We start from the raw sequence: 70,140 nt of genomic DNA, 5'->3' as shown, positions 1-70,140 counted from the left end.
CCTGAGGCTTTGCAGTGGTGATGCCGACAGAACGCTTCAAGACTGCAACTGGGAGAGCACTTGGGCTACATCCAGCAGAGGGGGTGGCCTTTTCATGCAAGAGTCTAGCATCAAGAGGAGTGGGTTGGAGAGATTCTGTCATGACTTCACAGGATGGAATGAACAGTCCCTTTTCCAGTGCCCCTCCTTCTTATAATAAGCACATTGATTGTGCCTCAATCCTATTGCTGCTTGTTGAGGTCTGGTCATCCCTTGTCTGGAGTGTTTCTGTTGCCTAGGGTCACCTTGAGGCAGACCTGTAATTATAGCAGCCAAAACTTTTGCCTTCTTTTTCATTCTCTCATCCTTTTTTTCCTTGTCTGCCTGGTCCTTACTGTTAAAAACCTTAAAGACCTCTGCTATCCATGTCACCTGAGGTGTCTTGGGGTAGGATTCCAGTTTCTGCTTTCTCCAAATGTCTGGTGCAGCTTGGGTTATGAAATGTATGGTAGTTGTGTATTCATTTTTATAAGAAACCTTCAAACTGTTTTCCACAGTGGCTGTACCATTTTAAATTTTCACCAGCTGTGTATGAGTGATCCAGTTACTCTGCATCCTTTTCAGGATTTGGTGTGGTCACTATTTATTATTCTAGCCATTCTCATAGGTATGTAGCAATATCTCATTGTGGCTTAAATTTGCATTTTATGAAGGACAAGGATGTTGAATTTTTTTTTTTTTTTTTTTTTTTTGAGGCGGAGTCTTGCTCTGTCGCCCAGGCTGGAGTGCAGTGGCGCGATCTCGGCTCACTGCAAGCTCCGCCTCCCGGATTTACGCCATTCTCCTGCCTCAGCCTCCTGAGTAGCTGGCACTACAGGCGCCCGCCACCTCTCCCGGCTAGTTTTTTGTATTTTTTAGTAGAGACGGGGTTTCACTGTGTTAGCCAGGATGGTCTCGATCTCCTGACCTCGTGATCCGCCCGTCTCAGCCTCCCAAAGTGCTGGGATTACAGGCTTGAGCCACCGCGCCCGGCCGGATGTTGAATATTTTTTAACGTGCTTATTTGCCACCGATATCTGCTTGCTGATGAAATGTCCATTTATATGGCTGGCCCATATTTTCATTGATTTTTTTTTTTTTTTTACTGTGGAGTTTTAAGAGTTCTTTATATGTTTTAGATAAACCTTCTTTGTCAGATTATGGCTTGTAAATATTTTCTTCTAGTCTGTAGCTGTTCTTTTCATCCTAATAACAGAGTCAATAGCGAAGTAAAACTTTTAACTTTGGTGAAGTCCAGTTTATCAATTGCTCTGTTTATGGATTTGGTTTTCAGTGTAACTTTAAGAACTTTTTTCCTAGCCTTAGATGTTATCTTTTTATGTTTTTAAATTTTGAGATGTCACCTTTTTAATTCCTGCTGTTGATAATTTGTGTCTTCTTAGTCATGATCAGTCTTTCTAGGGATTTATAATTTATAAGTTTTACTATCCATTTCACTGTACACTGTTGCTTTAGGAAACTTTCTTTCACTGTCAGCTCACTCTTGAATTCTTTCCTGGGTGAAGACAAGAACCCTTCCAAGCTAAGTCCCAATGTGGGGGTTCACTGGCATCGGTTGCCAACTATTTGGAGTGACCCTTCAGGATGACATGATGACTGCCTGTTGCATGGAGTGAAGGCAAGGGGCCCACTGGCTGGCCCTGCACCACACCCTGCTCACCACTGAATGGAACAGCCCCAGAATCACTGGTCATGCCCCAATTATGGGAATCCAAGGCCAGGTTTATGATGACCAAGTCAGGTCCATTGTTCCAGATGGTGGCAGATGTGCACGGCTGGAGGTTCCTGGTCATGGCAGCTCTTCAGGAGGCAGCCATCAGTCACCACTGGCAGTCAGCCAGCCAACAACTATGCACATGGACCAGACGGTGGGAGAAAGCTTCCCACCTCTAGATAAAGCTGAAGCTATGGGGGAAATAAGGAGGCAGGAGAGGACAACTCACCTAACTGGATGAGGATGTTGACACAGCTCCTGAAGAAGACAGAAGAGGGAGATGTGCCAGGGGCACCAAAGCTGCCACAGCACCCACCTCTGCAGGGTAGGGGGCCTCTATAGCCCCAACACAGGCCTCAAAGGGTCAGATCTTTACTATATGTGCCAGCCTGGAGGAACTAAACTGCAAGTATGGATCGTAATTTCAACTGGGGAATACTGGAAGTGGGCCAAGGGTGGGGTGGTGGATGAGTCTCTTGGTTAAAGGTATTGAATCTGAAGGAAATTTCTGGAGGACCAGTATCTTTTCCCTCACTCCTGGTGCAGGACTCTCAGGGCTTTTGCCATGATGTGGGTGAGTGACACAGGATGACAGTAGAATGCAGAACTTTTTAGGATTGCCAGGTATGGACATTCAGCATATAATGATCCTGCTGGCCAGGCCTGAGTGGATCTGAGAAGGGAGGGAGATCAATCCACAGAGTTAAAAGTCACATTTGAAAGGCCTTTGGACAGATATGAACTCGCCAAGGCCTGCATGAACCGAAATTCCGAAAAGGGCGAAAAGTGTGGCAGATCCCAGGAGACAAAGTGCCCCTAGAAGGAGCCTGCCGCAGTCACACCACTGGTCTCCATTTAAGCCAGTGGCCCGGGAGGAACAGGTGTGTGGGATGGGTTCAAGGGGAAAGTCAAAGCCTAGTATGGGAAAACCGTCTGAGCTGAGGATTCGGTGTGACCGGTGTGAGGGACCAAACATATTGGGTCACCCTTGTCACACCCAACTAAATTAGAGTGCCGGGTGGGGAGACCATTAAGTACTCAGGGTAGAAAACGCTGCTCCAAGAATGTACTTCTCTGAGGCCTGGCTACTGAGACCACCTGCTGCAACTCTGAGCCTCTGTTTACCCACTGCTGTCATTCACTCACTCATCAACCAGAGATTGCCAGCTCCCCAATCCTACTAGTGCCAATGAAACTCAGACAGCAATATGTACTGTTTCTCTTCTTCTTATAAAAAGGAGACATAGTTTCTCTCTCTCTCTCTCTTTTTTTTTTTTTTTTTTTGACGGAGTCCTGCTCTGTTGTGCAGGTTGGAGTGCAACGGCGTGATCTCTGCTCACTACAACCCCCACCTCCCGGGTTCAAGCAGTTCTCCTGCCTCAGCCTCCTGAGTAGCTGGGACACAGGCATGCACCACCACGCCCAGCTAATTTTTGTATTTTTAGTAGAGACGGGGTTTCACTATGTTGACCATTCTGGTCTTGAACGCCCGACCTCGAGTGATCTGCCCGCCTCAGCCTCACAAAGTGCTGAGATTACAGGCGTGAGCCACCGCGAATTTACAAAAGCCTTTTCTTTGTTCTTCGGACATACTGAAGGCCAGCCAGTCTGCCCCCATGCCCCTAATTGCAGTTATTTTCTCCCAAATAAAACATTTCAGTTTCAGAAATTCATCTATTTTGTGTGACTTCGACAAGAGACAAGTCACACCGTGCAGGAGATGCTCGGGTGAAGCCAGCGGTCACTGGCCACACACAGCTTGAAGGCAAAATGGCAGGAGCTCAAGCGACAGCCAGGCAGGTGCCCCCTTGAAACCTCTGGACAGGTGGGCGCTGGTGGGGCTGAAGGGCAAGGGCACCGCTCAGCTGGCCTAGGTCAGGGTTAGGGACAGGACCAGCTCCAGAGGCGACGGGGTCCCACCCTGAGCCCCCAGCGGAGGGGCTCCCGGGGTCCCCAGGGGTTATGGTGGTGGCAGGACCACCTAGAGGGAGGGTCCAGGAATGCGGTGGGTGGACTGGGACCTTGAGGGCAGCGTGGGCCTGGGTGGTGCCTACAGGCTGCCAAGGGTGGCTGCTGTCCCGCTTCTCCAGCAGCCAGGGGCGTGGGCTTCTAGAACATTCCCCGTGGCTTTCCTGAAGGGAGTGTGGCTGGAGCCCGGGCGTGCAGATTTCTGTGTGAAATGTTTTCACCGGAGCCCCCGGGGGACCCTGCCAGGCTTCGGACACGGGAGGATGGGCTGGAGGCCTGGAGCCTGGGGACGGGGCTTCGAGGGTCCGGCGGGAGGGCGGAGCTGTGCGGCCGGGGAGGGCCCGGAAAGTTCCAGAAAGGGGGTGGGGCGGCCGGCGGCGGAGGCGCGGCTGGCTGGAGGCGGCGGTCACGCACAGGGCAGGCCCCGAGGGACACAGGTCAGTTTCTGAGGCGGGTCCGGACCCAGTGAGACTGGAGTCTGCCCCGGGGCCCAGCGGAGGCAGCCCGGCCGGGAGCCTCCTCCGCAGCTGCTGGGGCCGCGCGGACGCCGCCTGGGGGTGCCCCGCGCTTCCTGGATGGGGCGCCCCACCCCCTCAGAGTCCCGGGGGACCCCAGAACCCAGCTTCTCTCAGGGGTACCGGGGGACCCCCAACTCCACTCCCTCAGAGTCCCGGGGAGACCCCCAAACCCAGCTACTCTCAGGGGTACCAGGGGGACTCCCTGCTCCACTCCTGTCACGTTCCCAGGGAGACCCCCCGAAATCAGCTACTCTCAGGGGTACCGGGGGACCCCCAACTCCACTCCCGTCAGGGTCCCAGGGGGATCTCCCAAACCCAGCTACTCTCAGGGGTACCGGGGGACCCCCAACTCCACTCCCGTCAGGGTCCCAGGGGGACCCCCCGAACCCAGCTACTCTCAGGGGTACCAGGGGGACTCCCTGCTCCACTCCTGTCACGTTCCCAGGGAGACCCCCCGAAATCAGCTACTCTCAGGGGTACCGGGGGACCCCCAACTCCACTCCCGTCAGGGTCCCAGGGGGACCCCCTGAACCCAGCTACTCTCAGGGGTACCAGGGGGACCCCCAACTCCACCCCCTCAGAGTCCCGGGGAGACCCCCAAACCCAGCTACTCTCAGGGGTACCGGGGGACCCCCAACTCCACTCCCGTCAGGGTCCCAGGGAGACCCCCAAACCCAGCTTCTCTCAGGGGTACCGGGGGACTCCCAACTCCACTCCCGTCAGGGTCCCAGGGGGACCCCCCGAACCCAGCTACTCTCAGGGGTACCGGGGGACCCCCAACTCCACTCCCTCAGAGTCCCAGGGAGACCCCCAAACCCAGCTTCTCTCAGGGGTACCGGGGGACTCCCAACTCCACTCCCGTCAGGGTCCCAGGGGGACCCCCCCGAACCCAGCTACTCTCAGGGGTACCGGGGGACCCCCAACTCCACCCCCTCAGAGTCCCGGGGAGACCCCCAAACCCAGCTACTCTCAGGGGTACCGGGGGACCCCCAACTCCACTCCCGTCAGGGTCCCGGGGGATCCCTCGAACTCCACTCCCATCAGGGTCCCAGGGAGGCCCCCCAACTATGCTCAAGGGTCCCAGGGAGATGCCAGCACCCCAACTCCACTTCCCTCGGGGTCCCCGGATCCCCCTCCCCTTGGAGCTCAGCTTCCCTCGAGAGTCTGGGGGTGGGGGCCCCATTCAGTTCGTGAGCCCTCTCCCTCGGAGTGTCCCGGGGGCCGCCCCACCCCCACACTGACTGTGATTCCCCAAGGCGGGGGTCACGGGACCGCAGCCCTTTCCACGTTCTGCTCCTCGTTCTTTTCTGGCTCCTTGCTTTCGAAGGAGAGAAGGAGGCCTTCGCTTCCAGTCTTTCTTCCTTTTCTGATGGAGCCCTGCTTTTCCTTCCGTGTCCCTTCGGGCTGCTTCTGCCAGGTTTCTATTTTTCATTCTTTATTATTACTTGGCCCAAAATATTCTTGACTTCTATTGAGAAGGATTTGGGGGTCCATTTCTTATTTGGAAGTGTGTTCTTAATTTCCAGACAGATGAGGATTTTCCAGTTAATCCTTCTAGGGGTGGTTTATTGCTTAATGCCACCATAGTCAGAAAATGGACTCTGAGTGTCCGAAACTGCATTCGGCTCTGAAGTATCGGTCCTTGTTACCTCTTGCAATGTTTTTTGCCTGGAAGCCTGCGCTCGCCAACGCTGACATAACTGTTTCTGCCTTTCAGTTCTACAGCCTCCTTTGCTTTGGGATATTGTCATATATTTTATTTCTATATATGTTATAAAGTCGATATTTCTTGTAGTGGGTGTGCTGGTAATAAAATATTCCAACTCTTTTTGTCTGAAGCCATCTTAAGCTTACCTTGTATTTGGCCCATGCATCTCTTTGATGGTTCCTGAGTTGTCACCTTTGTAATAAACTGGTAATAGTAAATAAACTGTTTTCTTCTGCTCTGTGAACAGTTCTAGCAAATTATCTAGGAGGAGGAGGTCTTGGAAACCCTTGATTTATAACTGAGCAGTCAGAAGTACAGGTGGCCCAGACTTGTGATTGGCATCTGAAGTGGGGGCAATAGGGTGGGACTGAGCCCTTCACCTGTGGGGTCTGCCCTACCCAAGGCAGTGTCAGAATTGAATTGAAATGTTGGACAGTCACTTAGTGTCCAGAGAGTTGGAGAACTGGTTTGTGTGTAAAAACTCACATATTTAGGGTCAGAAGTATGGTGGTATAGAAATAATTCACACTATAGTCCCTTATTTCTGCCTCTTACACATCCAGTTATTTTTAAATATTTTTCATCTTTAAAAAATCAGTTTAGTAATCAATTTTGTAATCTTTTTCTCTTTCATGCTCTCATTAGAATTTTTAAAGCACTTGTATGCTACTGTCAACATTTGAGTGAAGTGTGGGTTTATTTCTATTGTTGTTTTATTGATTAGCAATAATTTATTCCTGATTCGTAAATATCCTCTGATGTTTTTATTGAATGTCTTGCACTGTGTACAAAATAGCTGGAAAGATTGGAGATGGTTGCATGTTACTACTGGGGATGTGCACCCTCTCCTCTCTCCAGGAGCCTGTGGGAAGGCCCCGCCTACTGGCTTGCTCAAAGGTGGAGGCCAGTTGGGATCTTGCAGCTTCAACCTGACCCTGGCCACCTCTGGAGCCGGCCCTGTCTCTAACCCTAACTGAAGCCATCTTGAGCGGTGTCCTTCCCCTTCTCCCACAGAGTGTGGCAACCCGGGAGGTGGAGGTTGTAGTGAGCCAAGATCACGCCATTGCACTCCAACCTGCACGACAGAGCGAGACTCCAAAAAAAAAAAAAAAAAAAAAAAAGAGAGAGAGAGAGAGAAACTGTGCCTCTTTTTATAAAGAGAAATAGTACATATTGCTGTCTGCTGTCTGAATTTCATTGGCACTAGTAGGATTTTGGGGAGCTGGCAAGCTCTGGTTGATGAGTGAATGAATGACAGCAGTGGGTGAACCGAGGCTTAGAGTTGCAGCAGGTGGTCTCAGTAGCCATCAGATAAAACTGATTTCAGGTTACCGCAGGCAGTTTCAGCAGCCAGGCCTCAGAGAAGTACATTCTTGGAGCAATGTTTTCTACCTTGAGTGCTGAATGGCCTCCCCACCCGGCACTCTAATTTAGCTGGGTGTGACAAGGATGACCCAATTAGTATGGTCAGCTCAGACAAGTGTCAGCTCAGACAAGTGTCCCTTTCTAGGCTTTGACTTTCCCCTTGAACCCCATCCCACACACCTGTTCCTCCTGGCCCACTGGCTTATGATGGAGACCAGTGGTGTGACTGTGGCAGGCTCCTTCTAGGGGCACTTTGTCTCCTGGGATCTGCCACACTAGGGGGGATTCTACTTGGCCTTTTCTGACTCCCCAGGGTCCCTCCCACCATGGCACTTGGAGGCCCTTCCATGGGAAAACTGGCTTGATCTTTAGGGTACCTGGAGATTCTGGGCCACTTTGGTCCCCTGTAAGCCAAGACTGTGAGCCAAGCACTCTGGTTTGCATTCCCTACTGGAGTCCCTGCCTGTAGCCAGCCTGGCTTTCAGCTGGTGCCCAAACTGACAAATGTATCTGGAATGACAAAGGGTACCCTGGGAAGGGCTTGCCCTCTTTGGAATTTCGGTTTACGTTAGCCTTAGTGCTTCTATATCTGTCCAAGGGCCTTTCAAATGTGACTTTTAACTCTGTGGATTGATTTGCCCAGTTGTCACATTCTGAGTAGCCACAACCTACTGCATCCCATGTAGAAGTGGAAGTAACATGATTTTTTTCCTGACTTTTTAAGCATGTGTGTTTACATTGGCATCCAATCATTCCTATATGGGAATTCCTTGGGAGTCTAACTTGGGTTTTGTTTCTTCCGCTGTTGCTCCTGGGGGCTTAATCACTTCTGTGCCTCTGGTTGTCTGTGGCACATTTGTATTTGTCATTAGTCAACCGGAGGCTGGGGGTCTGAGTGGAGGGTATGTCCCCCTCCAGTGATGGTTTCTGTTGGCTTCCCAGGATGAGGATGACTCATGGCCACTTGCAAGTGGTTTTTCTGTCTGGGGTTTGCAATCACACAGTCATATATGTTCTAACTCCAGCCTGACTGTTGAGAAAGTCTCTGGGTAAGGAATTCCCAGGAAACACACTGTTTTCATGCATCCTCTGGAAGATGAGGCCCAAAGTTGCCAGGGTCTCTGTTTGCTGATGATGACGATCCACATTTTCTAGCCCACTCTGCTTCTCTGACACTTTTGGTCTTGAGGATCCATGCTCTGTGAAGTAATCCAAGCTCTCATTTCCCACTCACCTTGGTCCTGGCTTTGTCTCCAGAACCTGTTCAACTACAAAATCCTAAAGCTCTGGGCTCTGGGTGTCAACCTGTGCCCCAGGAAATCATACTGTTACTGTGGACTTTCCAGCTCGGTTTCTTCTAGTGTTCCATTGTAGCTCTTGGGTATTTTCCCATCTGCCCCAAGATCCAGCTGGAAATCAGTGAACACATCTAATGTGAGTTTTCCTGCATGTGCTCTGGGCATTGACAGTGGAAGGGTGTTCAGAATGTCTGCTGTGCCCTCATGGAGGAAGACAGCCTCAGTGTACATGCTCTGCGTCAGTAGGTGCCCTTGAGCCCAGCTTTGGGAGCAAGTGTTGAATGAGTAAAGGAGGCATCCAGGGAGAGCAGGCAGGACAGAGTAGAGACAGGGCTGCTGGGTCTCAGGGGAATGGGCATGGGGTGGGTGGGAGATCCACCTAGGGAGGCTGACTGGCCAGGCGAGTCAGGAGCCCCTTCCAAGGGTAGACACTGACAGGCCCTCAGTCTTGGTCTCCTGCATCCCAGAGGTACCAACCCATCTTTCTTCCCAAACTTGATGACCTAGGGCTAGGGGCATTTTGAATCTCAGCCTTCCCCACTGGAGCTGGACTTAGTACACAGGGTGGGGCAAAGTGGGTACTGGATCCTGATCATCCCTATCCCTGGGTGTGGCTTCTTGCTGCACAGTCAGCTTCTGGTTCTGTGGCCCCAGCTGCTCCTGCAGGGGGGAGCTACACATTAGGCTCTGACCCCCTCCAGTGGGGCCTCAGAATGAGGGGAGTCAGCAGCCGTCAGCAACTGTGCCCAGGGAGTTGCCCCACTGAGCACTGAGGACTGACCTGCTCCGAATCAGGGAGATGGAGCTTCCCCCTTGAGTCAGGCTGCTGAAGGCAGGTAGGGGATGGAGACAGTGCATTTGCAGGAATAAGGGTGCAGTTGTGTCCCTGCGAGAAAATGTCTCAGTTGTGGCAACTGATTGGTGACCTGGGGGATGTTTCTGAGCCCACAGTGCTGGCATCAGGACTCAGGTGTGAGGTGCCCCAGATCCTCCCCTTGCCAGTAATTAACTGATGGCTCGGTGATGCCCAGGGTGGAAGAAGACTAGATTTTGGGAGGGGAGTTCTCTCGTAATGCCACTGAGGATGCCTTCAAGTTGGGCTTCTGGCATGTTTTGTCCTCGCTCCCCACCTGTAGTCACCTCAGCTCTCATGTTGCTGAGTTGCATGTGAGAGCAGAAAGCACGTCAATGGGCAGTATTTGAGAACATTTCACAAGTTGCTTTTGAGGTTCAGAATCAACCAGTAGATACAGAGAAATATTTTGAAGCATGGGGACCCTTAGGTGAGCTGCCACATGAAGCAGCCCCAGGACCTCCCTGGCTCGAGGAGTGACGGCAAGTTTGTCTGAGGTGAGGGCACAGGCCTGGCAAAGACTTGTGTGTGGGTCAGACCTGCCCGACCCCAGTGCCTTACCCAAGGAGCTGCTGGCCCAGTGGGGGAGGCATTCAGGTGGGCAGAGTCAGGGAGACTCATGAGACCACTGACGCCAGGGACATAGAGCTGGCCAAGGAGCCATGGCTCACTAATGTGTTGTCTGGGTCTTCTTACCTTCAGGTCCAGGCTCCTGCATGAAGTGATGCTCCACTTTGCCTTACTCCTAGCCGTGGGGCTCCCACTGGTGGCAGCCAATGTTACCGTTGGTGCTCAGTGTAAGTATCATTCCCTCTCACTGTCCCGGAGAGGACGAGAATTCACCTGGGGCTGCTGGGGGTAACTGGAATGATTGGCTGCAACGTGGAGCATGTCTCAGCCAGCTGGGGCCTACGTTTGCTGTGTAATCAGGGCTGGGCACTAGGGCAGTCCAGGAGTAGTCATGAGCAAGGAGAGGGTTAGGATGGAAGAGCAGCTGACCGGGAACCAAAGGGGAACCTTGATGTGGCCCTTCCCCATCAGGGCCAGGCAGGAGGGGTTGTGTCCAGGGAAATCCAGGAGGAATCTGGACCCCTGTGAGTATCCAGTCTTCCTTGGTGAGGTGGGCCAGGTCTGCAGAGCATAGCAATCCTGTATGTGACCACCAGTGGCGCTTCCTGGAGCCTGTGTTGGAGAGCAGGGAAAGCTCTCCTTGTGCCTGGCCTGCCTTCCAGGAGCTAGCCTGGGCGACACTCAGACTGCATAGAGAGCTGAGCTGCGCAGGCTAGGAGAAGTCCTTGGAAGCAGAGGGGAAGGGCTGGCCATTGAGGGAGGGTAGAGTGAGCTGGTAATGGGTAGAAAAGTCGTGGTGGAGCAGAAGCCTGAAGCCTGCTCTCTCCCCTCTCAGGGACCTACAGTTTGAGATGCCATGACTGTGCGGTCATAAATGACTTCAACTGTCCCGAAATTAGAACATGTCCGTATCATGTTAGGCGCTGTATGACAATCTCCATCCGTAAGTACCTTTTTGTCATTCTGACACATTGTAGATTAGTCTCCTACCTGGATAGTCTCTGGGGCAGGGCCAGTCTGCTTTCTTCTCTGAACCCAGCTGTTTCCCCTTCCCTCATGTCTTCCCATCTTGAGTGCGTCTCCATAGGCCTTGGTCTCAGCCTCATGATAGGCCAGCATGCATCATCTTGTAGAGCCAGGTACTCTGCAAAGTGGTACAATCTGTCCACACATCTGCAGTGTCTCCAGAGGGTAAGAGCATTGCCGGACCTCAGAGCCTCTACTGTCTCTGGTTGTGTGTGTTGACACCCCATGCTGCCTGGGCGAGTCCTCACTGGCCTTTCAATTTCTGGTAGTCTAGAGAGTGCTTCCAGCTCGGCAGGTCAAAGCAGTGCATGGGCCATGGACTGCCCTCAGAGAAATGCCTACCACACACAGATGGGAAGGCCAAGCATGAGGTCAGGGCAGAGCCTTCACTTCCAGGATACTCTTGCTTCTTCCTCAGAGCCCTCTGGCGCTCTGAGGAAGGTGCCCCGTCTCCCCAGGGCGCTAACCTGCAGAAGATGAAGATGTATGGCCAGAGGCCCAGTGACCAATGGAGCAAGCAGGGAGGGTGCAGCCAGTGTACATCATGGTGTACAGGTGGAGGCCTTGCCTGGAGCCCTGCTCAGGGCCTTTCTTCTAGCCGTTTTGTCCCCAGTTTCTGTGGTTGTGCTTGCAACTTCACATGTCATTCTGTGTTCTAAGCTTTGCACAAAAACAATCCCCTGATTACCACCTCGATGTGATTTGGCTATGTTCCCACCCAGATCTCATCTTGAATTGTAACTCCCATAATCCCCACATGTCATGGGAAGGACCTAGTGGGAGGCAGTTGAATCATGCGAGTGGTTACCCTTATGCTGTTCTCATGATAGTAAGTGAGTTCTCACAAGATCTGATGGTTTTATAAAGGCCTTTTCCCCGGCACTTCTTCCTGCCATCATATGAAGGATGTGTTTGCTACCCCTTCTGCCATGATTGTAAGTTTCCTGAGGCCTCCCCAGCCATGCGGAACTGTGAGTCAATTAAACCTCTTTCCTTTATAAATCGCCCAGTCTCAGCCAGTTCTTTATAGCAGTGTGAGAAGAGATTCATGCACATCTCTTCTTCAGACCAACTGCTGATTTGGGACATGGGCAGGAGGCTGAGAATCTGGGCTTTGTCTCCAGAGTGGCCACTGCTGGGGACCTTGATGGCATGATTACTGCCTCTAAATGAGTCTGAAAACTGTCTTTCCCATGAATCCCTCATGGGGTAATAGTTGGCAAAAAGAGGAACTTGAGTGAGATTTGCAAGGTGTGGGTGAAGCAGAGATCACTCTTCTGGAAGGTCACGATGGTTTTGTGCGGTAATGGACACTGGCGGACTCCGATCTGTCCTCCTTCATGTCCACCCCATCTTCTCTACTTCTGAGCCTTTGACTGAAAGCAATTCCTAAGACGACAGCAGGCATTTGGCCACTGGCCTGCGTAGGTGATGGGTACTCCAATGGAGCAGTTTAAACATCTCTGCAAGAGCCTTACTTGAGAGGATAAAGGTACATGGCCTTTGATATTGCCATGCAAAGTTGGGCTGTTCCAGCCTGCCCCAGTGTAAGTGACCTAGCTCTGGACTGTTCCTCTGATCTTCAGCCTCACCTGACTGACTTCCTTTCTTGGCTTCCCCATGGTCATGGCAGCTGTAACACTTGTATTTAATAACTTAGACCTAGACTGTTTTAAGGGCTCCATTTTCCTGAATGAACCCTGATGGATATTAGGACAAAGAAATTGGGAATGCTGGAATGCTGGGACATTTTTCCTTCAGGAGATTTGCTGATTTCTGGGGCTGTGCAGGATGGTAAGCAAAAGACCTCTACGGAAAGAAACATAGGCAGTGTGCTGAGACAAGGGGCGTGGGTATGAGGCATATAGGAACTCTGCACTATCTCTGCAACTTTTCTGAAAACCTAGAACTATTTTTAAAATAAAAGGTTCATTTACACACACACATACACACACACACACACACATTCCATAACCCTACTACCTTGTGGATTCAATAACAGAATTGCAATGTGGTTTACAATTTGAAACCCATCAGTTTAATTCACCATATTAACAAAGAAAAAGGGCAGAGATTATTGTAGATGCTGAAATGCTTTGATAAAATCCAACACCCTTTCCAAACCTCTGAGGGAAATGTCTACCATCACCACTTCTATTCCCAATGGAACTGGAGTTCTTAGGTAGCTCAGTTAGCCAAGAGGAAGGATTAAGTCTCATGGAGAGCAGAAAGAAAGAATTTATACTGCTTACTATTCATCAGAGATAACAAACTTCAAATAACAAATACCTTTAGGAAAGATCCTGGATACAAGATAAGTATTCAAAAATCAGTTTACAAAATCACTTGTCTTTTTGTACATCAAGAAACAGATTGAAAATGAAATCCAAGGACTGCTGCTCTTTAAAGTATCACAAAATCAAGTACCACAAATCTAACTGGATTTGTGCAAGATTTCAACACTCAAACTGCAGAAACACCTATTGAAGACTTAAAACACCATTAAAGACTTAAACACATGGAATTGTACACTATACTTATGGACCATGAAACTCAACAGAGTAAGGATATCTTTTCTCCAGTTAACCTACAAATCCAAAAGAATTTCAGTCAGAGTCTCAGCAGGGGTGTGTGTGTGTTTTGACAAGTTGGTGCCTAATGCTTTTTGAAAATATGAAGGGCTAGGAAAGCCAAAGCAGCCTTGGGGAAAAAGAAAAAAGCTCGAGGACTTGTGCTTTGAACTATCAAGATTATTCATATAGTTTTCTTAATCAAAACAGTTAGGTGTTGGATCCTGTGGTCAGGATTGAAAAATACAACACTAGAAGAGAAATAATTCAGAAAAAGCCACATACATCTGGTTTCTCGATCTCTGACAAAGTTGACTGTACAGTGCAGTAGGTAAAGACACTTCTCTGCACTAAGTAGTGGTGGATATGTTAGATATTTGTACACAATATTTGCACCATACAAAAGAAGCAGTTTTAGGTGGTTTGTAGATCTCAGTGTAAATTTTAAACCAATAAAGTTTTTAGAGAAAAATGTAAAATGCTGTATTTGTGACTTTTAGGAATTAAGAATTTTAAAAATTGAGCAAAATAGTACTAGTCACATAAGAATGAAATTGACAGGTTGATTTACCTTTAACTTCAAAACTTCTGTTCCTAAGAAGATACCTGTGAAATAGTAAAACCGCGAGCCACAGATGAGGACAAAGCATTTCAAAACATGTATCTACTAAAATACTTGTATTCATAATATAATGAACTTCTTCCTATGAATTAATAAAAAGCTGATCATCCAGTGGAATTTTAAACAAAAGGCTTAAAGGGAATTTACCAGAAAATGGTGTCTGAATGTGTAACATATATAAGAAAAGTTGTTCAGTGTCATTCTTCTTGAAAGAAATGCAGCTTAAAACCACAACACGATAACACCACAGGAAATGACTCAGTATCCTAAAATGATCATACCAAGTGTTGTCAGGGTTCTGAAGTGTGCACAATCCCTCAGACTATAGATAAATTCAACCCAGTGTAGAAAACCCTTCGACGTTGTCTGCTAAAGCTGCATATCAAACACTGAGACTCAGTGCTTCTAAATAGGTACATAGCTAATTTAATAAAAGCTTATGCAGGCTCACCTCAAGGCAAATACAATATAACAGTATTCATTGCAGCATTGTTTGGAGTAAACAAAAACCAGAGACAACCTTAATGTCCATCAACAATAAATCGTGGTATGTTCATCAATGTAATGCTATACAATTATGAGAATGAACAATATACAACAGTGTGCAACAATAGGGATAAATTTCATAAACACAGAATAGAGCAAAAGAAGCCATCCACAAAATCAGACATAATGTATAATTTCCTTTCATAAAGTTCAAAACCAAACAGAACTAACCTATAGGTTTAGAAGTCCATACATTTCCTATCTTTGGCCTGGGCTGCTTACAGTAGTGTCTGTGTGGAAGAGCAGAGTGAAGAGTCATGGGGCTGTCGTGCAGCTCTGTGTCTGGTGCTACATGCTGAGTACTGGCTGTGGGCACTTAGGGAAAATCCACTGAGTTGTGGACTTATGGTCAGGCACATTTCTGTAGAATGTAGAACTCCAATAAACTTTTTAAGTGGAAAATAACAGAAAACAAGTGACTGGTTCGTATTCATCAGTTGTTTCAGGTGTTATAGAGGAGACAAGACCCAGATCCATGAATAGATAAATCAATTATGGTAAGTTCCAGAATAAAGTATTTGTGTAAACACTGGATAGACTTCAAGGGGAATGGAAGTAGTGATGAGGACCAAGGTATTTAACCCAGGGATTCTTGAAGGAGGTGTTAGGTGGAGCTTTGATCAGGTAGCATTGGTCAGCTGAGGCCACTGGACAAGCCCTGTAGTGAAGATTATTGATCACATTAGTCGTGATCACATTAGTTGCTATCGATAACCTTCACCAGAGGGGTTGTCCATTGGATAACATGTACCTAGTTGGAATGCTGCATCAAGTCTGTGCTGGGGAGGAGGTTGGCACCAAGGGCTCAGGAGACTGAAACACCAGGCTGAGGGTCCCAGGAAGGAGTTTACCCTAAAAGGGTCTTGCCAACTGCAGAAAATCTGGATAATGCTACATTAATATGGACCCCTCTGTTAAAGGTCCGTGCGATCTCTGGACCATAAGTGAAACATGACTTCTGGTCTGCATTTGATTTCTGGAGCTGTAGAATTCTTACCACAAAAAATGAACAGGACATTTCATTGTGCGTAGCTACATGACAAGGTACCATGATATTATTTTGGGAGGGCCAGAGGCCTAAAGATGGCAGCTTAGATAGAAAACTATCTCCAGAAGTAGTTGTTCTTGGAGTGATGAGACCCGTTAGTGTACTTGGATATTCTCTCTCGGTCAAGTATTCTAAACAATATTGTCACAGCTGGGGGTATAGAATGTGCACACGGAGCTAATTATGGTTGAATGTGAGGTGTATGTGCTTCAATATTTACAAGCAGAAAATGTGAAATCAGTTATTTTCATTGCTGCTGTTTTTTTTCAGGCATAAACCCTCGTGAGCTACTTGTTTATAAGAACTGTACATTCAACTGCACGTTTCTATATGCAGCTCACCAGCCTCCTGAAGCCCCAAGAAAAATCTTCAAAACTAATAGCTTCTACTGGGTTCGTTGTTGTAATAGCATGGTTTGCAATGCAGGAGGACCTACTAATCTTGAAAGGGACATGTTACCCGATGAAGTAATTGAAGAGGAGCTTCCAGAAGGAACTGTGAGGCTGGGGGAGTCAAAACTGTTCCTGAGCTTTGCCTCTATCATAGTCAGCAATCTATTGCCATGAGGACCCCTCCTTGGAGGGTCTGACCATCTTCACCCATTCCACAGAGAAATGTTGCTTTCCATTATTCCCTTGTAAGCCAGAGACCCTTATCCACTGCTCTTCTAGGTGGCCCATTTATGGTTTGTTGTAAGAGAAAAATAAAAAAAAATATATTGTTTAGTGAAGATGTTCATGAGCATTTGTTTGCCGGCATGTACTTGAGCACTCATAGTGGAGTCTCCATTCATATCTGTTCTTCCTTCCCTCGCTCTGTATTCAGGGATTACTCTGTGGTTTTATTATAGTATCAGTTGCTGTAGCTATTATTGATTTTGGTAGTTTCGTCTCTGCGCTTCATACTAAAGTTATGAGTGGGTTGCACACTGCAATTATAGCATTGCAATATTTTGGTTTGTCTGTGTACTTAATTTTACCCTGGGTTTTATACTTTCAGATATTTTCTTTTTATACATGAGTGTTTTTTTCTTTCCGTTTGAAGAGCTCCCTTTAGCATTTCTTGTAAGACAGATGTGGTGGTGGTGAATTCTCTCAGCTTTTGTTTGTTTGGGAGAGACTTTATTTCTCCTTCATATTTTAAGTACAGTTTTGCTGGATATATTATTCTTGGATGACAGTTGAGGATTTTTTTTCTGTTCAACACTTTCAAAATGTCATACCACTCACTCCTGGTCTGTAGAGTTTCCTTTAAGAATTCTGTTGCCAGATGAACTGGAGCTCCTTTATGTGTCTGCCTATTTTCTCTTGCCACTTTTAGGGTCCTGTCTTTGTCCTTGACCTTTGAGAGTTGGATTACTGTATGTGTCAGGGTAGTCCTCTTTGGGTCAGATCTCTTTGGTGTTCTCTAACTTTCCTGTACCTGAATATTTATCTCTTCCTCAAGTTTTGGAAATTTTTCTGTTACTATTTTTTGATCAGCTTCCTACCCCTGGTGCTTGCTTAACTCTCTCTTGAACACCAGTAATTCTTAGATTTGGTCTTTCGAGGTAATTTTCTGTATCTTATAGGTTATCTTCATTCCTTTTCATTCTTCTCTCTTTTTTCTCCTTTGTATGCTTTCAAATAGCTGTCTTCAGGCTCACTGATTCTTACCTCTGCTTCATTTATTTTGCTGTTGAGAGCCTGTAATGAATTTTTCAGTTCAGCAAATATATCTCTGAGTTCCAAGATTTCTGTTTGATTTTTTAGATTATTTCAATGTCTTTGTTAATTATTTCTCATAAATTTCTGAATTGCTTTTCTTTGTTATCTTGGAGATCACTGAGTTTCCTTAAAACTACTATTTTGAATTCTTGGTCAGATAATTCACATATTGCTGTCTCTTTAGGGTCAGTTACTGGTTCCTTGCCTTGTTCAGTTGCGGAGGTCATGGCTCCCTGTTTGCTGTTGTTTCTTGTGAATGTATGTTTATGTCCTTGCACAGAAGAATTATGTATTTATTTCAGACTTCTCTGTCTGGCTTCTTTTTGTTTCTTTGTTTTTTTTTGTTTGTGTGTGTCTGTGTGTATGTGTGTGTGTGTGTGTGTGTGTGTGTTTAAAGATAGGATCTCACTCTGTCACCCAGGCTGGAATGTAGTGGTGATCATGGCTCACTGCAGCTCCACCTTCCAGGCTCAGGTGATCCTCCTACCTCAGTCTCCTGAGTAGTTCAGTCCAGCTAATTTTTGTATTATTTTGTAGAGATGAGGTTTTGCCGTGTTGCCCAAGCTGCTTTCAAACTCCTGGGCTCAAGCGATCTTCCCACTTTGACCTCCCAAAGTGCTGGGATTACAGGTGTGAGCCACCACACCTAACCTTTTTACTGGATATGTTTTATTAGAGATCTTTGTAATTTATCTGTTTCTTTTCTTTTGCTTTTTTCCTGCTAGGTTGCTGCCTCCTTTTCTGCACTAGGTGGCAACTTAAGCCCAACTTTGCCTTGGTTCTAGGCAACAGTAGAGTGCTGCCAGTCCCAAAGAGAGAGGCCCCAGTGGGATATCCTGGTCATGTGGGAAGGCTGACCAGGGCTGCATGCCTGGGAGCCTGTGGGACTTACCTCCTACAACGTAACACTGTGAACAGTCACTCTGATTTGGTGTCTCCTTTGGCTGAGTTACACAGCAGAGTTTTCAAGGGTGGGATGGGAGTCCCATTTCCCCTTTTGTCTCTGACTTTCCTCAGAGATATTTTTCCCTTCAGGCACTCCTGATGATACCCCTGGGTTGAAGCAGGGGCAGGTCTCCTGCCAGGAAACCCAACATGAGAAGGAAGCTGGCTGTCTGCCTCCATGTCACTTTGTCCAGTGTAGAAATTGGGAGTCAGGGAGAAATGTTCTGCACATTTGGTGCTGAGCAGACTGGGGAGAGGGGCATTGTGGGCATGTAAATCCCATTTTCTTACATCTGGTCTAGGAGTTTTTTTACTTTTCTGTGGCCCCAGGAACTCTCGCATCCTCATGTTTGAGTTCTGGGATATTGCTGGTGATAATCTCAGTGCTGTGTATTTGGTTTTGGTTTTCTTTGAGATGGGAGGGAAGTCAGCTTGCTTGTACACTGCCGTCATGGAAACCTGGACTTGTGTTCTCTTAGGTATATTCCTAGTAGCGGAATTGTTGGGTTCTATGGTAACTCTCTATGCAATTATTTAAGAGACTGAGACTGTTTTCCAGAGTGGCTGCACCATTTTACAGCCCCACCAGCCATGTATGAGGGTTCTAGCACTTGTTATTCTCTGATGTTTTTGATTTTAGTCTTTCTAGTAGATGTGAAGTGCCGTCTCATCATGGTTTTGATTTGCATTTCCCATATGACTGATGACATTGAGTATCTTTGCCTGTGTTTTTTGGCCATTTGTTTATCTTCCTTGATTGTAAGAGAATTTTATATACTCATGATACAAATCCCTCATCATATAGATGAGTGGCAAATACTGTCTCCCATTCTGTGGGTTGTTCTTTCACTTTTGAGAGTGTCCTTTGAAGCACACGCTTTCAATTTTGGTGAAGTCAAAACTATCTATTTTTTCTTTTGTTGCTAATATTCTTGGTGCCATGACCTTTGCCAAACCCAAGGTCAGTAAGGATTACCTCTATGTTTCCTTATAAGACTGTTATTTTTTGCTCTTATGATTAGATCTTTGATCAATTTCAGATTAATTTTCATATGTGGTCTGAGGTAAGGACCCAACTTCATTCTTTTCCACATAGTTATAAAGTTTCAATACCATTTGTTTGAAAGATTATTCTGACCCCAATGGATGGTCTTGGCACCTTTGTAAAAAAGTCAGGTGACAGGGGTGGTGCATTCCAAGATGGCCGAACAGGAACAGCTCCGGTCGGCAGCTCCCAGGGTGATCCATGCAGAAGACGGGTGATTTCTGCATTTCCAACGGAGGTACCTGGTTCACCTCACTGGGACTGATCGGACAGCGGGTGCAGCCCACGGAGGTGAGCCGAAGCAGGACGGGGCATCACCTCACCTGGGAAGCAAAAGAGGTCGGGGGATTTCCCTTTCCTAGCCAAGGGAAGCTGTGACAGACTGTACCTGGAAAATCGGGACACTGCCACCTAAACAATGAGCTTTTCCAACAGTCTTATCAAATGGCAAGAGATTATATCCGGTGCCTGGCTCAGCAAGCCCCATGCCCTCAGAGCCTTGCTCACTGCTAGTCCAAGATCGAACTGTGAGGCAACAAACTTGGCTGGGGGAGGGGCGTCTGCCATTGCTGAGGCTTGAGTAGGTAAACAAAGTGGCCAGGAAGCTTGAACTGGGTGGAGCCCACTGTAGCTCAATGAGGCCCACCTGCTTCTGTAGATTCCACCTCTGGGGGCAAGGCATAGCGAACAAAAGACAGCAGAAACTTCTGCAGACTTAAAAGTCCCTGTCTGACAGCTCTGAAGAGAGCAGTGGTTCTCCCAGCATGGTGTTTAAGCTCTGAGAACAGACAGACTGCCTCCTCAAGTGGGTCCCTGACCCCCGTGTAGCCTAACTTGGAGACACCTCCCAGTAGGGGCCAACTGACACCTCATACAGCTGGGTGCCCCTCTGAGATGAAGCTTCCAGAGGAAGGATCAGGCAGCAATATTTGCTGTTCCACAGCCACTACTGGTGATACCCAGGCAAACAGGGTCTGGAGTGGACCTTCAGCAAACTCTGACAGACCTGCAGCTGAGGGACCTGACTGTTAGAAGGGAAACTAACAAACAGAAAGGAATAGCATCAGCATCAACAAAAAAGGACATCCACACCAAAACCCCATCTGTAGGTCACCATCATCAAAGACCAAAGGTAGATAAAACCACAAAGATGGGGAGAAACCAGAGCAGAAAAGCTGAAAATTCTAAAAACCAGAGCTCCCCTTCTCCTCCAAAGGACTGCAGCGCCTCGCCAGCAATGGAACAAAGCTGGACGGAGAGTGACTTTGATGAGTTGGCAGAAGTAGGCTTCAGAAAGTCAGTAATAAACTTCTCCGAGCTAAAGGAGGATGTTTGAACTCATTGCAAGGAAACTAAAAACCTTGAAAAAAGATTAGATGAATGGCTAACTGGAATAAACAGTGTAGAGAAGACTTTAAATGACCTGATGGAGCTGAAAGCCATGGCACGAGAACTACGTGACGCATGCACAAGCTTCAGTAGCCGATTCGATCAAGTGGAAGAAAGGATATCAGTGACTGAAGATCAAATTAATGAAATGAAGTGAGAAAAGAAGTTTAGAGTAAAAAGAAACAAGGCCTCCAAGAAATACAGGACTATGTGAAAAGACCAAATCTGTGATTGATTGGTGTACCTGAAAGTGACAGGGAGAATGGAACCAAGCTGGAAAACACTCTTCAGGATATTATCCAGGAGAACTTCCCCAACCTAGCAAGGCAGGCCAACATTCAAATTCAGGAAATACAGAGAACACCACAAAGATACTCCTCGAGAAGAGCAACCCCAAGATACATAATTGTCACATTCACCAAGGTTGAAATGAAGGAAAAAATGTTAAGGGCAGCCAGAGAGAAAGGTCGTGTTACCCACAAAGGGAAGCTCATCAGACTAACAGTGGATCTCTCAGCAGAAACTCTGTAAGCCAGAAGAGAGTGGGGGCCAGTATTCAACATTCTTAAAGAAAATAATTTTCAACCCAGAATTTCATATCCAGCCAAACTAAACTTCGTAAGTGAAGGAGAAATAAAATCCTTTACAGACAAGCAAATGCTGAGAGATTTTGTCACCACCAGGCCTCCCCTACAAGAACTCCTGAAGGAAGTACTAAACATGGACAGGAACAACCAGTACCAACCACTGCAAAAACATGCCAAATTGTAAAGACCATTGAAGCTAGGAAGAAACTGCATCAACTAATGGGCAAAATAACCAGCTAGCATCATAATGACATAATCAAATTCATACATAACAATATTAACCTTAAATGTAAATGGACTAAATGCCCCAATTAAAAGACCCAGACTGGCAAATTGGATAAAGAGTCAAGACCATCAGTGTGCTGTATTCAGGAGACCCATCTCATGTGCAGAGACACACATAGGCTCAAAATTAAGGGGTGAAGGAAGATCTACCAAGCAAATGGAAAGCAAAAAAAAAAAAAAAAAAAAAAAAAAAAAGCAGGGGTTGCAATCCTAGTCTTTGATAAAATAGACTTTAAACCAACAAAGATCAAAAGAGACAAAGAAGGCCATTACATAATGGTAAAGGGATCAATTCAACAAGAAGAGCTAACTATTCTAACTATATATGCACCCAATACAGGAGCACCCAGATTCATAAAGCAAGTTCTTAGAGACCTAAAATGAGACTTAGACTCCCACACAATAATAATGGGAGACTTTAACACCCCACTGTCAATATTAGACAGATCAACGAGACAGAAGGTTAACAAGGATATCCAGGACTTGAACTCAGCTCTGCACCAAGCAGACCTAATAGACATCTACAAAACTCTCCACCCCAAATCAACAGAATATACATTCTTCTCAGCACCACATCACACTTATTCCAAAATTGACCACATAGTTGGAGGTAAAGCACTCCTCAGCAAATGTAAAAGAACAGAAATCACAACAAACTGTCTCTCAGACCACAGTGCAATCAAGTTAGAACCCAGGATTAAGAAACTCACTCAAAACTGCACAACTACATGGAAACTGAACAACCTGCTCCTTAATGACTACTGAATAAATAACAAAATGAAGGCAGAAATAAAGATATTCTTTGAAGCCGATGAGAACAAAGACACAGTGTACTAGGATCTCTGGGACACATTTAAAGCAGTGTGTAGAGGGAAATTTGTAGCAGTGAATGCCCACAAGAGAAAGCAGGAAAGATCTAAAGTTGATATCCTAACATCACAATTAAAAGAACTAGAGAAGCAAGAGCAAACAAATTCAAAAGCTAGCAGAAGGCAAGAAATAACTAAGATCAGAGCAGAACTGAAGGAGATAGAGACACACACACATAAAAAAAACCCTTCAAAAAATCAATGAATCCAGGAGCTACTTTTTTGAAAAGATCAACAAAATGGATAGATTGCTAGCAAGACTAATAAAGAAGAAAATAGAGAAGAATAAAATAGACGCAATAAAAAATGATAAAGGGGATATCACCACCAGTCCCACAGAAATACAAACTACTATCAGAGAATATTATAAACACTTCTATGCAAATAAACTAGAAAATCTAGAAGAAATGGATAAATTCCTGGACACATATACACCCTCACAAGACTAAACCAGGAAGAAGTTGAGTCGCTGAATAGACCAATAACAGGCTCTGAAATCGAAGCAATAATTAATAGGCTACCAACCAAAAATAGTCCAGGACCAGAAGGATTCACAGCCGAATTCTACCAGAGGTACAAAGAAAAGCTGGTACCATTCCTTCTGAAACTATTCCAATCAATAGAAAAAGAGGGAGTCCTCCCTAACTCATTTTATGAGGCCAGCATCATCCTGATATCAAAGCCTGGTAGGGACACAACAAAAAAAAAGGGAATATTTAGACCAATTTCCCTGATGAACATCGATGCGAAAATCCTCAGTAAAATATTGGCAAACCGAGTCCAGCAGCACATCAAAAAGCTTATCCACTAAGATCAAGTTGTCTTCATCCCTAGGATGCAAGGCTGGTTCAACATACACAAATCAATAAATGTAATCCATCACATAAACAGAACCAAATACAAAAACCACATGATTATCTCAATAGATGCAGAAAAGGTCTTTGACAAAATTCAACAGCTCTTTTTGCTAAAAACTCTGAATAAACTAGGTATTATTGGAACGTATCTCAAAATAATAAGAGCTATTTATGACAAACCCACAACCAGTATCATACTGAATGGTCAAAAACTGGAAGCATTCTGTTTGTAAACTGGCATAAGACAGGGATACCCTCTCTTACCACTCCTATTTAACATAGTGTTGGAAGTTCTGGCCAGGGCAATCAGGCAATAGAAAGAAATAAAGGGTATTCAGTTAGGAAAAGAGGAAGTCAAATTGTCCCTGTTTGCAGATGACATGATTGTATATTTAGAAAACCCCACCACATCAGCCCAAAATCTCCTTAAGCTGATAAGCAACTTCAGCAAAGTCTCAGGATACAAAATCAATGCACGAAAATCACAAGCATTCTTATACACCAATAACAGACAAACAGAGAGCCAAATCATGAGTGAACTCCCATTCACAATTGCTTCAAAGAGAATAAAATACCTAGGAATCCAACTTACAAGGGACGTGAAGGACCTCTTCAAGGAGAAATGCAAAACACTGTTCAATGAAATAAAAGAGGATACAAACAAATGGAAGAACATTCCATGCTCATGGATAGGAAGAATCAATATCGTGAAAATGGCCATACTGCCCAAGATAATTTATAGATTCAATGCCATCCCCATCAAGCTACCAATGACTTTCTTCACAGAATTGGAAAAAACTACTTTAAAGTTCATATTGGAACCAAAAAAGAGCCCGCATTGCCAAGACAATCCTAAGCCAAAAGAACAAAGCTGGAGGCATCACGCTACCTGACTTCAAACTGTACTTCAAGGCTACAGTAACCAAAACAGCATGGTACTGGTACCAAAACAGAGATATAGACCAATGGAATAGAACAGAGCCCTCAGAAATAATACCACACATCTACAGCCATCTGATCTTTAACAAACCTGACAAAAACAAGAAATGGGGAAAGGATTCCCTGTTTAATAAATGGTGCTGGGAAAAGTGGCTAGCCATATGTAGAAAACTGAAACTGGATCCCTTCCTTACACCTTATACAAAAATTAATTCAAGATGGATGAAAGACTTAAATGTTAGACCTAAAACCATAAAAACCCTAGAAGAAAACCTAGGCAATACCATTCAGTACATAGGCATGGGCAAGGACTTCATGACTAAAACACCAAAAGCAAAGGCAACAAAAGCCAGAATAGACAAATAGGATCTAATTAAACTAAAGAGCTTCTGCATAGCAAAAGAAATTACCATCAGAGTGAACAGGCAACCTACAGAATGGGAGAAAATTTTTGCAACCTACCCATCTGACAAAGGGCTAATATCCAGAATCTACAAAGAAGTTAAATTTACAAAAAAAAAAAAAAATCAAACAATCACATCAGAAAGTGGGCAAAGGATATGAACAGACACTTCTCAAAAGAAGACATTTATGCAGCCAACAGACACATAAAAAAATGCTCATCATTTCTGGTCATCAGAGAAATGCAAATCAAAACCACAATGAGATACCATCTCACACCAGTTAGAATGGTGATCATTAAAAAGTCAGGAAACAACAGGTGCTGGAGAGGATGTGGAGAAATAGGACACTTTTACATTGTTGGTGGGACTGTAAATAGTTCAACCATTGTGGAAGACAAGTGTGGCAATTCCTCAAGGATCTAGAACTAGAAATACCACTTGACTCAGCCATCCCATCATTGGGTATATACCCAAAGGGTTATAAATCCTGCTGCTATAAAGATACATGCACACGTATGTTTATTGTGGTACTATTCACAATAGTAAAGACTTGGAACCAACCCAAATGTCCATCAATGATAGACTGGATTAAGAAAATGTGGCACATATACACCATGGAATACTATGCAGCCATAAAAAAGGATGAGTTCATGTCCTTTGTAGCAGCATGGATGAAGCTGGAAATCATCATTCTGAGCAAACTATCGCAAGGACAGAAAACCAAATACTGCATGTTCTCACTCATAGGTGGAAACTGAGCAATGAGAACCCTTGGACACAAGGCGGGGAACATCACACACCGGGGCCTGTCATGGGGTGAGGGGCTGGGAGAGGGATAGCATTAGGAGAAATACCTAATGTAAATGACGAATTAATGGGTACAGTAAACAAACATGGCACATGTATACATATGTAAGAAACCTGCACGTTGTGCACATGTACCCTAGAACTCAAAGTACAATTTAAAAAATGTCAGGTGACCATAGATGTATGGTTTTATTTCTGGACTCACAATTTTGTTCTATTGATCTATATATCTGTCCTTGTGCCAGTATTTCACTGTTTTGATTATTACTACTTTGTAGTAAATTTTTAAATTGGGAAGTGTGAGTCTTTCTACTTTATTCTTTTTCAAAACTATTTTGGCATTTGTGGGTCTCTTGCAATTCCATATGAATTTTATAATCAGCTTACCAATTTCTACAAAGAAGAGATTCTTTGGGGATTCTTTGAGACTGTGATAGGGATTGCATTGGATCTGTAGATTGATGTGAGGAGCATTGTCATCTCAGCAACATCATGTCTTCTGACCCATGAACATGGATGGGATGCTTTTTCAGTTATTTAGATCTTCAGTTTTCTTCAACAGTGTTCTGTAGTTTTCAGAGCGTAAGTGTTGAACTTCTTTTGTTAAATGCGTTCCTATGTATTCTATTCCTTTTGATGGTACTGAAAATGGAATTATTTTCTTAATTCCTTTTTCAGATTCTTCATTACAAGTAGAGAAAATACAAATGATTTTTGCATATTGAGCTTGTATCCTGAAATCTTGCTAAACTACTTTTGTTAGAAATAGTACTGTTTTTACTGGGCTTCTTAGGATATTCTATATAAAAGATCATGTGAAGTTTGAAGAGAGGCAGTTTTACTTTTTCTTTTTCCATCTGGCTGATCTCTGTTTATTTTTATTGCCGACTTGTTCTGGTTCGAACCTCTAATACAGTGTCGAATAGCAGTGGTGAGCAGATGTCCTTGCTCCTGATCTAACTTCGGAGGAAAGTAGTTAGCTTTTACAATTAAGGGGGAAGTTAGCTGTGAGGTTTTCGTAAATGTATTTTATGAGGTTGAAGAAGCTCCTTTCTATTTGTAGTTTGTTTAGTATTTTAAAATGAAATTGGTGGTAGATTTTTCAGACGCACTTTCTGCATCTATTGAGATGAGGATGTGATTTTTGTTTCTTTTTTCTGCTGATACGGTTTATTGCAATCATTAATTTTGAAGGTTAAACCAACTTTTCTTCCTGGAATAAATCTCACTTGTCCATGGTGTATACTTCTGTTTATATATTGCTGGATTCCGTTCACTAGTGTTTTACTAAGGGTCTTTGAAGGAAGCTGATGGCGGGGTGGGGTCTGTGTAGGCCCAGAGAATTTGCCAGGGCAGAGGAGATGGGGCTGGGACAATGCAAGGCGCCAGAAGAGGACTCCCACTTTCCCCACCATCCTCAAGGTATGAACACACAGGAGGGATATTCCTGCAGACTCCCCCGAGGAGTGGCGTTTGCATGCCCCGAATTCTGTGCTCCGTCCGTGTCTTCCCGCTCATTGCCCTGCCCTCCCTGGCAGCCACTCCACCTTGCTGGCCCTGGCTTGGTTTCTCTCAAGGAAGGTTTGCTTGCTGACAAAGTGTCCTCCTAGCCGTATTGACACACACCACCTCATGTGCCTCCATGAGATGCACCTCTGTGAATTTTGACCTTCTTCTAGTCCACACCACTGCCTCTGGGCAGCTCCCACAGTCCTGACTCCTTGTAGATGTGGCAGGAAGTCTTCAGATCCCCCCTGCATTTGATTTTTCCTTTGCGTGTCTGCTCTGAGCCCTGCTGGATCTCCCTCTTGGTCCTCACAGACACTGACGAGCTGGCAAGCACCCTCTCATCTGCAGCCCCCCACAGTGGAGGTGGGGGAGGCCACGCCCACTGATCAGCACTGCTGGGACCAAGTCTGTTGGAGCAACCAGGTTGTCCACACGTCGCTGTGCCACACCACTGATCTGGGGCCTCCAGACTTGGCATTCTGCTGCCTTTTCCTAGACCCTATCTTTGAGACGTCACAAACACTCCACCCAACCCAAGCCCTGCCACACAGGCAGTAAGTCCCACCTCCTCCACGTTCACAGAGACCAACCTTCCCACCTCCCCAGCACAGGCACCCACACCCAGTGTTCTCTCTCTGGCCTTTGCTGCTTCTGTAAGCGGTTCACTGAATGCCTGTGAACCACGTGGGACACAGTCTCCCGACATTCCCTCTTTCCCTTCAAGGCTGCACCGTGAGTCCCTGCACTGTTGATCACCCTCATCTTCACGTGAGCCTGAAAGAATTCATTTCCACAGTGGCGAAAACTCACCTCGCGTGTGCATGGACCACGTGGGCAAAAACGTTCTCCAGTCAACAGGCATTTTGGTTGCTGTTTCCTCCATTTTCGGTTTCTTCCTTTTGCTGCTTTGTGTGGGTTTTTGGTCTCAGTCTGTCACCCAGGCTGGAGTGCAGTGGTGATCACAGCTCACTGCAGCCTCGAACTCCTGGGCTCAAGCGTTTCTCTCGCCTTGGCCTCCCGAGTAGCTGGGACTATAGGTGCCACCACCGCGTCTGGCTAATTTTTAATTTTTGGTAACGATGGGGCCTTGTTTTGTTGCCCAGACTGGTCTGGAACGCTTGCCTTCAAGTGATCTTCTGCCTCAGCCTCCCAAATGGCAGGGATTACAGGTGTGAGCCGCCACGCCCACCCATTGCTCTGTTTGTGTTGCGTTTTTCTGTTTGTATTAGTGACACCGCTGTCACTAATGCCAAGGCCCTAGGAGTAAAATTGGTGCAGTAAAGGAGATATTATGTGCAAGGCTACAGACGAGGGGCTGCTGCTTTCTGCACCAGCCCTAACACTCACGGTCCTCTTGGCTGGGATCAGGAGACACAGCTGCAGGTAGACAGCCCCGCTACTCCAGCGACTGCTGGGCACACAGGCTTCTGGCCAAGGGCTACTGGAACTTAGCCCAGGGCAAGCGGATGGAGCGTGCTGGGTCAGGGCTGAGGTTTGAGTTGCTTCTCAGAGCTCGAGAGGAACCTGAGAACTTTTCAAACTATCATGGGGTGCAGGCTTGGACACTGGGTTTGGGGCCAGAAAGGATTGTAATGAGCAGGACCCACAGACCCAGGGGAGGTGGACAGTTCTGCTGCAGGCCTGAGGGCTGGCCGAGCCTGGTTCACAGGAGACCCTGAAAGCGGAGGCCTGGTCTGTCCCCAGAGAGGGAGCCCCTCTTCCTCCACAGTGCACCTTGGAGGCGTCCAGCCTATTCGAGGACAGTTGCTCTGACTTTGCCCCATGACTGCAGCCCCGGGATCTCCAGGCAGCCCTGGCACCCCCCCATCCGGGGAAGAACATCAGGGTGGGGGCTCCCGCACCACCAGGGTGCCCTCTGCTTGCCCCTCTCTGCTGCCTCTGGGGCTTGGCTGGGCCCTCACCCGACAGCTGAGTTAGAGGAAATGTCCCAGGTCAGCCCTGTCGAACCATTTCCTCTCCAGGAGGCAGATTCCAGCGGGGTGCGACCACACCTATGGGCAGAGAGAGGGCCCCGGAGGCGAGGTGGGCAGGGGCCCTTAGGACCTGCACCTCTTCCCTGTGTCACACGGTGACATGACTGAGGCCTTGCAGGAAATGAGTTACGGGATTTGCTTCCAGGTTTCGAGGTCAGGGCATGTGGGAAGCCACAGAGTCTAGAGCAAGTCCAGGGTGCTTGTTCTGGTGCCTCCACGCCTCAGCTGCACCCACAGTTCCCTCTGGATGGGAGGGGCCTTCTGGGGTCCTCTGGGGCCCCAGCCTCCTTGTGGGTGGGCTGAGGAGGGACGGGAAACGCTGGTTCATGGCCACAGGCCCAGAAACTCTCAGAACAGATGAGAACAGACCCAGCCGATGGGAGAGGGGAGGGTGCACACAGGCAGGGTCGGGCAGGAGGACCGTCCAGCGTGCCCGGGCAGATTGCACCACCACACCAAGGACGTGCTGGGAAGTCCAATGGCATCAGCCTGCCCAAGGCCAGCTCTGACACGACGGTGGGAGGCACACGGGGACACACGGCACATCACAGCTGCTGAGGGGCCGAGGCCTTTGAGATTCCTGAGGAAGAATGGGGAGTGGGAAACTGATTAAAGTAAAATGAAAAATAACAAATGGATCTTTGCCCTCCCCTGTGAAAACCCTCCCAGCACCTCACCTGGCTCCCCGCAGCCCCCAGCCCAGGCCTCACGCCCCCTTGCTGCCCACTCCTGGCCAGGCCTGCCCTCCTGTGTGCCGGGCTGGAAACCCTTTCCCCCAACTACACTTCGGCTGCCCCCGGCTTCCCCTTCAGCTTCATCTCCAGTCAATTCCCCACTCAGCCTTGCGGTGCCCGTCGTGGCCCCTCCGGCAGTTGGAAGGACTTGACTTGGTGTTAAAAACATAATCAGAAGGCAGAGGCCACAGTCTACACGTTCCCCAAGCAGCCACCGATAGGCACCTGCTAAAACTCAAGCCGTCTTCATGTCCTCACGCCCTGGCTCCAGACACCAGCAAAACGCACAAGGGGACCTCTGGACGTCCCTGTGAGCATGACCCAGAGAAAAGGAGCCAACCGGCGGTCCCCCAGTTAGCCTGCAAGCTCTGCAGCCCTGACGAGAATGCTGAGGGGTGACTGCCCGTGACGGGACAGACGCTGCACTTGCTCCTCTCTGGTTTCCGGGCCACACGGTGGCTGCGGCCAGGTGGCATCGCCCACTCGGCTGCAAGTCTCCCACTGTGGTCGGCCCTTTCTGCCTGTGGGATGGGGCAAGTTGAAAGGTTTCCTAACTCGGTCCCACTTCATCGGACACAGGCGAGACGATGGGGTCCACGCAGACACTGTCTTGCTTGTGAGAGCTTTGCCTGGGAACTCTGCAGTGCTGTGCGGGGTGTGATGCACACCCTCCCCGGGCCCGTGGAGTCCTGGGGACACGTGGCGGTGTGAGCAGTGAGAATGAAAGGCCCCTTCCTCTAGGCTGGCCCCAGGCCACAGCTACCACAGGGGCAGTCCAGCCTCACTCTGGCCTCGGCTGGTGTGGCTGTGCGGGCTCTGACCTGCCTCAGGGTGCCCCAGGGCGCCATTCCCAGGGCATCAGGAACCCTGTTGTCCTCCCCCATGGCCAGGTGCCACCCCCCTAGACTTGGAGTGAGTGCCTTTCCAAGGGAGGGTGGACAGGCAGTGCCGGGTCCCACTGATCTGTCCTCCCAAGGGAAGGCGGGGGCCCTGCCGGACAGCATCAGCGAGGGGGACGGGCAGCTTCAGGCCTGGCAGGGGAAGTGACCAGGCGTCCCAACTCAACTCAGTCATCATAGGCCCCTCATGGCTCTATGAATCTGAACTACAGAACTACAGACAACACGTTTTAGGACGGAAAAGGGGGATGTGAGCCGCTGTCACAGGGCCCCTGCCTGGACGAGGACAGATGCAGGCAAGCGCTGCTTGCCTTCCAGCCTGGGTGTGGCTCCCAGCACCTGGCCTCTTGTGGTCTCCTGGGTATTCCCTGCTCCTTAGCTGGATCAGTGAGGTCAGCCCAGACCCGGCCTTGGACATGTTTTCATCTCCTTCTGTGACACCTTTTGCCCTTGGGGACTCACCGAATTGCCCCAAGAGGACTGAGCCCCTCACTGGGAGGGGCCCGTGCGGGCTCTTGTTCCTGCTCCATGCACCCAGCAGAGGGCCTGGAAGAGGAGGCGAAATGCCAGTGGGGTAATTTGGAAGTGCAGCCCTCCGCCCTTCCTTCCTGTGTGGGACCTTGCTCCAAGAAGATGAGTAATCCAAGGCTCTTGGATAAGATAAGGGCCCATTCATCTTGCTCCTCTCCACCCTGGAGGAGGAGGGAGGGGACTCTGTCCCCCGATTTCTGTCTCCATGAACCCCTAATCAGTCCCCACCTACTGCCCAGACCTCTGCCCTCGCTTTCTCAGGCAGGTCCAGGGCCAGTTCTCCCATGACATGATCTGTTTCCAGGGAAGGTTCCAGACAAGATAAAAGGATTTAGGCTGAGCAGGGTGCAGGGAGCATTGGAATGGCACTGAGGGCAAAGGCAGAGGTGTGCGTGGCAGTGCCCTGGCTGGCCCCGTGAAGGGCATGGGCACTGGGCACCAGAGCCACCTGGGTCCCCAGGACAGTGCTGCCCTTTGAAGCCATGCCCCGGCGTCCAGGCAGCAGGTGGCTGAGGCTGCTGCAGATCTGGAGGGAGCAGGGTTATGAGCACCTGCACCTGGAGGTGCACCAGACCTTCCAGGAACTGGGGCCCATTTTCAGGTAAAGCCCTCCCTGGCCCTCGCTGGGAACACCCAGAGCCCTGCCCCTGCTGCCCAGGACCCTGCCGGGCACACAGCACTGCCGTTCCCAGCAGGCCCCGGCACTCTGCATCCTTTGGAGGATGGGGAGGGAGTGCTGCACGTGCTGGTCTGTGGCTCTGCCAGTGCAGGGGATGGTGCAGAGCAAACCCCAGCTCGCTGCAGAGAGGGCAGGACTCAGAGGCACTAAAGTTTGGGAGGTTTCAGGGACCCAGCAGGAGGGCTTCAGCTGTGAAGCTGCTAATCCCGGAGCGGGATGGGTGGACAGGAGACACTTTGGATTGGGAATGCAGAGTGGGGCCAGGGGGGACATGACCCCGTCCAGCAGGGCCTTGTACTTGGCCCCACAGGTACCACTTGGGAGGACCACGCATGGTGTGTGTGATGCTGCCGGAGGACGTGGAGAAGCTGCAGCAGGTGGACAGCCTGAACCCACGCCGGATGAGCCTGGAGCCCTGGGTGGCCTACAGACAACATCGTGGGCACAAATGTGGTGTGTTCTTGCTGTGAGGGGCAAGTCGGGAGCTGAGAGCTGGGAGCAGGGCGGGCAGCCTGGGCATGGAGAGGAAGCAAGAGAGTCAGGACTGGAAAGCACATCCACCCCGGGCATGTGTGGTGGGCTGTGAGGGTGAGCACCCAGCCCGGAGGATGGCCATCCCATGGGGTCACGTCTGCCCTGGGGGTTGGGGAAGCAGGACAGTGGTGGAGAAATGGGCACGGACACCTCTATAGAGGAGAAGATGCAGAGCAATGAGCCCTTCTGTGTAGCGAGAACCCGCTCTGCACCGACCGTGGTGGCGGCTTCTTTCTCTTGCGGGCTGAGGACTCTCCTTCCCACGGGTCAGAAAACTGAGGCCCTGAGAAGGGGACTCCCACTGGCCCAGGTCACAGGCTGTGAGTGCTGAGCCTGCTGTTCACCGGGGCTGCAGCCTGCCTCAGGGCGCTCATGGTCCCTGCTGTCCCAGCAAACCTTCGTGATGGGGACAGTCCCGGGCAGGAGGCAGGTGGCTGGTGGCTCCATTGTTCTCAGAAGCAAGGCACGAGGTGGGGCGGTTGATGGCACTGGGGAGGATGTTTCCTGGCCCGTGGAGAGGGTGGCGCCTGGTCAGGTGGACAGGGAGAGGCTGGTGCTTGGAGTCAGTCACCTGCAGGGATGTTGCCATTATGATGGGGGAAGGACTGGACGAGGATGTCACAGTGGCGACAGCCCCCACTCCATGGCAAGAAAGGAATTATCTTGGGAATAGTGGGATTTAGGTAAAAGGGCACCCAAGGGTGGGGGTCTTCACTGAGGCTGGTGTATAGACATCTGAGAGGGAGTCAGGACCCAGGAAGACAGGTCCAGGAGGCTGTGTGCGCATAACGGAAGGAAGAGGAGCACACCTGTGTGTGTGCGTGTCTTGCATCTGTGCACATGCTGTGTGTTCCTCTGCACCTGCATTTGCACATGTGTGTGCATGTGTGTGTACCCAAGTGTCTGTGTGTGCATGTATGAGGTGTGGTGTGTGTGCACGGGTGTCTGTGTGTGTGCATGTGCAGGTGCTGGCATGGGTGTAGTGTCTGTGCACACGTGTACATGTGTCTCTTCACACATGTGTGTTGAGGTCTTGCACGGGCACACGTGTACATGTGCATCTTCTGTCTGTCATCACTGTCAACTCGGACAGCAGCCAGCTGGACATAAATAAAGGAGTTTTGCAGGAATGTGGCTGAGAGAGGAAATTCCTCCCCACCATTCCATGGGGGCATCCATGGAGCCCCAACACACTCTGGCTGTGGGTGAGGATGGCATGAGGCACAGAGCTCGGTTCCTGCCCTGCAGAAGATGCAGATGCTTCACAGAGACAGGCAGAGACTGCTGCCCCAGAGGCACTGTGCCCAGGGCAGGGAAGGGCGGGGAGGAGAGGGCAGCGAGAGGCTCTCCCCTCAGGACACAGTGTGGGTGAGGTGGGCAAAGCTTGACAACAGGGGTTACCTCCTTTCTTGGAGAAAAGCCCCCCCCGCCCACTACAGGGAGGGCCTGCATGGGTGAGGTGGTGCCAGCCTTGGGGCACCAGGTCCCAGGAATGACCTCAGTTACCTCCTCAGCACCTGCGGGCAGAAACTACCGTCTCATCCCTGATTAGACCTGAGTGGCCTTTGCCCAGCACCTGGAGGCCGCTCTGAGAAAAGGCTGCAGCTCGAACACAAACAGGCAACTTCCATCAGGGCCCCCAGTCAGCTCCCTGCAGGCCGATTTCCCTCAGGGACAAGGAGGATGGGATATGGGTCAGGGCCTGTGTGTTTCTGGGGCGGCCTCACAAGCTCTGCCCTGGCCTCTGTAGGAATGGGCCTGAATGGCGCTTCAATCGATTGCAGCTGAACCCAGATGTGCTGTCGCCCAAGGCTGTGCAGAGGTTCCTCCCGATGGTGGATGCGGTGGCCAGGGACTTCTCCCAGGCCCTGAGGAAGAAGGTGCTGCAGAACGCTCGGGGGAGCCTGACCCTGGATGTCCAGCCCAGCATCTTCCACTACACCATAGAAGGTGTGGGCCAGGTGGGAAGGTCCAGCCTCAGAGACCCTGGAGTGGCCAGGGACGGGGACGGGGGGCTGGAGGGAGTGGGGGGAGGCAGCCCGGAGGCCTGGGGCTTCCTTGTGCTCAGCAGTTCATCCTCCCCGCAGCCAGCAACTTAGCTCCTTTTGGAGAACGGCTGGGCCTGGTTGGTCACAGTCCTAGCTCTGCCAGCCTGAACTTCCTCCATGCCCTGGAGGTCATGTTCAAATCCACCATCCAGCTCATGTTCATGCCCAGGAGCCTGTCTCGCTGGACCAGCCCCAAGGTGTGGAAGGAGCACTTTGAGGCCTGGGACTGCATCTTCCAGTACGGTGAGGCCAGGGACCCAGGCAGTGCTATGGGGAAGGGACGCCATGGGGGCCCACTTTCTCCCTCTCCACCACCCACATCCAACACTCTGGGTCCATCTCGCCCTGCCACCTTTCCATCAGTGTAACTCTGTACTTCAACAGTGCTTCCTTTGGCATATGTCTTCAAGGCATATGCTTCCTTTGGCCAAACATATTTATTCATTTACCCTGTCTTAGAATGTACAGAAAGTCATTTAAGAGTTGTGCACATTTTTCCAAAAAGAAATCCACTCATTAGAGTACAATATTTGATTAGAGTGTTTTCATATTTAGAATGAGGAGGTTCAGCCTCAATGTTCAGCCGAAACGATGTTCAGTGATTAGTTGAGTTACTTCCCTTGCCCAACAGTAGTGTAGTTATGCTAATCATTTGAAATATGGGTTCATTCTTTTTCTGGTTTTATCCAATCTTCGACTGCTCCCCATTTTCACCTACTCCAGCCCCTGGTAACTTTTACCATTCTACCACTTCTATGAATTTAACTATTCTGCATAACACATGTAAGTGCAATCACAGTATTTGCCTTCCTGCTTAATTGCTCTGGCTAGGACTTTCAGTACTATGTTGAATAGAAGTGATGAAATGACTGTCCTTGTCTTGTTCCAGGTGTTAGAGAAAAGGCTTCAATTTTTTTCCATTCACTGTAACATTAGCTGTGGATTTGTCATATATGGTCTTTATTGTTTTGATGTATGTTCTTTCTATACCCAATCTGTTGACAGTTTTTGCCTTGAAGGAATGTTAAATTTTATTGACTGCTTTTTAAGCATCTGTTGAAATGATCATATAGCTTTTTTCTTGATTCCATTGATGTGATGTAATATGTTTACTGATTGGCATCTGTTGAGCCATCCTTGCATCCCTGGGATGAGTTTCACTTAATCAAGCTGGATGATTTTTTTTAATGTGTCATTCAATTCAGTTTGCTAGTATTTTTTTGAGAATTTTTGCATCTATGTTCATCAGTGATATTGGCCTGTAATTCAGTGATATTGGCCTGTAATTTTCTTCTTTGATTGTGTCCTACTTTATGTTGATGTCACAGATCACACCTTTATGTGTTGTGTACCCATTAACATGTATCTATAATTATTGTTATGCTCTGTCTTTTAACTCCTACAAAAGATTTAAAAGTGGAGTTCATATTAAAATTACAGTAATGCAGGTTTTTATATTTGTTCACATATTTAACTTTCTTTATTCAAATATGGAGATTCTTCAGACATTAGTTCTTCAAATAAACTCTCTGTCCTTTTCTCTTTCCTCTCTTCAAATATCCATAGATGCTTAATGGCGTCCCATAAATACCTTGGCTCTGTTCACTTTTCTTAATTATTTCTTCTTTTTCTCCTTTTACTTAATAATTTCAAGTGACCTCTCTTCAAGTTCACTGCTTCTTTCTTTTGCCTGTTCAAGTCTGCTGTTAAACCCTGCTAGTGGAGTTTTAAATTAAGTTATTGTATTTTCTAGCTCCAGAATTTGTTTGGTTCTTTCCAAAAATAATTTCTATCTCTTTGTTGATATTCTTACTGTGTTCATAAGTTGTTTTCCTCATTTCATTAGTCATCTATGTTCTCTTTTTACTCATTGAGCATATTTAAGATAGTTTAAAATTCAAGTAAGTCAGAGACCTGACTTATTTTGGGTCAGCTTCTAGAAGATTTTTTCCTTTGGATGGATACTGTTTTCCTATTCCTTTGTAAGCCTTGTGATATTTTGTTGGGACTTGGGCATTTGAAAAAACTGCCACCCCTCCTAGTCTTTGTGGACTGGCTTCATGCAGGCAGAATATCTTCCCTAATCAGCTGGGCTTAAAGGCTCAGGTTCTCTGAAATATTTTATAGGGATGTGTTTTTCTTGGATCTATATGTGTGTTTTTATTCCAGTTCCTCATTTATACAGCTGCTTTTATATACCTATATTAGTCAAGGCTCTCTAGAGGGACAGAACTAATAAGATAGATGTATATATGAAGGGGCATTTATTAGGGAGAGCTGACTCTCCCGATCACGAGGTGAAGTCCCATGATAGGCTGTCTGCAAGTTGAGAAGCAGGGAAGCCAGTCTGAGTCCCAAACCTCAAAAGTAGAGAAGCAGACAGTGCACTTCAGTCTGTGGTCGAAGGCCCAAGAGTCCCTGGCAAATCACTGATGTAAGTCCAAGAGTCCAAAACCTGAAGAACTTGGAGTCTGACGTTCAAGGACAGGAAGCATCCAGCACAGGAGAAAGATGAAGGCTGGAAGACTCAGCAAGTCCACTTCTCCCACCTCCTTCTGCCTGCTTTATTCTAGCCATGCCAGCTGTCAATTAGATGATGCCAACCCACACTGAGGGTGGGTCTGCCTCTCCCTGTCCACTGACTCAAATGTTCATCTCCTTCAGCAATACACTCACAGACGCACCTAGGAACAATGCTTTACCTCCTTCAATCCAATCAAGTTGACACTCAATATTAACCATCACAATACTCCATATATACATTGCTTTTTCTCGGAAGCCTTGGATTTCTATTGTACTTTTCTGCTTTTAATTTCTTGCCCCAGTCACCTAAAGATATGCAGACTTCCTGCATCTTTAAAGTATGGTGGTGCCCATCACTGCTTTCGGTGGCCTCCAACCTGGTATCCAATCTATGCCTGCATTCTCATCAGCACTCTGAGTCAGGCAAGGCAGAAACAAGTCCCTTGGACAATCCCCAAACAAGCCAGAACATTAGAATACATTTCCACCCTTTTCCTTTAATCCCAAGGGAGGAACTGGGAATTGGGTAGTTTTCTTCCAACTATGCCACACTGTGCTGCGAGATGGTGGGCCAAGGTGAGAAAAATGTCATGAAATCTTCTACTTGTTTGAGTGGATTTTTTTTTTTTTTTGATGGAGTCTCACTCTGCCACCCAGTCTGGAGTGCAGTGGTGCAATCTCAGCTCACTGCAAGCTCCACCTCCTGGGTTCACGCCATTCTCCTGCCTCCCGAGTAGCTGGGATTACAGGTGCCCGCCACCACCCCTGGCTAATTTTGTTTTTGTATTTTTAGTAGAGACGGGGTTTCACCGTGTTAGCCAGGATGGTCTCCATCTCCTGACCTCGTGATCCACCCGCCTTGGCCTCCCGAAGTGTTGGGATTAGAGGCGTGAGCCACTGCGCCCAGCCGAGTGACTTTTTCTTAATTGGGCATTCACTTGGTTGCTTGCAACTTCTTGTTTACAGAGTTCTCAGAAATCTGTTTTAGTCCATATAATGTTTATTTAGCAGTTCAGTGGAGAAGCAAGGACTTGGAGCTTCCTGCTCCTCCATCTTGCTGACAACACCTCCTTTTTGTTTTATTTTCCAGTTGTGTAAGTGAAATGGTTACAGAAGTAGGAACTATACAAAACGATGTATATTCAGGGAAGTGTCAGAAGTGGCATCACACCATTCGCTCTCTCCTTCCCATCCCATACCCACACCCCGTATGTAAACAATCTCAATAGTTCTGGTTTAGCCTTCCTCTTTTTCTTTACTTTCTTTTTCTTTCTTCTTTCTTAAACAAAAGGCAAAAATTGTATACACAATTTTTAATAGATCCTGGAATTTGCTCTGATGATAATCACAGGAGTTTTCTTCCTTCTTTTTATAAGTACACAGTTGTCCTTTGTATGGATGTACCATAGTTTATTCAACCACTACTGTGTATGTGAACGTTCAGCTTGTTTCCAATGTTTTGCAATTACAAACAATGCTTCACTGAGTAGTCTCGTGTATTTATATTTCCATATATATTTTGAAATAATTTTAGAGTTATCCAGGAGTGTCAGAAGAGTGCAGAGTTCCTTTATCCACTTCACTTATCTTCCTTTGAGTTAGCATCTTACATAATCACAACACATTTCTCAAAACTAAGTAACTACTTTATTACAGCGATATTAACTAAAGCACGTGTTTGTATTTTACCAGCTTTCCATTAATGTCCTTTCTCGTGTTTGTTTTGAGGAACAATTCATGACACCACGTTGCATTTGGTGAATATGTCTCCTTAGTCTCCTTTGACCCATAGCTATTTCTCAGTCTTCCCTTGTTTTACATGACCTTGATACTTTGAATTCTGGTCAGCTGTTTTGCAGCATGCCAATCAATTTGGATTATCTGATGTTTTCTCATGATTAGCCTGAAGTTACATATCTTAGGGAAGAATACCATAGAGGTGAAGACCTAAGGGCACGTGTGTGTGTGTGTGTGTGTGTGTGTGTGTGAATTCTCTGTTCATGAATTTTTACCTTTTTATCAGGTTTTAAAGTTTTCTCTCAATTTCTAAGCGTTTAAAATTTTATTTTATTTTAGATTTGGGAGTTGTATTGGTCCGTTTTTACATTGCTATAAAGAATACCACTGGAGACTGGGTAATTTGTAAACAAAAGAGATTTAATTGACTCACAGTTCTGCATGGCTGGGGAGACCTTGGGAAACTTACAATCATGGTGAAAGGCAAAGGGGAAGCAAGGCATGTCTTACATGGTGGCAGCAGGGAGAGAGAGCAGGGAAAACTGTCATTTATAAAACCGTCAGATCAGTTGGGTTGTGCGAATGGTGAAGGAGAAAACTTCAGGAAGAGTGCATAGACTGAGCAGAGAAGAGGGCCAGCCACCTCTGTAGAGGCAGGGAGAGGAGCCAAGCTGGAGCCTGAGCAGCATTGCTGGACATGGAGAAGGTCTGGAATCGTGTCAAGGAAGTAAGCAAAGGGTCTCTTTCTATTCAAGGAAGTCCACTCCCAGGACCCTGGGCAGCAGTGGGTGCTGGACTGGGCCACCTGGCAGTGTCGCATCAACTGGCAGCTGGAGACCCTGGAGAATGACAACTTCCAGGATGACCCCCATGTGGGACTCCCTCAGCTCAGCAAGAGACTGCCTCGGTTCGATGATGATGCGGATACCAGATGGTAAAAGAAGAAAACCTGAAGTGATCATTTTCAACTTTGCTTCCAAAAAATCTTTCAGGCCCTGCTGGAGGAGCAGAACCTGAGTGTGGCCGAGGGCCCCAACTACCTGACAGCCTGTGCAGGGTCCGCATCGCAGCTGCAGTGCTCCTTCTGCGCTGTCTGGCGTCTTCCCCTCTCCTACACCTGTGTCAGCTGTGGTGCCTGGTATTGCACCATGTGTTGTCTGGGGACCCACCAGGAGACCAGATGTCTGAAGTGGACCATGTGAGCCTGGGCATTCCTGGAGAGGAAGAGCCTCGTGCATTGCCAGGCCTCCAAAAAGCCAGCGTTTCATCACCCAGTGGAGCGGGGCTCTCCCTGGACTAAGGGAGGAGCTGCTCACTCACCCAACAAAACTGTGTCTTACTTGCCGGGAAAGACCAGCCTCACTCCAGGAACTGTCTGGCAGGTGGGTTGGGCCCACCCAGTGCTGTTAGGATAAAAAGCCTCGTGCCAGGAAAAAAAAATTAAAAAAAAAAATCAGCTCTCATGAGAATTCGCTCACTATCAGGAGAACAGCATGGGGAATACTGCCCCCACGATCCAGTCACCTCCCACCAGGACCCTCCCTCAGCACTTGGGGATTACAAATCGGATTACGATTCAAGATGAGATTTGGGTGGGGGCACAGAGCAAACCACATCAGGGGTCACGTGTGCATGTTTGGTACATGGGTTTTTTATGTAATTGTGGGGGTTAGGCTTCTAGTCTACCCGTCACCCAGCTATTGGACATTGTACCTACAGGTTATTTTTAAACACTCAGCCCCCTACCCTCCTCCCTTTTGAAACTCCTATTGTCTATTATTTGTCTTTATATTCGTGTGCATCCATTGTTTAGCCCCCACGTGTAAGTGAGAACATGCAGTATTTGATTTTCTATCTCTCAGTTACTTCGCTTAGCATAGTGGTGTCTACCTCCATCCATGTTGCTACAAATAACATGATTTCATTCTTTTTATGGCTTTGTAGTATTTCCTGGTGCAAATATATCACATTTTCTTTAATCAACTGTTGATGGACACTTAGGTTGGTCCCATGACTGCTGTTGTAAATAGTGCTACCATAAACATATGAGTGCAGGTGTCTTTTTTATATGATAATTTCTTTTCCTTTGGGTAGATACCCAGTAGCGGGATTGCTGGCTCAAGTGGTAGTTCTATTCTTATTTCCTTGAGACATCTCCATACTGTTTTTCCATAAAGATTGAACTAATTTACATTCCCTCCAACAGTGTATAAATACTCGCTTTTCTCCACATCCATGCCAATGTCTGTTGTTTTCTAATATTTTCATAATAGGCATTCTGACTGGTATGAGACAGTATCTCATTGTGGTTTTAATTTGCATTTCTCTGATGATGAGGAATTTTCAGCATTTTTTTCATGTGTTCATTGGCCATTCGTATTTCTTCTTTTGAGAAATGTCTGTCCACGTCCTTTGCCCAGTTTTCAATGGTGTTGTTTGGTTTTTTTCTTGTTGGGTTGTTTGAGTTTCTTGTAAATATTACTCCTTTGTCAGAGGCATAATTTACAAATATTTTCTCTCATTTTGTAGGTTGTCTATTTACTCTGTTGATTGTTTCTTTTGCTGTGCAGAAGCTTTTTAAAGTAAGTCTCATTTGTCTTGTTTTGTTTTTGTTGCATTTGCTTTTGGGGTCTCCATCATAAATTATTTGCCTAGGCATATCCAGAAGGGTTTTTCTAGGGTTTTTTCTAAGGTCTTTATAGTTTCAGGTATTACATTTAGTCTTTAATTCATTTTAATTTAATTTCTTTAGAGTATATGGTGAGAGAGCTGGGCACGGTGGCTCATGCCTGTAATCCCCGCACTTTGGGAGGCCAAGGTGGGCGGATTGCCTGAGGTCAGGAGCTCTAGACCAGCCTGGACAACATGGCAAAACCCCATCTCTACTAAAAATATAAAAAATTAGCCGGGCGTGGTGGCAGGCTTCTATAATCCCAGCTACTTGGGAGGCTGAAGCAAGAGAGTTGCTTGAATCCAGGAGACAGAGATTGCAGTGAGCCGGGATCATGCCATCGCACTCCAGCCTGGGCAACAAGAGTAAAACTCCGTCTCAATACACATGGTGAGAGTTGGGGTTCAGTATTATTCTTCTGTATGTGGCTATCCAATTTTCCCAGTACCATTTATTGAATAGAGTGTCTTTTCCCCATTGTTTATTTTTGTCAATTTTGTCAAAGATTAGTTGGTTGTAGGTATGTGGCTTTATTTCTAGGTTTTCTATTCTTTTTGATAGATCTACGTGTCGATTTTTGTACTAGTTCCATGCTGTTTGGTCACTATAGTCTTGTAGCACAATTTAAAATCAGGCAATATGATGCCTCCAGATTTTTCCTTTTGCTTAGGATTGCTGTGGCTGTTTGGGCTTTTCGTTGTTGTTGCATATGAACTATAGAAATTTTTTTCTAATTTTGTAAAACATGGCATTGGTAATTTGATAAGAACTGTGTTGAATCTACAGATTGCTTTGGGCAATATGGTCATTTTAACAATGTTGGTTCTTCCAATGCATGAGCATGAAATGTTTTACCATTTGTTTGTGTCATCTGTGATTTCTTTCATTAGTGTTCTGTAGTTCTCCTTGTAGAAATCTTTCACCTCCTTGCTTAAATGTATTGCTAGGTTGTGTGTGTGAGAGAGTGTGTGTGTGTGTGTGTGTGTGTGTGTGGTCTATTGTAAATGGGAATGAGTTCTTGAATTGATTCCTGGCTTAAATGTTACTGATGTATAAAAATGCTACTGATATTTGTATGTTGATTTTGTATCTTGAAACTTTACAGAAGTTGTTTATCAAGTCTGGGAGTCTTTTGGAGGAGTCTTTAGGGCTTTCTAGGTACACGACTATGTAATTGGTGAACAGAGATAATTTGACTTCCTCTTTTCTATTTTCTTTCTTTCTCTTGCCTGATTGCTTTGGCTAGGACTTTCAGTATTATGTTGAATAGGAGTGGTGGAACAAGGAATGGACATCCTTGTTCCAATTCTTAGGGGAAATGCTGTCAACCTTTCCCCATTCCCCATGATGTTTAGTGGCTGTGGGTTCATCATATATATTCCCCATTCAGTGGCTGTGGGTTTGTCATATATGGCTGTTATTACTTTGAGGTATTTTTAAATGCCTAGTTTGTTGACAGTTTTTATCATGAAGGGATGTTGGCTTCTATCAAATGATTTTTTCTGCATGTATTGAGATAATCATATGTTTTTTGTTCTTAGTTCTGTTTATGTGGTGAATCACATTTATTGATTTGCATATGTTGAGCCATCATTGCATCCCTGTAATAAAGGGACGAATTATCTTTTTGATGTGCTGTTGGATTCAGTTTGCTAGTATTTTGTTGAGAATTTTGGCTTCTGTGTTGAGTGATGCTGGCCCATAGTTTTCTTTGTAGTGTGCTTGCCTGATTCCTCCCTAACTCACTCTATGACACCAAAATTCAACAGTGCATCAAAAAGACAATTTATCACAATTAAGTGGATTTTATTCCAGGGTTGGAAGGATGGCTCAACATACACAAATCAATAAATGTGACTCACCACATAAACAGAACTAAGAATGAAAGCCATGTAATCATCTCAATAGATGCAGAAAAAGCATTCCATAAAATCTCTCCTTCTAGATTGTTTGAAACAGTTTCAGTTACTTTGGTCCTAGATGTTCTTTGTACATCTGGTAATATTTCACTGTGAATATGCCTGATCCTGTGCTTTTCTGTTGTTGTTGGAAGATTTTTTTAAATTATGGGTTCAATGTTATTACTCCTTCTTGGTCTGTTCAGTAGTTCTATTTCTTTCTGGTTTAATCTTGGGAGATTGTGTGTTTCTAGGAATTTATCCATTTCCTCTACATTTTCTAGTTTGTGTGCATAGGGGTACTCAAAGTACTCTCTGATGATCTTTTGGGTTTTTTTGTGGTATCAGTGGTGATGTCAGCTTTATCATTTCTGATTGTGCTTATTTGAATCTTCTTTTTTTTCTTGGTTAGTCTAGCTAGTGGTCATTAATTTAGTTTATCATTTCAAAAAACTAACTTTTAATTTCACTGATCCTGTGTGTCATTCTGTTTGGTCTCAGTCTCACTTAATTCTGCTCTGATTCTTGTTATTTCTTCTCTTCTGCTAGATTTTAGTTTGGGCAAGCAGCCAGGGGAGCTGCAGAAAAGAGCTAGGTAGATCCTGCACCCAGTGTGCCTGGGCAGCTCCTTAGAAGTGTTCTCGGACTCAGACTCTTGTTGTTCTAGTTCCTTGAGGTGTGATGTTACAATGTTGATTTGAGATCTTTCTTTTCAATGTAGGTGTTTAATTCTATAAAGTTTCATCATAGCTCTGTTTTTGCTGTACCACAGAGGTTTTGATATGTTTTATCTCTACTTTCATTTGTTTCAAAGAATTGTTTTATTTCTGTCTTAATTTTGTTGTTTACCCAGGAATCATTCTTGAACAAATTGTTTAGTTTCTATGTACTTACGTAGTTTTGAGAGTTCCTCTGGATATTGATTTCTAATTTTATTCTACTGTGTTCTGAGGATGCTTGATATGATTTTTTTAATGTTGAGACTTGCTTCATGGCCAAGCATATGGTTGATTTTGGAGAGTATTCCATGCATAGACGAGAATGTACATTCTGTGATTATTGGGTAGAATATTCTGCTGATATCTATTAGGTTCATTTAGTCTATAGTCCAATTCAAGTCCAGTGTTTCTTGATTTTCTGTCTCAATAATCTGTCCAGTGGTGTCAATGAGGTGTTGAAGTCCCCACTATTATTGTATTGCTAGAAACCTGTTTTTTTAGGTCTACTAGTATTTCTTGTATGAATCTGGGTGCTCTGGTGTTGGGTACATATATATTTAGGAGAGTTAAATGCTTTATCTTACATAATGCCCTCTTTGACTTTTTTAAAACTGTTTTTGGTTTAAAGTTTGTTTTATCTGATATAAGAATGGCTATTCCTGGTTGCTTTTGCTTTTCATTTGCATGACATATCTTTTTCCACCTTTTAACTTTGAGTATGAAGGTGTCTTTAGCCAGTAGGCGGGTCTCTTGTAGGCAGCAAATGATTGGGTCTTATTTTTTTTCATCCAATTTGCCACTTTTTATCTTTTAAGTAGAGCACTTAGTCCATTTACATTCAAAGTTAATATCGGTATGTGAGGTTTTATTCCTATCATAGTGTTGTTAGCTAGTTGTGTTGGAGTTTAAACTGTGTAACTGCTCTATGGAATCTGTGAGTGTTGCACTCATATGTCCTTCTATGATGGCAAGTATTGTCCTTTTGTCTCCATGTTTAGAACTCCTTTGAGTATTCATTGTAGTCTAGTGGTAACAAATTCTCTTAGCATTTGCTTGTCTGGAAAAGACCTTATTTCTCCTTCATTTATGAAGCTTAACTAGCCAGAGTTATACAATTCTTGCCTGGCATTTTTTTTTTCATTAAGGAAGCTAAAAATAGGCCCCCGATCTCTTCTGGCCTGTAGGATTTCTGCTGAGAATTCTGCTGTTAGTCTGATGGATTTTTCTTTACAGGTGATTTGACCCATTTTTCTAGCTGCCCTTAAGAGTTTTTTTCTGGTATTGGCATTGGATAGTCTGATGACTATATGCCTTGGTGATGTTTGTCTTGTATAATATCTCACAGGTGTTCTCTTAATTTTTTGTGTCTGGATGTCTACTTCTTTAGCAAGTTTAGGGAAATTTTCCTGAATTATTCCCTCAAATATGTTTTCCAGGTTGCTTAGTTTCTCTTGTCTTTCAGGAATGCCTATAAGTTGTAGGCTTGGTCACTTTACATAATCTCATATTTCTCAAGGGTATTGTTCATTTTTTATAATTCTTTTTTATTTTTGTCTGACTGGATTAATTCAAATGACCTGTCTTCAAGCTTGGATATTCTTACTTCTGCTTGGTGTACTCTATTGTTAAAGCTTCCAAATGTACTTTGAAATTCCTTAAATGACATTTCCTTTTCCGCAAGTTCTGTTGGGTTTTTGTTTCTAAGATATTTACCTTTTTCTTCATTTCCTGGAAGGCTTTGGCTTTCATGGTTCCTTTCTGTTGGTTTTTAACCTTCTCTTGGATCTCATTGAGCATCCTTACAGCCTATACTTTGAATTCTTTACCTGTCATTTATGAGTTCTCATTTTGGTTGGGGTCCATTGATAAAGAGCTAGTGTGATCCTTTGGTCACAACATTCTGATTTTTCATGGTGCCAGAGTTCTTATGCTGGTTCCTTCTCATTTGGAGAAGCTGACACTTCTTATTTTTGAATTTATTTTCATTCTGATTTTTTTTCTGTATTATTCCTCCCAACTCTTGGGGGTGTGACTGTGGAGTACATTGGGCAGGGTCTTTTGGCTTCCCTTCTATAGCCGTCTGCACCTTGGTCAGCAGGTTTTATAGTGAGCTGTGCAGTTTGACCTGCAGGCCAGTAGGTGGTAGTTACGGGTAAGAATCGGCTGCAGCACAAGTGGATGGGTATGAACCAGACCTTTGTCTACTGTGAGGCACTCTCTGTTGTTTCAGGTGATGGGCTGGACAGTGGAGTGCCTGGCGCCCTGAGCTATCTGTTCAGTGGATGGGGGACACAGCTAGGCAGAGGTGGATCCCCTGGCTTGCCCATAAATACCCCAATGGCAAGCACAGGCACCTGGGGGATTGCACCAGCTCTATGTCCTAGATAGGCAGGAATGCAGTCTGTTTCCCTATCATACCCCTGTGCCAGGGCTCATGACTTTCAGTTCAGATGCACACTGTTGTCTATCTCCAGGCCACGGCGTAACAGCCACAGAAATGCCTGTCCCACGGCTCTCCACGTGAGTGGTTTTGGGATAAAACCTCCACTCAGCCTGATACAGACAGCTCTGTGGCTCACCTGTTCCCCAGGGTGGTCACTGCTGCTCTTCCACATAGAGATGGGCAGGCAGGTGGGGAGTGCCTCTGCCTTTCAGCCTGTGTGGGTGGGTTTCAGTGGCAGTGATGTCAGCTGGTTGGGTCAGCCCACCTCAGGCCCTGGGGGAGTGGTCCGGTACCAGCAGTGCCACAATAAGCTAGGTAATTATCTAATTCCTAGATCCCGAGATGGCCAGTGAATGGCATATATGAGTGCTGACAGGACTGGACCAGGATCTGGCCGGCCCAGAGTTCAGGTGCTGGACGTGATGGGGGGGGTAGACTGGTCCCTGACCACCAGCCAAACTGTCAGGTGCGAGCAGGCAGGATGCTCAGGCAGTGAGAGCCTGAGGGCAGATAATAGGCCTGTGGGGGCTGTCAGAAGGGCTCCAAGCTGCAGCTGAAAAGGTCAGGCGAGAGCTGATGCTTGTGCTGTGCCTCTTTCACTAGGGAAGGCAGACCCCCCAAGCTGGGACACTGGAGACTGGCAACTGCAGAGTGCCTGACCCATCGCACTTCCCTCCCACAGAAGCAGCGCTGGATTTTGCTGTTTGGGGCATGTCCAGGTGCCTGGCCTCCCTGCTCCCTCCCTGAACTATGGGAGGCAGGGGTGGAGGCAGCTGTGGCAGTGACTACTGCATGATCCACAGGGCTTATCAGTGGTTTCTGGGGTTTGGGATCTCAGGAAAATGCTGAGCTATGGGGTGGCTGTGCTGGGACCCTGTTGCCAATGCAGGCACACCCCATTTGGTGGGGAGCGGCAGCCATGCAATGCGTAGTCTGCCTGCTCCTCCATAGCACAGTTGCAGCATCTGTCTTTGGGGAATGCAAAAGTGCCCAGCCTCCCTCTCTGGCATGGCAGCAGCAGCTGGTATTAAGCTGTTCAGGGATCAAAAGCCTGTGGGAATCCACACAGGTTTGAGGGGTGCCTCTGTGCTGTCTCCAGGCAGCTCCCTGGAGGTCTGGGGGACTTGAGTGGGCTTTCCCATGTCTAGTATTATAAAGGTCCATGGCAGAGATGTGGACACCTGTGTCTCTCACTTGCCCACTACTTGCCCCACATTAAGGAGCCTCTCCCAACTGTGCCCTTACTAGCTCGGAGGGTGCCATCTTCACTCTCCTAGCCTGTCTGTGATTCCTGTCATTTCTCTGTTGAATTTCAGTGTGCTTTCTTAGATGATCTACTTGAACTGTAAGTGTTTACTCATGATTTTGATTCCTCTCTGGGAGAGAAGTGCCCAGTAGCTGATCGCAGTCAGTCATCTTTAAGCACTTTATATTTTGAGGACATTAGCACTTTATCTGTTATGTATTTTGCAAATATTTTCTACTAGTTCATCAGTTGTCTTTTGATTTGTTTACATTTTTGCCATGCAAAAGGCTTTTTTGTGTTGTCAGATTTATCAAGCTTTTATTTATTGAAAAGCCTTTTCCTATATCCAAGTGTATTAATTTGTTTTCACACTGCTATAAAGAACTGCCTGAGACTGGGTAATTTATAAAGAGGTTTAATTGACTCACAGTTCTGCGTGGCTGGGGAGGTCTCAGGAAACTTACAATCGTGGTGAAAGGTGAAGGGGAAGCAAGGACCTTCTTCGCAAACCAGCAGGAGAGGGAGAGAAACAAGGTGGAAGCGCCAGACACTATCAACACCTGCATCTTGTGAGAACTCACTCACTGTCATGAGAACAGCCTGGGAGAAACTGCTTTCATGATTTAATCACCTCCCACCAGGTCCCTCCCTTGACATATTTGGATTACAATTTGAAATGAGATTTGGGTGGGACACAGCCAAACCATATCACCAAATGTATTAGTGAACGTCCTCTAGAGAAACAGAAGCATTAGTTCCAATGGATCTCTCTCTCTCTCTCTCTCTTTCTAAATATATACTATTTGTGTGTGTGTGTGTGTTTGTACATGATTTGGGGGGCTGGTAAGTTCAAAATCTGTAGGCCAAGTCAGTAGGTTGGAACCTCTTGGGCAGGAGTTGATGCTGCAGTCTTGAGGTAGAATTTCTTCTTCTCCAGAAAACATTAATTTGGCTTTTAAGCCCTTTCAACTGATTGGATAAGATCCACCGCATTTTTTAGAATGATCCTAATCTTCTTTACTCAAAGTCAATTTACTGTTGATGTTAACCACATCTGCAAAATACCTTCACGACACAGAGTGATATGGTGTGGCTGTTTTCCCATCCAAATCTCATTTTCAGTTGTAATCCCCCATGTTGGAGGTGGGGCCTGGTGGGAGGTGACTGGATCATGGGGGCAGAGTTCCCATGAATGGTTTAACACCATCCCCCCTTGGTACTGGACAATGAGTGAGTTCTCATGAGATCTGGTTGCTTAAAAGTGTGTAGCACCTCTTCATGCTCTCTTACTCCTGCTCCAGCCATGTAAGACTTGCCTGCCTCCTTTTTACCTTTCGCCATGATTGTAAGTTTCCTGAGGCCTCTCCGGAAGCTGAGCAGAAGCTTCTATCCTTTCTGTACAGCCTGCAGCACCATGAGGCAATTAAACCTCTTTTTAAAATAAATTACACAGTCTCAGGTATTTCTTTATAGGAAGGTAACAACAAACTAATACTCATAAATCATGTTTGATTGAGTTACTGGATACTGTATCCTACTTAAGTTAACATATACGATTATCATAGCCATTAGGACAGAAAAGTTGTATTGCTGATTTTGCCAGCTGAAAGCAAATTACTTCTGGTGATCATTACTAATAGAAATTTAGAAAAAAAAGCATTTGTCAGTCAATACCTGCATAATAGTGTCTTAGTCTATTTTCTGTTGTTTATAACAGAATACCTGAAACTGGGTAATTTGTAAATAAAAAGAGATTTATTTTTCACAGTTATGGGGTCTGAGAAACTGCCAGCTCGAGGTGAATCTGGTGAGAGTCTTATTGCTGGTAGAGACTCTCTGAAGGGTCCCAGGGTGGCATAGGGCATCACACAGCGAGGGGCTAAGTGTGATTGTGTGTGCTAGCTCAGGTCTCTCTTCCTCTTCTTATAAAGTCACCAACTTCCCTTGCATGACAGCCCATTAATCCAGGAATGGATTAATATATTAATGGGGGCAAAACCCTTCATAGTCTAATCACCTCCCAAAGGCACCACAAATAAACACTGCCACTTCTGGGTTATGTTTCAACATGAATTCTGGAGGGGACATTGAAATCATAGCAACCAGGTACCAGGAGACATATTAATTTGCTGTAATAATGAAATGATATTGGGCACAGAAACTGCACTTGGAGTCACCATCTGGCTAACTTTACCGTACTTTATTGTCATTCTAGAAGATCCGTCTGTCTTCTGCACAGTCCAAATAATCTAGTTGAGTGGGAGTATGGTGGGAATCATCATCCCTCCACTCTTCAAGTCCTTGATATGACACCAACATTTGTAATTTTTTCTGCAAATGCAATATTGCTTTTTATTTACTGATCTCCTGGGCAGAAGCAATTCTAGTAGCTTCCATTTGGCTCCTCCTACAGTAATAACCCTTGCTTCACAGGTCAAGAGAGCCTTGTGGGATTTTGTTCAGGACCTGAGTATGTCTATTCCAATAATGCATTCTGAACTGAGGGAAATAAGCACTGGATGGGTTTCGGGACCCACTGGATCCACAGTGAGATGGACCTGAGCTAAAATTCCATTAATCATCTGAGTTCTATAATCCCTTTTATTTGGGCTCTCCTGACATTAGTGTCAATTCAGAGCCTGTATTTAGAAATTCCTGAGAAGTCTGACGATTGCCTTTTCCCCAGTGCAAAGTCACTCTGGTAAAAGGCTGTGAGTCTCTTTGGGGCAGGATGTGAGCAAGATTAACAGTATAAATTGTTGGCAGTGTCATGGGGTCTTTCCTCAAGAGGAACTGGCCTACCCTTTCATTCAAGCAGTTCTGGGTATGTAAACTGGCTCAGTGTGGGAATTGATTCAGGGACCATGATTCTGGCTCAATTTCTGTCCACTTGACTCAGAACTCCTGTGCTTATACAGATCAAATAAGGATTTAGTGGACTCCATATCTATTTATTTGGCATCTAGGAACACCGTGATCAACTAGACAATGCCATTTGCCTCTGCCAGGCAGACTCTTCTGAGTGCAGCTTTGACCATGCTGTTCATTACTGCAGCCATACCAGCTTATCTGGTTATTAAGGGTTGCCACATGGCCCTGCTGCACCCCTCCCACTGCAATTATTTCCACTGCCTTTACGGATCCAAGTTAAGCGACAGCAGTTCCCACTATAATGCCTGACCTACAGAGAAGAGTGCCCACAGAGCTCTTTAAGGATAAAAAAAAAAAAAAAAAAAACAAAAAAAAAAACTCCTTTCCCAAATTTATTTCTGACAGTCATGGTGAAAGATGTGTCCTTGGGCCTCCAGAGATGGGTGACCTCCGTGGATTGGCGCAGATCTTGTATGATCAATCTGCTTTATCATTTCGATCTCCTTCAGGCTTTGGATATGTTCCTCTACGGTGAACTAAGATTGTCCTGGCATTCATTTCGTGTGGGCCATCTTTTGTTCATATTTCAGCCAACTAACCAAACTATTAGAGCCCGTTTCTAACTCTCAAGCTATCCAGAAGCTCTGCTTGGAGGGCCCATATCAATTTATTCAGCCTGAATCTAACTTTTCTTTTGTTCAACCATGATCCCACCCACTTAATATTCATTTCCATTTGTGTTCCCCTGATGCATCTGCATGTTTGGAAATGGCACATGGTTGTTTTAGAGTGTAGCACAGCTCCTCCTGGGTCACACTTTTACCTCATCTTTTGGGGCCTGCTGGTACTTAAGTGAAGCTTTAGGTCTAGAAGGAAAGAGAGATAGTGGAGTAGGTTCTGAGACAAATCAACAGTGTCTTACAAGGCAGCTCCCTCAGGGACGCCATTACAAGTTCTTCAGGCAAAGCAGAGTTTCTGCAATCCTCAGGGACACGTTCCCCTGTGCTGCCTCAAGCTTGTGCTCTTCTCCACACAACACTCACACACTTTTACCTAGGAGAGTGAGAAGACTGGAGCTGGGGAATTCTTTTCCAGCCAGAGGTGGACGTCTCCAAGGATAACTCTTAAGGAAGAAGAGAGCCCAACAGTCCCTCTCTATCAGTAAAAGGGCTGAGATATGTGAGCAGGGCTCTTTTCAAAAAAAAGACTGTGCTCTTTTCCAAAAAAGACCCTGCCTGCTATGTTGGATATCTGGGTTCCGGCTCCTCCAAACCCTATTGCCAATCCTTTTTTTTTTTAGAAGTTCCACTGCTGGATACATGTACAGGAAAATTTTCAGAATATGTGCAAGAAAAACTGCAAAATGCTATTGAAAGTGAAAGCACCCATACCAAAGAGTCCCCAGAGAGCTTCTTTCTTTCTTTCCATCATGTGAGGACACGGTAAGAATGTCCTATCTGTGAATCACGAAATAGACCCTCCCCAGAGACCAAATCTGCCAGCACCTTGATCTTGGACGTCTCAGGCTCCAGATCTGTAAGCAACAAATCTCTGTTGTTTCCGAGCCACCCAGTCTGTGGTACTTTGTTGTAGCAACTTGAATAAACTAAGACAGAAGATTGGTACTGAAAAATGGGGGTGCTGCTGGGTAATTGGGTAGAGGCTAGAAGGGTTTTGAAGTGCATGCTGGAGAAAGCCTATGTCACCATGAGCAGGCCCTGAAGGATGCTTCTGGTAAGGGCTCAGAACAAGAGGAGGAGGGCTGTAGAGAAAGCCTCCATCTTAGAGAATATCTAAGTGGTCAGGGACAGAATGTTACTAGAAATATAGAATGTAAAAGCCATTCTTATGGAATCTCAAACAGAAATAAGGAACATGTTATTAGAAACTGGAGGAAAGGTAGTCCTTGTTATGAAGTGGCAAAGAACTTGGCTGAATTGACTTTACGTCCTAGTGTTTTATGTAGAGTAGAACTGGTGAGTAATTAAATAAGATATTTGGCTGAAGAAATTTCTAAGCCAAGTGTTTAAGGTGCAACTTGATGCTCTTGAATGTTTATTGTAAAATAGAAGAAGCAAAAAATAAATTGAAGATGGATTTTTTATAATCAAAAGGGAAGCAGAACTTAAAGATTTGGGAAATTGCCAGTCTGTCCATATTGCAAAATATGAGAAAGCATGCTCTGGAGAGAGCACCAAGGGTGTGGCCAAGGGACCATTTGATAAGATTATTATAGATCAGCCAAGTGTTGTTCACCAAGACAATGGAAGAATGACCGGGGAGGCATTTTAGAAATAACTGGGGCTGCCACTCTCAGTACACACCCAAAGAGCAAGAGTCTGGGGGGACAGAATATTTTTAAAGGATGGACTGCATTTTTCTGTAAAACCTTGGCACTCACTCCCTTGTACTACCTCAAGGCTCTGCTCCCCAGATGCTGGAGTTCTGCTCATTGACCACCCCAGGTGGGCTCCAGTGAGCTTATGTGTGTCATGTGCCACAGTGGCTGCCCCTCCAGAGGGCACAGGTAGTAAACCTTGGTGGTGTCAGCATAGGGTCATTTCTGCTGGAGTGAAGGTTGCATGAGCTGTGGGTGTGGAAGCCTTCACCTGGATATCAAGGGATGGAGTGGCCCAGAACTTCAGGCACAAGACTGAGGCAGAGGGCTGCTGTGAAAGCCATGCCTAATGGAGCCAGCGGAGCAGGACAACCCAGGATCCCAGGCAGGTGGAGCTACCCGTGCCTGATTCCAGTCTGGGAGACCTGCAGGAATGCAACTCCAATTCATGAGAGCTGCAAGCCAGGCTGCACCCAGCAAAGCTGTGGGGGCAGAGCATCCTGAAGCCCCAGGAGAAACAATCCCTGCACCACCATGTTCAGAAGATGGAAAATCCAGTCAAAGGAGATTATTCTTGAGGCTTAAGGTTTAATGCTGTTGGTCACATTCAATTTTGGAGTTGCTTGAAACTTGTTACTCCTTTCTTCTTTCCTGTTTCTCCTTTCTGGAATGGGAATGTTTATCCTATGCCTCTCCAACCACTGTATTTTGGAAGCACGTAACATGTTTGATTTCATAGGTTCACAGCAAGAACAGTTGGACTCAGGATAAGTTGTACCTTGAGTCTTATCCATATTTGACTCAGATAACATTTAAATTACACTTTGGACTACAACTTTAAAGCTGATGCTAAAATGAGTTAAGATTATTTGGGGTTATGGGGGAGAAACGCATGTATTTTGTATATGAGAAGGATGTAGATTTTAGAGAACCAGAAGCAGAATAGTTTAATCTGAATTTTTGGGTCTGCCTCCAGAATCCATAGGCTGAAATGTAGTCACCAAGGTGATGGTAATAGCAGGGCAGGGCCATTGAGAAGGGAAGGGAATGCAGGCAGTGGCCTCTTGAATGGAATTGGCATCCTTATAAAAGAGGTCTCCTGGAACTGTCTTGCCCTTTTCCACCATGTGAGGAAAGAGCAAGAAGGTTTCACCTGTGAAACAAGAGGTGGGTCCTCACCAGACACAGAACCTGCTGATACCTTGATCTTAGCTTTCTAAGCCTTCAGAACCAAGAGAAATAGAATTCTAATATTTGTCAGCAACCCAGTCTATGGCATTTTCTTAGAGCAGCCTGAATAGATTAACACCAAGAACTCTACCTAGGTGTGCTCCCAACTTGGGGCACTTCCTCTCCCTGTACTGGCTGAGTCCTGCAGGGCGTCCTGGAACTACTGACCACCACTGGAATGATGCCATAGGGGTTTCCCCTTTCATGGGGGAACAAACGCTCTGATCCTCATCAGCCACCAGGAGCTGGCTGCAGTTATCTTTACCCTGACGAAAATCCTTGGAGATAAAGACAGTCTGGCTGGGCGTGCACTCAACCTGGGTGCTTTCTCTCCCTGCACGGGAGAACTGTGGAGTGGCCAGTTCAGGAGGGGTCTCTCTGCTGGGTTAGGAGCACAGGAGGCCCAAGGCAGGTTCATGTTGGGAACTGCAGCATCCCTGTGCCCACCCCAGGTCGTGGCACATGGCATGGCTCCATATCAACCAGAAAAATGAGTGAATAAAAGGCATCTGAGTCCTTGTTGGCCCAATCCTGTCTCTCCTGTTTCCAGAAACATTTCTGGAACCACACCCAAGATTCCCACCCCACATGACCCTTCCATCTCCTCACAGCATCCTCAGGACCTTCCCCAGGGGACAGCACGGGAAACAGAGGACCCAACACTCGCTGCTGGAATGAGGCCTGGTCCATGAAAGACGAGGCCTGGGGCATGAGGTTGACACGATCGGCTGGGGAACACACGTCCCTCGAGACTCAGTTGTATCACTTGAAAGTGGGGATGTGTCAGGACAAGTGACCACAGGGGCCTTTTTACTCTACCCTGCAGGACCCTGTTCCAGGGTGACAACTTTCAGAGAGCTCAGGGCATGCTCGAGCTGCCTGGGAGGCAGGCTGCAGGAGGGAGCTTGACTGCACTCTGAGGTGCTGGGATCCCGCTTAATGACTCTGACACAGTCTGCACAGAGGCCGTGGCCAGGGGAGAGGAACAGGGACATGTGAGAGTAGGCAGGAGGGCAAGGGACAGAATCACGGTGCCCTTGCATGGCCACACGAGGAACCTGGAGCCAGCGTTGGGAGGGGTAGAGTCAAGCTGTCCAGAGGGCACTGCTTGCTGGAGAAGGGGCCAGGTGGGGCTGGGGACAAGGTCAGGCCCTGTCAGAAAGATCCTCCCCAGCTGGGCCCTGGCATTGCTGCATAACCTGGCAAACTCTGGTCCTGGAGGCCCTCAGGAGTTCCATTTGTGCTGGGGCTGGTTAGATAGAGGGGTGGCTCAGGACGCTGTGTGTGTGGGAGAGAAGAGGGGTGGCCTGGGGTCAGGCAGAGAGGGAGGCTGGTGGCCAGGCTGGGACCCTGGATGCAGAGATGTGATTAGTTGATGGCCCTGAAGGTGAGGAGGGGGAACGTGCTGGGCCTCAATATGAAGCTGTAGACCATCTTTATATCCTCTTGGGTTAGTGTCTCCACCTGGAGGTGTTTCAGCACCTAGGACAGAAGCCAGGTTGCCATCTGGCATGGTTCACAGCCCATAGACGTGGTGCAGCCTCCTCAGACCCGCAAAGTTGCAGGGATTATGTTGAAGGGGGAACAGCAGCCTGGGCCCCAACCTCTTTCATTCCTGACCAGCCCCATCTTACAGCCCAGACCCAGAATGTATCCAGCCCAAGTATTGCCCAAGCCCCACTATCCTGTACAGGCTCCACCCAACTTCCCCAGTTCCCACCTGACTCTGTTTAACAGCAGCCTCACCCAGATGGTACCCTCCTCACCATACCAACTTCTGCCCAGGACCTACACAGCCTCAACCTCGCCCAGGTTCTCCCAGTAACCCCCCTACCCGGTCCAGGAAACATGCAGGCCACGCCCACTCCTCCGAGGCCACTCCCACATTGCTCAAACCCCGCCCATGCTGCCTGGACCCCGCCCAGGCCCCTCCCCAGTCCCGGCCTGCTCACATGGTGCAGCAGCAGCAGCATCTCCGCTTCTGCTAGGCGCCGCCCCAGGCACTGGCGCATGCCAAAGCCAAAGGGAACATGGTAGAAGTTCCTGCCGGAGCCCCTGATGTCTAGCCAGCGCTGGGGGTTATAGCGCTCAGGCCTCGGGAATAAGGCGGGGTTGCGACCCAGCGAGTAGAGGAACACGCGCACCAGTGTCTGCGGACGGTGCAGAGCGGGGATCAGGGAATGATTGGGGAGGAAGGTTCTCAGCTGGAGGGGTGTGGGGCTCACTCACCCCGGCTGGGATGTGGTAGTTCTGAAGCACCAAGTCTGAGCTCACCACTCGCTCCAAAAACAGACCCACAGGGTAGAGCCTGGAGGTGGGGGCATCCACAGAAAGGGTCCTCAGCTGGACGGGGCTTCCCGTGCCCTCTGCAGCCTTCCTACCCAAGACCCACCACTAGAGGTCCCTGGCCCACGGGAAGCCCAGGTCGTGAGGAAGGTGTTTCCTGGCACCTGCTGAGCCCGGCCAAACCTCCCCTAACTTGAGCAGCCCCAAGCCCAGAAGGACATGCCCAACGTTAATCCCAGGGCATTGAAGAGAGATTGCAGAGGAAGAAGAGCTCCCTGTCCTTGAGGGAGAGGAAGAGCAGGTGCAGGGGGAATGGGCTGCTGGGTGAGGCTGCTTATCAGCCCAGCTTCTGTCTGCCACCACCCAGTGGGGGCTGCTCTCCAGCAGGGGCCAGGGCCACAGGGAAGGCTCAGCTAGCACCCACCTCAAGGTCTCCTTGAGGGCCGCCCGCAGCAAGGGCAGCTCGGTGGTTGCCTTCTGGGGATGTTCACTGATGCTGGCGGCGGCGGCCAGGCTCTCCTGGCGCAGGGCCTGTTGCACGTTGGGGTTCCGAGCCAGCTCAAAGAGTGTCATCAGCAAGGGAAACACAGTCTGCAGGAGCCATGGCTGCAGGGTCAGACCTTGCACAGGAGGACTCAGCCCCCGGGACACCCCTCCCAGGACAACCTCCCTGTGAGGGGTGGAGACATGCATGCCCTGAGCACAACAGAGCCCTGGGGCCCAAGACTTCAAATCCCAGTTCCCATCCAAACCCCTTTCCCTGAGTCCTCCAGAGAAAGGAACCCCCATTCGAACCAAGGCAACCTGCAAATGTGTTTATCACATCACAATATCAAGGAAGAAATGTGGGGCCCGTAGCCTGGGGATGGGGCACGTGGGTGCCATGTGGCATTGGCAGGCAGTGTCTGGGAACCAGACTTGGCATCACCCTCTCTGGGTGGGGCTGGTTGCCGGCCTGACCGTGTCCACGCTCCCTGCAGTGAGTTCCATAGAGTTGGCCTTGATGGCATCTGGCGACAGTTCCGCATTCAACAGGAGTTCCGCCACGATGCTGGTGTACTGCTGAGGGCGGCTCAAGGCCAGTTCCTGATAGATTTTCTGGATACAGTTGTCACCTGTCCGGGGAGCGGGACACAGCCCTCAGACCTTGGTACTGGGAAGCGTCCTTCAGTGTCTTCCTCCTGCCCAGCCTGCCCCAACACACGAGTCTCCTTGCTCTCACACCAAATTCCCCGAATCGGCCCAGCCCAGCCCCAGACTCACACCGATCTCCCTGGCAGGACTGTGAGGAACCCCTGGCCCCTCCCTGTGACCTCCATTCCCCGCTGGGTGGTAGAGAGGAACAAAGTGGGCCCCCATGGCGTCCCTTCCCCATAGCACTGCCTGGGTCCCTGGCCTCACCGTACTGGAAGATGCAGTCCCAGGCCTCAAAGTGCTCCTTCCACACCTTGGGGCTGGTCCAGCGAGACAGGCTCCTGGGCATGAACATGAGCTGGACGGTGGATTTGAACATGACCTCCAGGGCATGGAGGAAGTTCAGGCTGGCAGAGCTGGGGCTGTGGCCAACCAGGCCCAGCCGCTCTCCAAAAAGAGCTAAGTTGCTGGCTGCGGGGAGGATGAACTGCTGAGCACAAGGAAGCCCCGGGCCTCCTGGCTGCCTCCCCTCACTCCCTTCAGTCCCCTGCCCCCGTCCCCTGGCCACTCCAGGGTCTCTGAGGCTGGACCTTCCCACCTGGCCCACACCTTCTATGGTGTAGTGGAAGATGCTGGGCTGGACATCCAGGGTCAGGCTCCCCCGAGCGTTCTGCACCACCTTCTTCCTCAGGGCCTGGGAGAAGTCCCTGGCCACTGCATCCACCATCGGGAGAAACCTCTGCACAGCCTTGGGCGACAGCACATCTGGGTTCAGCCGCAATCGATTGAAGCGCCATTCAGGCCCATTCCTACAGAGGCCAGGGCAGAGCTTGTGAGGCCGCCCCAGCAAGACACAGGCCCTGACCCATATCCCATCCTCCTTGTCCCCAAGGGAAATCGGCCTGCAGGGAGCTGACTGGGGGCCCTGGTGGAAGCTGCCTGTTTGTGTTTGAGCTGCAGCCTTTTCTTAGAGCAGCCTCCAGGTGCTGGGCAAAGGCCACTCAGGTCTAAGCAGTGGTGAGACGGTAGCTTTTGCCTGCAGGTGCTGATGGGGTAACTGAGGTCATTCCTGGGACCTGGCACCCCGAGTTGGGCACCACCTCACCCATGCAGGCCCTCCCTGTGGTGGGGGGGAGGGATTTTCTGCAAGAAAGGAACTGACCCCTGTTGTCAAGCTTGCCCTCCTCACCCACACCGTGTCCTGAGGGGAGAGACTCTGGCTGCCCTCTCCTCCCTGCCCTTCCCTGTCCTGGGCACAGTGCCTCTGGGGCAACAGCTCCTGTGAAGTGTCTGCATCTTCTGCAGGGCAGGAACCGAGCTCTGTGCCTCATGCCATCCTCACCCACAGCCCAGAATGCGTTGGGTCTCCATGGATGCCCCCAGGGAATGGTGGGGTAGAATTTCCCCTGTCAGCCAACTTTCTACAAAACTCCTTTATGTCCAGCTGGCTGCTGTCCTGAGTTGACAGTGATGACAGGCAGAAGACGCACAAGCACACGTGTGCCCGTGCAAGACCTCAACACACATGTGTGAAGATACACATGTACACGTGTGCACAGACACTACACCCATGCCGGCACCTGCACATGCACACACAGACACTTGTGTACACGCACATGCACACACACCACACCTCATACATGCACACACAGACACTTGTGTACACGCACATGCACACACAGCACATGTGCATATGCAGGTACAGAGGAACACACAGCATGTGCACAGATGCAAGACACGCACACACACAGGAGCACTCTCCTTCCTTCTGTTATGCATACCCAGCCTCCTGGACCTGCCTTCCTGGGTCCTGACTCCCACCCAGATGTTGTCTATAGGCCAGCCTCAGTGAAGGTTCCTACCCACGGGTGCCCTTTTACCTAAATCCCGCTATTCCCAAGAGCGTTATCCTCCTGCCGTGGAGTGGGGGCTGTTGCCACTGTGACATCCTCGTCCAGTCATTCCCCCATCCTAATGGCAACATCCCTGCAGGTGACCCACTCCAAGCACCAGCCTCTCCCTGTCCACCTGACCAGGCACCATCCTCTCCACGGGCCAGGAGAGGATGGCCCTCTCCACGGGCCAGTGTCATCAACCGCCCCACCTCGTGCCTTGCTTCTGAGAACAATGGAGCCACCAGCCACCTGCGTCCCCACCTGCCTCCTGCCTGGGACTGTCCCCATCAAGAAAGTTTGCTGGGACAGCAGGGACCACGAGCGCCCTTAGGCAGGCTGCAGCCCCAGTGAACACCAGGCTCAGCACTCACAGCCTGTGACCTGGGCCAGTGGGAGTCTCCTTCTCAGGGCCTCAGTTTTCTGACCCGTGGGAAGGAGAGTCCTCAGCCCGCAAGAGAAAGAAGCCGCCGAGGTCGGTGCAGAGCGGGTTCTCACTACACAGAAGGGCTCATTGCTCTGCGTTCTCTCCTCTGCAGAGGTGCCCGTGCCCATTTCTCCACCACTGTCCTGCTTCCCGCAGCTGCAGGGCAGACTTGACCCCACAGGATGGCCATCCTCCGGGCTGGGTGCTCACCCTCACAGCCCACCACAGAGGCCCAGGGCGGATGTGTTTTCAGGTCCTGCCTCTCTTGCCTCCTCTCTGTGCCCAGGCTGCCCACCCTGCTCCCAGCTCTCAGCTCCCGACTCGCCCCTCACAGCAAGAACACGCCACATTTGTGCCCACGATGTTGTCTGTAGGCCACCCAGGGCTCCAGGCTCATCCGGCGTGGGTTCAGGCTGTCCACCTGCTGCAGCTTCTCCACGTCCTCCGGCAGCATCACACACACCATGCCTGCTCCTCCCAAGTCATACCTGTGGGGCCAAGCACAAGGCGCTGCTGGACGGGGTCATTTCCCACCGGCCGCACTCTGCATTCCCAATCCAAAGTGTCTCCTGTCCACCCTCCTGGCTCCGGGATTACCGGCTTCACAGCTGAAGCCCTCCTGCTGGCTCCTCGGAAGGTCTCAACTTTAGTGCCTCTGAGTCCTGCCCTCTCTGCAGCGAACTGGGGTTTGCTCTGCACCATCCCCTGCACTGGCAGAGCCACAGACCAGCACATGCTGCACTCCCTCCCCATCCTCCAAAGGATGCAGAGTGCCGGGGCCTGCTGGGAACAGCAGTGCTGTGTGCCCGGCAGGGTCCTGGGCAGCAGGGGCAGGGCTCTGGGTGTTCCCAGCGATGGCCAGGGAGGGCTTTACCTGAAAATGGGCCCCAGTTCCTGGAAGGTCTGGTGCACCTCCAGGTGCAGGTGCTCATAACCCTGCTCCCTCCAGATCTGCAGCAGCCTCAGCCATCTGTTGCCTGGACGCCGGGGCATGGCTTCAAAGGGCAGCACTGTCCTGGGGACCCGGGTGGCTCTGGTGCCCAGTGCCCGTGCCCTTTGTAGGGACAGCCAGGGCGCTGCCATGCACACCTCTGCCTTTGCCCTCAGTGCCATTCCAATGCTCCCTCCACCCTGTTCAGCCTCAGTCCTTTATCTTGCTGGTGCCCTGCATCGGAGAGGGATCACGTCATGGGAGAACTGGCCCTGGACCTGCCTGAGAAACCGAGGGCAGAGGTCAGGGCTGGAGGCGGGGACTGATTGAGGGTGCGTGAGGGTAGACGGAGCGGGGGGCGGAGCAGGGGGGAGAGGGGAGGAAGGACTCTCCCTCCTCCTCCAGGGCTGAGAGGAGCAAGATGGATGGGGCCTTTATCTTATCCAAGAGCCTTGGATTATTCATCTCCTTGCAAGGTTCATAGCAAAAAACAAGGGAATGAGTTGGCATTAATTGTATTAAACCACATGTATTTTTTTACTTTTTAAAATTTTTATTTCATTAACTTTTAGTTGACAATTAAAGTTACATGCATCTATCCTGTACAACATGATGTTTTGAAATATGTATATTGAAGGGGTGGCCTGCCCCTCCACACCTGTGGGCGTTTCTTGTTAGGTGGAACGAGAGACTTGAGAAAAGAAATGAGACACATTTCTCTGATGGCCAGTGATGACAAGCATTTTTTCATGTGTCTGTTGGCTGTATGCATGTCTTCTTTTGAGAAATGTCTGTTCATATCCTTTGCCCACTTTTTGATGGGGTTGTTTGTTTTTTCTTGTAAATTGTTTGAGTTCTTTGTAGGTTCTGGATATTAGCCCTTTGTCAGATGAGTAGATTGCAAAAATTTTCTCCCATTCTGTAGGTTGCCTGTTGACTCTGATGGTAGTTTCTTTTGCTGTGCAGAAGTCCTTTAGTTTAATTAGATCCCATTTGTCAATTTTGGCTTTTGTTGCCGTTGCTTTTGGTGTTTTAGACATGAAGTCCTTGCCCATGCCTATGTCCTGAATGGTACTACCTAGGTTTTCTCACACCAGTTAGAATGGCAATCATTAAAAAGTTAGGAAACAACAGGTGCTGGAGAGGATGTGGAGAAATAGGAACACTTTTACGCTGTTGGTGGGATTGTAAACTAGTTCAACCATTGTGGAAAACAGTATGGCGATACCTCAAGGATCTAGAACTAGATATACCATATGACCCAGCCATCCCATTACTGGGTATATACCCAAAGGATTATAAATCATGCTGCTATAAAGACACATGCACACGTATGTTTATTGTGGCACTATTCACAATAGCAAAGACTTGGAATCAACCCAAATGTCCATCAATGACAGACTGGATTAAGAAAATGTGGCACATATACACCATGGAATACTATGCAGCCATAAAAAAGGATGAGTTTGTGTCCTTTGTAGGGACATGGATGCAGCTGGAAACCATCATTCGTAGCAAACTATCACAAGAACAGAAAACCAAACACCGCATGCTCTCACTCATAGGTGGGAATTGAACAATGAGATCACTTGGACTCGGGAAGGGGAACATCACACACCGGGGCCTATTATGGGAAGGGGGGAGGGAGGAGGGATGGCATTAGCAGTTATACCTGATGTAAATGACGATTTGATGGGTGCTGACGAGTTGATGGGTGCAGCACACCAACATGGCACAAGTATACATATGTAACAAACCTGCACATTGTGCACATGTACCCTAGAACTTAAAAGTATAATACAAAATAAATAAAATAAAATAAAATAAAAAGAAAAGAAATGAGACACAGAGACAAAGTATAGAGAAAGAAAAAGTGGGCCCAGGGGACCGGCACTCAGCATACAGAGGACCCTCGCCGGTACCGGTCTCTGAGTTCCCTCAGTATTTATTGATCATTATCTTTACCATCTTAGAAAAGGGAAGTGACAGGATAATAGGATCATGGTAGGGAGAAGGTCAGCAGTAAGACATATGAATAAAGATCTCTGTGACATGAATAAGTTTAAGGAAAAGTGCTGTGCCTTGATATGCATATGCAAACATCTCTATAAACCTTTCTAGTGCATAAAGAGCAGCATTGCCGCTAGCACGTCCCACCTTCAGCCCTAAGGCGGTTTTCTCCTTTCTCAGTAAACAGAACATACAATCGGTTTTACACCGAGATGTTCCATTGCCCAGGGGTGGTCAGGAGACAGATGCTTTTCTCTATCTCAACTGCCAAGAGGCCTTCTTTCCTCTTATACTAGTCCTCCTCAGCACAGACCCTTCATGGGTGTCAGGCTGGGGTATGATCAGGTCTTTCCTTTCCCACGAGGCCATATTTCAGACCATCACATGGGGAGAAACCTTGGACAACACCTAGCTTTCCTAGGCAGAGGTCCCTGCGACCTTTGGCAGTGTGCGTGTTCCTGGGTACTTGAGATTAAGAGAATGGTGATGACTTTTCACAAGCATACTGTCTTCAGGCACTTGTTTAACAAAGCACACCCTGCACAGCCCAAAATCCGTTAAACCTTGAGTCACCACAGCACATGTCTCTTGCAAGGACAGGGTTGGGGGTAGGGTCACAGATTAACAGCATCTCAAATACAGAACAAAATGGAGCCTCTTATGTCTACTTCTTTCTATATAGACACAGTAACAGGCTGATCTCTCTTTCTTTTCCCCACATATATAAAAGCTGAAATATAATTTTGGCCACAATCAAGCTAAATAATATGTTTATTAGCTCAGATTTTTTGTGTGTGTTTAGAATACATCAAGTCTACTCCCTTAGAGATTTTCAAGTCCATGGTTATTAACCATGGTCCCCGTGTGGCATCATCAGTGTCTTGGCCTTTTTTCCCCGGCTAACTGAAACTTTGTATCCTTTCACCTGCTGACCAGTGCTCCCCACCGCAGCCCTCCACACACCTCTGCCTCCCTGCCCGCAGCCGCTGGTAGCCACCTTTCCACTCTCTGCTTCTGTGGGTTCTACTTTTTTAGATTCCACATATAAGTGAGATTGTGTGTTGCCGTTTGCCTTTTTTGTGCGTGGCTTATTTCACATAACATTTTCCAGGTTCACCCATGTTGTCACTGTTATGCCCAGACTGTTTGTTCCCCAAAGAAGACCACCAGAGTCCAGAGTCAAAGCCAAGCGGCAAGGATCTTTACTACAAGTTCGAACTTGGTCCCTCCTTTACACAGTATGCAAGAGGGCCCCGAACAATGCGAGCGTTTGCTTTTTATAGCCCGAAAGTTGTAGGGGAACAAAGAAATTCCTGCGCTTTCAGTAACCTTGAACGGCTGTCTCCTTATCGGAGACTTTCCAGGTGGTGTTTGTACTGGCCCTATAGCTCAGGGAGTTTGAGAGATATATGGTGGTGGGATGGGAGGATGGGATGTGTTTGTGCTAGGCTCAGGGAGTTTTGAGCCCGGGGCTGAGGAATGTGCCCAGCTCCTTTCATTCCCCCCTTCTTTTCAGGTATCTTTAGAGCCAATCTTGGGTCTTATAAGTCTGATTCTGTTTCAGCGTTTACAGGTTGGTATTGGGCTCTGAGGACCATGAGTTGTACGGTGTCAAATCTCTCCCTAATAAATTGTAAAATTCTGTTAACAACACAAGGTCCTACGGTAAGCAGAAATAGTAGACTTAGCAGGGGTCCAAGGAAGGGGGCTAACAGAGAAAACATAGAGGAATTCCACCATTGGTCTGCAGCTGAAGCAAACTGCCGTGTTTTTACTTCAGTGCTTAACTTGCGTAACTGTTGGACCCGGTCCTCTACAAGTCCTGATTCATTTATGTAGAAACAACAGTCTTCTTTTAGAAATATACATGTACCACCTTTTTCTGCAGTGAGTAGGTCTAGGGCCCTCCGGTTTTGCAAGGTTACCTGAGCTAGGGACGTGAGTTGCCGCTGAAGGGAGGCAAGGGACTCAGCCGACTCCTCCATAGCAACGGCAAATTGTTGGTATAACCTGTTACTTTCTATGAGGGTGTGACCTAAGGCTCCCCCCGCCAGTCCGGCCGCAATGAAGGATGCGGTGAGGGAGATTCCTGCAATGAGGGGGAGAAATATGGCTCGTGCAGGTCTTGGTCTAGGGTCTGGGTGAATAACAGCACTAGTCCAGTTACCGGTATACCCTAAGAACTCGCCAGCAGTTAGTAGAGTCAACCGGGGAACTAATGTGACAGGGAGACATAGTAGGTTATTAACAGAAGGACTAGGTAGGTTCTTAGATAAGGTTCCATTACACCAGAAGAATATGCCTGATGGAGCCCTTAAGGTAATATTAGGGGGCGTTGCAGTGATGCTGCAGAGGCTGGAATTGGTTCCTGAGAAACAGTAGGGAAACTTCTCCTGACTAGGGTTTAGGTATAGGGGCACGTTCAGGATAGGAGCATACGAGTGGTTTCGGAGGTTGTTAGCTTGGGCAAAGGTAGAGGGTCCCCATGGCAGAGGGACAGCGGTTAGCGGTGGACGCCCTAGAGTGGCGCACAGGAAGCAGCCAGACAGGCTATGAAGTCCCGTAAGGTTAGCAAGTTCCAGTCCTTCTTGTAATAACTTTAACCAGGAGAAAGGACGTAAGTCTTGTGTTAGTCTGTTTTCCTGTCGTTGGATATTCCCGTGGACCAGGGGCAGTACTTGCACTAGGCCTCGCCACAGATAGAGGTGACTGCTAGGCCATGTGGAGGAGGGGGAGTAGTATACAGCCCCATGTTGAGGTGTGGTCCAGCGGGAGTTCCAGGGGTCTCTAACTATCCATGTATATGGAAAGTCTTTATCCCGTCTACGATAGAAGGGCCATTTAGGGTCTAACTGTTTTCTCTCTCCCCAATAACGGGGCCTGTGGATGTTACAATAGTTATAAGGACAGCCAGCATTTTGGTGCCACCAATAGTGTTTACAATTGTATTTAGTCTGATCAAACTCAAAGCATATTATTGGTGTCATAGGTTTGGCTATTTGAAAACCGGTAAAATTTAGTAGAATTGGGCTGTTGCACCCTGAGGAAGGGCAATCAGCACTGGCCAATAATTTTCCGGGCTTATGAGGTTGCCCAGGGTGGGCTCGGTTTTCATAAAGCCAGAATCTCCAGACAAAGGGATTATGAGCTGGTTTTGTGATTTCTCCAGCGGCCACTAGGGCGACTAACATTAGGGTTAGACTACCTAACTGCATGTTTGCAGTGAGCTATGTTGTCGGCGCAGGGTGAGTTTTAAGGGGTTGTTTCTAGCTCTGTCCACAGTCCATGTGTCCGGTGCTTCAGCCGCCGCCGTGATTGGTCCCAGAAGATCAGAGGTTGGGTCCACTGGCTTGACGTGGGTGTAGTGGATCCACGATGCGATGCCTTCTACCTTCAGGGCGGTGGGTGTGGTTAGGAGTACCTGGAGTGGTCCTTTCCACCTGGGTTCTAGGGTCTCTTGTCGGTGTCGCTTGACCAGGACCCAGTCTCCCGGCTGGTACGGATGGGGTGTCGGCGGGGGACCGGTCTCATATAGTTTTTTCAGCTTGGGCCAGATTTCTTGATGAATTTTCTGCAAGGCTTGTAGGGAAAACAAGAGTTCAGAGACATTTTCTGTTTCGGACTTGAGCAGATCATCTTTTAGGCCGGGAACTAAGGGTGGGGGTCTGCCATACATAATTTCATAAGGAGTAAGGCCCAGTCTGTAAGGGGTGTTACGGGCCCGGAACAGAGCGTAGGGGAGAAGGACCACCCAATTAGCGCCAGTCTCCATAGTCAATTTAGTTAAGGTCTCTTTTAAGGTCCGATTCATTCTCTCTACCTGTCCTGAACTCTGGGGCCTGTAAGCGCAATGTAGTTTCTAATTTGCCCCAAGGATGGAAGCCAAATCCTGACTTACCTTAGCGACGAAGGCCGGCCCATTATCTGACCCTATCTGGACGGGGAAGCCATACCTGGGGAGGATATCTTCCAGGATTTTCTTTGCTACAACCTGAGCAGTCTCTTTCTTGGTGGGGAATGCTTCAGTCCACCCTGAAAAAGTGTCTACAAAGACAAGTAAGTACCGATACCCGTATTTTCCTGGCTTTATCTCAGTAAAATCTACTTCTCAGTAGATACCGGGCCTGGTTCCCCTGAGCCTTGTTCCCGTTGCAGCCTGGGATTGGGGGTAGGCGTTGTTAAGCTGGCAGACTTTGCAACTTGTCACGATGTTGCTGGCCATCTCGGCTGTATGTCTGAATTTGAGCTTAGAGCGTCTGATCAGGTCTATCATCCGCCGAGCACCCAGGTGGGTGGTTCGGTGGATGTGTTCTAACACTTGTTGTCCTAATTTTTCTGGTAGGATGGTTTGGTCATTAGTATCAGTCCACCACCTATTCTGGATCTGTTTCAGGGGAAGCTTGTCAATCCACTGGAGATCTTGTTCTGAATAATCAGGGAAATATGGCAAGTCCCGGGGGCCCGGGTCAGGGAGCTGGAGTGCAAGGAGTTGGCTGGGAGCCTTCGCCACCTTTCTTGTAGTTTGGTCCGCTAGAAAGTTGCCTTGAGCAGTTGGAGTAGTTAGTTTCTGATGCCCTGGGCAATGCACAATGGCTAACTTTTCTGGCCTCCATAGGGCTGTTAGCAGGGCTAGGATTTCTTGCTTGTTTTTTATTTCTTTTCTTTTAGCCGTCAGTAACCCCCGCTCCCTGTAAATGGCCCCATGTATATGTGCTGTTGCAAAAGTATATCGGCTGTCTGTATATACCGTCAGCTTTTTCCCCGCCCCTAAGGTAAGAGCTTGGGTGAGCGCTATTAATTCGGCCTTCTGGGCCGATGTCCCCGGGGGCAGGGGTTCCGCCCAGATTACCTTAGTCTCTGAAGTCACTGCCGCTCCAGCGTACCTCTGGCCCTGATGCATGAAGCTGCTCCCATCAGTGAACCAGACGAGGTCGGCGTCAGGAAGTGGGCGATCCTGCAGGTCTTCTCGAACTCCGTGCACCTGAGCTAGTATCTTGGTGCAGTCATGGAGTGGGGCGTCCAGGTCCGGGTTGGGCAGTAGCGAGGCAGTCTCTTACCCAGTGGCCAGCCTCCTTGCAGTAGGCACATTGGTCTTTTTTTTTTTTTTTCAGATTATCATGCCTGGGGGGGGGCCGCCTAGGTTGGGTGTACTCTGGCTGTAGATGTTCTTTCTGTACTACTGCTGCCAGGACCTTGGTCATTTTTTTAGTGGCCTTAAATTGCCTTTTTTCTGGAGTATCTCTGTTATTATAAACCTGCTGGGCTATCTGAAGGAGGTTTTGAATCCGCTTTTCTTTCAAGTCTTTTAGTTTTTGGAGTTTTTTTAATATCTGGGGCTGCCTGATTTATGAAAGACATTACAACAGCTGTCTGACTTTCTGGAGCCTCTGGATCTATGGGGGTGTACTGTCTAAAAGTTTCTATTAATTTTTTAAGTAGGTGGCTGGGCTCTCTGTCTTTTCTTGCCGAATAGAATATATTTTAGCCAAATTAGTGGGCTTGCAAGCAGCTGCCCAGAGACCTGCCATTAGAGTCTGGCGATAAAGGTGTAGCCGTCCCCTACCTTCTGCCGTGTTGTAGTCCTACGCCGGCCTGGTCAGAGGAAAGGTCACGTTTATGAGGTCAGGGTTAGCAGTCGGTTGACTGTCGTCCCCCGGGACCAGCTTTCCAGCTTTTACCTGTATTCCCTCTCGCTCCTCCATGGTAAACAAGATTCGGAGGAGCTGCTGACAATCATCTCAAATGGGCTGGTGGGTGAACATGACACTATCCAGTAAAGCCAGTAAATCTTTGGGGTTGTCTGAAAACCGAGCACTCTGAGCCTTTTAGTTATACAGATCACTGGTGGAGAATGGCCAGTACTGGAGCTTGGGGATTTCTGTGTCATCTGGGGGTTTTATTTCCCGAAGGGGTAAAGCCACCGTGGAGTCAGGCGGCTGGGGGGGGGGGGGCCTAGTCCGCGAAGTGCGCCCTCGCGTCCGCCCCCCCAGCCTTTTAAAGTTACTTTCCCTTTCAGCGAGCCGGCCTCCCCTCCGCCTGCTCCGTCCCTTTATCTCTCTCTCTAATTTTTCCGTTTCTGTCTAAATTTTTGATTGACATACTTACAGGGTCTTTTCTTTAAGTTTCTATCTCATTCGCGCGCGCTTTCTCTCTCTGTCTCTCTGTCATCTCGTGTCCTTTCTCCTTTATACTTAGTCTCTTTCTCTGACTCTCCACATCTGCCGTTTTCTCCCCTTTCTCTTTCCGATTTCCCTTCTCACTTTCTCCCTTTCCCATCTCTATGGTCTCTCTCTCACTTATTTTTTTTTTTTTCCAGTCTCACTTTCTGTGTCTCTTTTTGTAAAGGAATGTGGGTTAGAATCCCAATAGAGGAAATCTGATCTGACTTATTACTGATAGCTAGCTGGGAGTGCGGCGCCGGAAGCCGGGGAGCCCCGGGACCGGGGCCGGAAGTGTGGCACCGGAAGCCGGGAGCCCGGGGACCGGGGCCGGAAGTGTGGCGCCGGAAGCCGGGAGCCCGGGGACCGGGCCGGGAGCGTGGCGCCGGAAGCCGGGAGCCCGGGGACCGGGCCGGAAGTGTGGCGCCGGAAGCCGGGAGCCCGGGGACCGGGCCGGGAGCGCGCCGGAAGCCGGGAACCCGGGGACCGGGGCCGGAAGTGTGGCACCGGAAGCCGGGAGCCCGGGGACCGGGCCGGGAGCACGCCGGAAGCCGGGAACCCGGGGGACCGGGGCCGGGAGCGCGCGCTGGAAGCCGGGAGCCCGGGGACCGGGGCCGCGAGCGCGCGCCGGAAGCCGGGAGCCCGGGGACCGGGGCCGCGAGCGCGCGCCGGAAGCCGGGAGCCCGGGGACCGGGCCGCGAGCGCGCGCCGGAAGCCGGGAGCCCGGGGACCGGGGCCGCGAGCGCGCGCCGGAAGCCGGGAGCCCGGGGACCGGGGCAATTCAGACAGCAGGCGCGCACCCGGGGACCGGGGCAATTCAGACGGCAGGCGCGCACCCGGGGACCGGGGCAATTCAGACGGCAGGCGCGCACCCGGGGACCGGGGCAATTCAGACGGCAGGCGCGCACCCGGGGACCGGGGCAATTCAGACGGCAGGCGCGCACCCGGGGACCGGGGCAATTCAGACGGCAGGCGCGCACCCGGGGACCGGGGCAATTCAGACGGCAGGCGCGCACCCGG

The 70,140-nt window shown here is 48.1% G+C and overlaps 4 protein-coding genes across 4 annotated transcripts; 3 read left to right on the top strand and 1 right to left on the bottom strand.

Annotated features, from left to right (window-relative positions):
• Positions 1–3,927: 3,927 nt before the first annotated feature.
• Positions 3,928–16,570, top strand: LOC105488427 (glycosylphosphatidylinositol anchored molecule like). Its single transcript, XM_011752449.2, has 4 exons — positions 3,928–4,158; positions 10,166–10,260; positions 10,869–10,976; positions 16,116–16,570. The coding sequence occupies exons 2-4, from the start codon at positions 10,188–10,190 to the stop codon at positions 16,409–16,411; spliced, it is 477 nt and encodes a 158-aa protein (XP_011750751.1). The 5' UTR covers positions 3,928–4,158; positions 10,166–10,187; the 3' UTR covers positions 16,412–16,570.
• A 15,137-nt stretch (positions 16,571–31,707) lies between these two features.
• Positions 31,708–35,028, top strand: LOC105488428 (cytochrome P450 11B1, mitochondrial-like). The gene is given in 6 exon segments (XM_071067493.1): positions 31,708–31,946; positions 32,041–32,175; positions 32,335–32,490; positions 33,686–33,763; positions 34,309–34,508; positions 34,646–35,028. Coding segments are annotated over 6 exon segments (1,137 nt in total). The 3' UTR covers positions 34,975–35,028.
• A 2,664-nt stretch (positions 35,029–37,692) lies between these two features.
• LOC105488509 (zinc finger HIT-type containing 1) lies at positions 37,693–40,068 on the top strand. The gene is given in 2 exon segments (XM_071068403.1): positions 37,693–37,705; positions 39,599–40,068. Coding segments are annotated over 2 exon segments (483 nt in total).
• Positions 40,069–53,694: 13,626 nt separating this feature from the next.
• CYP11B1 (cytochrome P450 family 11 subfamily B member 1) lies at positions 53,695–61,134 on the bottom strand. The gene is made up of 8 exons (XM_071067492.1): positions 60,896–61,134; positions 60,354–60,509; positions 58,312–58,511; positions 57,970–58,173; positions 57,529–57,683; positions 56,993–57,159; positions 56,512–56,590; positions 53,695–55,764 (listed from the first exon to the last, which is right to left on the bottom strand). Exons 1-8 carry the CDS (start codon positions 61,132–61,134, stop codon positions 55,651–55,653), a joined length of 1,314 nt encoding a protein of 437 aa, XP_070923593.1. The 3' UTR covers positions 53,695–55,650.
• Between the last annotated feature and the right edge of the window lie 9,006 nt (positions 61,135–70,140).

This window comes from Macaca nemestrina, chromosome 8 (genome assembly GCF_043159975.1).
Source record: "Macaca nemestrina isolate mMacNem1 chromosome 8, mMacNem.hap1, whole genome shotgun sequence".
Classification (NCBI taxonomy): domain Eukaryota; kingdom Metazoa; phylum Chordata; class Mammalia; order Primates; family Cercopithecidae; genus Macaca; species Macaca nemestrina.
This window is presented reverse-complemented; position numbering and strand designations above follow the sequence as displayed.

What these genes read in the sequence shown, in the direction of transcription:
- LOC105488427 (XM_011752449.2), top strand. Translation starts at nt 10,188, where the DNA reads ATGCTCCACTTTGCCTTACTCCTAGCCGTGGGGCTCCCACTGGTGGCA. An exon ending in TGTTACCGTTGGTGCTCAGT is followed by an intron (nt 10,261 to 10,868) that starts GTAAGTATCATT and finishes CTCCCCTCTCAG; the next exon opens with GGACCTACAGTTTGAGATGC. An exon ending in CTGTATGACAATCTCCATCC is followed by an intron (nt 10,977 to 16,115) that starts GTAAGTACCTTT and finishes GTTTTTTTTCAG; the next exon opens with GCATAAACCCTCGTGAGCTA.
- CYP11B1 (XM_071067492.1), bottom strand. Translation starts at nt 61,134, where the DNA reads ATGGCACTGAGGGCAAAGGCAGAGGTGTGCATGGCAGCGCCCTGGCTG. An exon ending in AAATGTGGCGTGTTCTTGCT is followed by an intron (nt 58,512 to 60,353) that starts GTGAGGGGCGAG and finishes TGGCCTCTGTAG; the next exon opens with GAATGGGCCTGAATGGCGCT. An exon ending in CTGCAGGGAGCGTGGACACG is followed by an intron (nt 57,160 to 57,528) that starts GTCAGGCCGGCA and finishes TGGCTCCTGCAG; the next exon opens with ACTGTGTTTCCCTTGCTGAT.